The sequence below is a fragment of the Sceloporus undulatus genome, chromosome 1 (assembly GCF_019175285.1).
Source record: "Sceloporus undulatus isolate JIND9_A2432 ecotype Alabama chromosome 1, SceUnd_v1.1, whole genome shotgun sequence".
NCBI classification, from domain to species: Eukaryota; Metazoa; Chordata; class Lepidosauria; order Squamata; family Phrynosomatidae; genus Sceloporus; species Sceloporus undulatus.
The window spans coordinates 193,198,536-193,270,624 of record NC_056522.1 but is presented as its reverse complement, the minus strand read 5'-3'; the positions used below and the strand labels follow the sequence as shown (position 1 = coordinate 193,270,624).

General features: G+C 41.3%; 2 protein-coding genes across 2 annotated transcripts in view; both read right to left on the bottom strand.

Moving 5' to 3' along the window:
* DNAH7 (dynein axonemal heavy chain 7) overlaps window positions 1–14,596 on the bottom strand; it is a 175,346-nt gene extending 160,750 nt beyond the window's left edge. The window contains exons 1-4 of the mRNA XM_042446266.1: window positions 14,545–14,596; window positions 4,734–4,799; window positions 2,766–2,874; window positions 30–177 (exon numbers count right to left, since the gene is read on the bottom strand). Of these exons, the coding sequence (XP_042302200.1) occupies window positions 30–177; window positions 2,766–2,874; window positions 4,734–4,799; window positions 14,545–14,562 (341 nt within the window). The 5' untranslated portion in view covers window positions 14,563–14,596. The remainder of the gene's footprint in view (window positions 1–29; window positions 178–2,765; window positions 2,875–4,733; window positions 4,800–14,544) is intronic.
* Window positions 14,597–34,641: 20,045 nt separating this feature from the next.
* On the bottom strand, window positions 34,642–65,023 carry STK17B (serine/threonine kinase 17b). Its single transcript, XM_042446292.1, has 8 exons — window positions 64,633–65,023; window positions 55,362–55,527; window positions 47,690–47,902; window positions 43,469–43,613; window positions 41,257–41,383; window positions 39,801–39,849; window positions 36,210–36,389; window positions 34,642–35,082 (listed from the first exon to the last, which is right to left on the bottom strand). The coding sequence occupies exons 2-8, from the start codon at window positions 55,481–55,483 to the stop codon at window positions 34,797–34,799; spliced, it is 1,122 nt and encodes a 373-aa protein (XP_042302226.1). The 5' UTR covers window positions 55,484–55,527; window positions 64,633–65,023; the 3' UTR covers window positions 34,642–34,796.
* Window positions 65,024–72,089: the final 7,066 nt, after the last annotated feature.

Genomic DNA, 72,089 nt, shown 5'->3' with positions numbered 1-72,089 from the left:
ATGTGTTTTACAATGATAAAGAAACTCACATGATGATGTTAACAAGAGCACTTCTGAAATGTTCCCGGTCCTTTTTACCACTAGTTTTTACTTTAGACGTTGATGGTCCAGCATCAAGATCACTACCTAGAGTATCCTGTATTTTACGCTTCTTAGGTCTCTGATCAAGATATTCTCCTTGGGGAAAGAAAAGGAAAGATATGGAGTGTTCAGCACAAGCTTAGATGTGCTACTTACATACATATTGTATTGCAAAGGTCTGCAGAATCAACTCCAGCCTCTTTCAGTGAAAAGTTACCTCAGTCTCTTGTTCTGAACAAGAACAATGCCTTCCATCAATGGCACTGAAAATGATGCAGGTGTAAACACATGAATTATTTAAAATCATCAAACAATGAGTGCTCAGAAGTCAGATCCCCAAAGAGAATTTATAGATGGCCAGGAGCCAGCTCCAATCCTATAAGAAGGAATGCAGGATGAAAGTTGTCTCTCAGCCACCACTCTCACTGAGAAACAAAGTGATCTTGATGGTTAATTGAGGGAACAAAGCATGACACCGCGCTACAAGGAAAACCAGATTTCAATCAAGAAAAAAGATCTCTGACTATTCAATCTATTCTCACTTTTGCAACGAACAGCCTAAGCAGCTGAAAAGAAGAGGGAATCATTTTCTGCGTTTTCACTGGCTTGGAAAAGGGTGGTTTAAGAACAAGCCAAGTCACTACTTGGGTAAGTTTTTGTTGATTAGAGCTGCAGACACAAACATTTTATGCCAGGGCATAAATCCAACATCACTCTGGCCCTGCAATGCCAGCACAACAGAAATTTCTTCCTCTCTATTCTCTCCTGCAACCCTCCAAGCTCCCTCACAACAAAAAATGTTTGGAGTGGGAAGGACAAACCACCCTCCTCCCATTCTTGCTGGATTCTACTTTTCTGCCAGAAACATCAGCCAAATGTCTATATGGCCAAACATAGCATTTGATTTCCACAGGCAGAACTCCACTAGCTGTGGCTCAACACTCTCTACCCCAAGGACTCACAGTTTTGCTGCAAAGGTTCTACCAAAAGGCCATTTCATGGCTGGTCCATGCAATGGCCAAACAATGAAGCATCTGGCTGTGCTCCATAGCCAGACACAGACCAATGATATTTCCTGTCAAGATCCACCAAGGTCTCAGAGGACAATGTCATCAGTCTATGTCTGGCTATGGGTCAGAGGCTCCTCTATTCCACTATGTCAGAGAATGGCCATTCAGATGGGCTATCACAACAAAACCATGAATCTAGGGAGTCGGGGGCTTTGGTGGTTGCAGGAGCTTGAAGAGAATACCAACCTCCACAATGACCAAAAAAGACATACACCATCATAAAGTGGACTTAGCTTGCAGTGTCACTAACATACGCTATAGGATTTTGCCCTGGCAGATGACTTGGGCACAGTCTTAGCTATCGATTAAAATCCTCATTAAAAAAAAATATGTTCAGGTCAGTTTCATTTCCATATTGGACATAAATTGTAGAAGAAAGTCCAAAATAATAGATAAAAAGATTAATACACTCACAGAATATATTATTATTAAGATTATTTAATCTTAAAAATTATTATATCTTTCTACATATTATAGACTAATTTAAATTATTATATATTACATGTAATAATGAACATTACATAATAATGTCTATTTAGATATCATTTTAGATAGACAGGTAGGTAGGTAGATCATTTCTTACAGATTTATTACGGTGACATTTCAAAATATTCTGTCCAACTGTAATTTGGGAGTATATACTCATGTATAAGTCACAAAAATTCGAGGAAAATTCAAACTCCCAAACCTGGAATAATATATATACGGGTCAATCCTAGTATAAGGATCTAGTGTGAAGGCAGTGAGAGGAGGCAGAGACGAGATGCCCCTCTTGGTATGCTGGGTTGTGCATGGGATGTGAGGCTTGGCAGCCTCTGCAGAGAGGCTTATACAGTACACTATTATCCTATTAAAAATAGCTGCCACAGCCTATCTGCAGAGAGACTTATAAAATATGCTTCTATTAAAAATGGCTGCAATCACAGGGCTCCTCCATGTTGCTGCTAAGTATCACTTGGGCTGAAAAAGTACTGTAGGTCAGAAAGAAGGAAAGAGCGAGGGATGCCTTTCTTTCTCTGGTTTGGGGAAGGGGGGGTTAATGGGGTAGGGGCACTGCTTCCTTGCTAAGAGGGGCTTCTAGCCTCAACCTCATGTGATTGTCTTCACATTAGATCCATAATAAAGGCAGCTCTTGTCTGCCCCTTTTTTCAGGCCACATTCTCATTTTTTTTTCATTTAAATTCCTTTCCCCATCTGTACTTCTATAGATGTAGACATTTTAAGATAGGCAATGTCATTTACACCACCCAAATAAACAGATCCTATCCTTCTCAAGAAGAAGAAGAAGAAGAAGAAGAAGAAGAAGATAGTAATAGTAGTAATCATCAGCCTGGCTGGAGTAAATGTCCACCAGAGGACCTGAATGTACAGGGTGGATTATATGGGAGGAAGTGATCCCATAAGTAACTGAACCCAGTTCTTCCTAAGTATGTTCCCTCTGTGCATTTTTAAAGGAGAGGAAAATATTTGTTTATTATGTATCTCTAAGTTTTATCCTCAACCTACCTACAGGTAATAGCAAAATCCATAATTTTGGCCCCCAAATCTGCCCTCAACCTATTGATGAAACTGACTTATACACAACTATACAATAGTCAAACATTTTATTCTTACCCGGTGTTAGCTCATTTCTCAGCAGAAACTGCTCTGGAACATATGTGTCGTCTTCTCCTCGCAGCTGGAATGCAGGGGGATTCTGATGCCATAGAGGTTTACAGTTTATCTGAAAGATTTGATTTCACCCTTTACATAAATGTCAGCCACTAACAGTAACATCATTCTTGCCTTTTCTAACAAACTTTCACATTTTAAAAGCTAAATAAAAGACTTGCAGCTCAACAAAATAAAGTATCAGTAAGCAGCCAACCAGAAGATTTTAAAAGTCCCAAAACTTTTCTTTAAACCTTAGGACCTAGGTGCAGCCAGGATGCCAGCCTAAATCCAAGTAGGCATCCTTGTCCCCATCCCTTTCCTGTTCATCACAACAGCCAGAGGCAGCCATAATCACTGACTAGGCACTGGGCTGCTCCCAGGCTTATACCAGTAGCTATTGAACACTTAGGAGAGAAGGAGGAGCAGACACATAAAGTTGATCCTTCTTCACTGGGTGCTTAAGAGGAACCAAAATGTGTTTGGGGCAGCCCTGTGCCCAAACAGTGGTTGGGAGAACAAACCCATGCCTGAAATCCCTCTCTATGACCTCACATTCCAAGGGCATAAATGTTGCGTGGTGAAGTACAGGGTATTTCCTTGTACAACATCATTCAAAGGACATACACTAACATAATGTCACCAATAGAATCTTAAAGGTTGGTCACCAACAGGATCTTAGATGTTGTGAATCTATGAAGATCACAGTGGAGTCTGTTTGTATGCCATATGTAGTATGCAGAAATACCATCAGCTTTTATATTAGAGTACAGTTTAGTTTTTAAAAATGTGTGCAGAGGCTGAGTCTCCCTATTTGAAATGCTTGGAACCAGAAATATTCTGGATTTTGAATTTTGTTTTGACTTTGTAATACATGCATTTGCATATACATACATACATAATGATATATCTTGGAAATGAGATCCAAGTCTAAACAGAAAATTCATTTATGTTTCTTATCCACATAGCTTGAAGGTAACTTTATACAATATATTTAATACTTTTGTGCATGAAACAAAGTCTGTATACACTCAACCATCAGAACACAAATATGTCACCATCTCAGCTGCACATGAAGAAAGTTTTGCTTTTTGGAATATTTCAGCTTTTGGAATAATTTGGAATCATTTTGGATAAGGGAGACTCAACCTGTACTGTAATTCAGATCCAAATTTCCATTTCTATTTGTTCTACTTTTTTGGCTGATTTTTTCCCCAAAAGAAAGTAATCACAAAGATCTTACCACATGTAGCAACTAGTGACCCCACATGCCAATCTGCATCTCTATTCATATCTGAATGCAGGTAGTTAAATAACTCTGGATGGGCACAGTGATACCTCTGCATTGGCACTACACATCTACGTTGGCAATAACAAGTTAAAGGATGCTTATATGTGTAGAGCTCATTTGCTGTATTGAAATAATTTCTCGCAGCTTGGGGTTACAATAAGGGATTTGTGCTTCTAGAACAGCTATCCAACACACAGGAGAGAGGCAATAACAGCAGATCCAAAGAACTGCCTTACATATGTATATCAGCACTCATTAATTATACATGTAGCAGCAAATCCACAAAGCAGGTAATTAAATATGACTTTCAGTGATAATACTGCATTTAAAAAAAAATCCAAAGAAGCCCCAAATTTTTTCTGGGAAAAAAAAAACCCAAATTTTTTTCATGATTTTAAAAGTTCTGGAAATTTTATATCCATAGGAAATACAGTTATGGCTTTGAGCTCCTTAAAAGAAAGACAACAATACAATATTCAAGAGGCATGGTTCATTACTGCAGAACTTCAGTTCTAAAATGTGCCAGTCAGCATGGCCAATGGTAAGAGATTATGGGCTCCACATTACAGTTTTCTCTACTTTAAACTAAAGGCAGATTTTGAATGCTTTATTTATCAATCAATCTATAAACAAATAAATACCTTATCCACTTGTGGTAAAAATTTTGTTGTAGTCTTCTCTAATTTCCCTTTGTTGGGCGGCTTGGGCTGTGAGGAGAAACAAAGAACAGGCAAAACAAGACATATATGTACCCACGCTCCTAAAATAAAATTAAAAATGCACACGCCTCAAAGGCTGCAATCCCAATCAACTCACTAGAGGGTAAAACCCATGGAATAGTGAGGCTTATTTCTGAATGAATATTCATAGCTTTGTGCTGTTATTCATGGGTGTATTCACACAACACAACAAGCCAAGGTTGCCTGGCTTGTCATGAAGGAGCAGAGTGCTGGTGCACACTCCCATCTGGAGCAGGAGTGGTTGATCCAACACACTATTTACTAACAGGTGGTTTACAAAAATAAAAGGTTGGTTCATTGTGCCATCTATTTTGTTCCCTCCTGACAAACTACAGAAATAACCCTGGATCCCCCCCTGCCCCGCCACACACACACCTCATTTGTTGTGCAAGAACCAGGGATGCTTCATGGCTTTCATATCAGTAAGGATAACAAATCCATTCTGTGTTTCAGCTTGAAATTTAAAGGAGCTATCCAAGGTGCTGAATCCTATCCCCCAACTAGGTTTAGGACCATGGACAGTCCTCCCCATGGCAAAATCACATCCCCAATGAAAAGGGAAGCACTATCCCCATGAGACCAATCCCACTGCCAGAGATACTCTTGTAATATTTGCATTTATTTATTATTATGCTTGCTATAATGATGTAATAAATGAAATGAATGAAAAAAAGAATGCACCAACACACTGCTCATTCATCACAACCTGGGGATCCCTGGCCTGTCATGTCGCACCAATATGCCCATGGTTCCTGTATTCTCTATGTGCAGTAGCTACATTCTGGCATATATTTTCCCCATTTTCTTTAGCTGATTCATATTTCTGTAAGATATAATTTCAAATGAAAGGTAGAGTGGCACTCTCAGGAAAGTCTTTTAAGAAAGTCTAACCAAAGAACAAATGATAGATGATAGAAGGAAGAGGAGGAGGAGGAGAAGGTTCAATGACCGATACAACATAAATTAGAACACATACTACCATTTTAATACATTTTGTTAAAACACATAAACATAGGACAAATTAAAATCATCCAACACAAAATTTAAAATATACCAAATCAAAATCCATGGTTCAAAATCGACTGGATAGGCCTACCAGAAGAGAGAAGTCTTTAATGCTGTTTCAAATTCAGACAACATGTTTAATTGTTGAATTTTCCCCGGCAGGTCATTTCACAGTCAATAAAAATGTCCTCTAGCTGACAGTTGCCAGTCTAGTTCTGTACAACTGAAGTAAATGTCCCCCAGAAGACTTGAGTATATGGGGTGGGTTATATGGGAGGGGTGATCCCAAAGGCAACCTGGACCCCTAAGTAAAACTTTGTACTGTGTCTAGGCACTAACTGGCAGAATCCAGTTCCAAGCAGCTTTACTAAAGCAAATAATGTTGTATTCTATATTCCATATACATGTAATCCATTGTTTTGAAATAAAACTAAAATTGTAGTTTCTCATCTCCAAGCAGAACCCTGCCTGTGCCATTTTATGGCATGACTTGGCCTCCTGCCTATTTAAAAAGCCTATAGCAGAGGGGGGATCCTCTGGCCCTTTAAGATGTCGTAAGGACATGACTACCACCAGCATCCCATGTAAACTGTCTGCTTAAGTTTACGTTTCAAAAACTAATTTAAAAATTATATGAACAGCTGCAAGGAGGATTAGATCCCTTTTAAACGCTTGACTTTGAAGAGCGCGGGCTGCGTTTTTGTTTTCCTAGAGGATGTCATCCTGCAATCAACTTTCCACTAATGAGACGAATATATTAAAGTCTCCTTCAACAAATATGGCTACACCACCTGCTCTTTCCTCAAACAGCATGAATGTTTAAGTAAATGTCAGAGAAGGAGGAGGGGGAGGCATTTCAAAAAAAGGGAAAAAAACATCGTGAATTCAGTCTATTTACTTTACACAAAATAGCAAAAATAAATAAATGTCAGCCATTTCAAAACGGAGGGAGGAAAAACCTGCCAAGTCTAGAGCAACACTGAGTAGCAAGGCTCCCATCTTTAAACGCCTGCAACCAAGCTGGTGAAAGAATGCCCTCTGCCGATGAAATATATTCAGCACACATTCCCAATTCTGGACGCTAGATCCCATTGGACTGACAGATCTTCTGCCAAATCATTAATCGAACCATGCCTCTTTATCTGGTCTCAGTCTCTGGTTTCTGGTTCAACCAGAGACTTACACAAGAGAGAAAATGCCACTGATTATTTACAGCAGGGAGTGGGAAAACACACACCTCCCGAATAATGCTGGACTACAATGTCTATTGTTCTTCCCCATGCCCTCTGCTATAAAGGACCACTGGAAACTGCAGTTTGCCAAGATGTGGAGAGCTGCATGATTCCCACCCATGATTTAGCATGCCCTGCTATACCTGTCTTTGACCTCAAGACGCATACTCACAACACAGTTATTATCTCAAGCAGGGAAAAAGTCTAGGCCTGTGCAATTTACTTCAAGGAGAAAGGAACACAGAAAGTCATGGGATAATGACTGAGGACTTTAAAAGAGTGGAATGTATAAGGTTTATTGAATCGGTAGCTGGGACTGAGTTCTCAAATGCACTTATAAATGTGAAAGAGGAACATCCGCATACATTTAAAATAGAGGTGGGCAAAGTGCTGTTACTGGACCACAACTCCCATCAGCTCTGGCCAGCAAAACCAATTTTGGGAGCTACAGTCCAACATCAATTGGGGATGGAAGTGTTTTTCTATTTTAAAAAATACTTATTTGGGGTTGATTGAGAGTTTCGGCTCTTTGCCTTTGCTGTTCCTTTTAGGATGTGACAAATGTGTTTTAATGCATGATTATTTTTTCAAACTGCTGCTCATAGTTCATTACTCCTTTTTTGAGAGAAAGAGAGAAAAGCAATGTAAAATTCCTTAAATGTGCAAAGCCTTTCCTATATTATTCAGTTTGATGTATAAGATGGTAATCAGGTGATCAGTGGCACATATAAAGAACCATAGACCCATAATATCACATAGGTCTGACCTGCACTGCAGAAATAATGACGTTTGACACTGCTTTAACTGTCATGGCTCAATACTATGGAATTCTGAGATGTGTAGTTTTGTGTGATATTTAATCTTCTCTGTAAAGAGAGCCCTGGTGTTACAACAAACTACAGATCCCAGGATTCCATAGCATTGAGCCATGGAAGTTGAAGTGGTGTCAAACTGCATTAATTCTGCAGTGCAGATTAGACCATACTTTATGCTGGTTCTGTTCTGAAAACCCTGATAACCATTGCAAAATATATCAGGTTCGATGTACCCTGTTGCCAGTAGAGTCAGGACAGATGTCTAGGCTTCAGGGAAGAATGAAAAAACAGGGAACGAGTGAAGCAAACAGAGGTGTGCCAGGAATACATTTTCTGGATGCTTATTTTTGACAGTGAGCTGAGCAAATGTCTCTGGACTGGTTGCTTTACATAAATTTGAGGTGAAAAATTTTTGGCCCTCCTATTTGGTCCTGTAGTTCCCATCAGCACCACCCAGCCTGGCCACTGATAAAGGGCTCTGGGAGTTGTAGTTCAAAATATCTGGAAAGCAACATGAGACCCACCTCTGTGTTTTAGGAGTGCTGAAAATACCGTGGGTGGCTAAAAACAAACAAATGGGTACTCTGTCTGAACTCTCTCTGGAAGCCAAGAAGAAGAAACTGAGGCTGTTGTACTTTGGTCACACCATAAGAAGCCATGACTCATTAAAAAAGACAATAATGCTAGGAAAGGTAAAAGGTAGTAGAAAGAGATTGGCTAGACTTAATCAAGGAGGACATGGGCCTGAATCTGCAGGACCTGAGCAGGGAAGCAGAAGACAGGCGGTCTTGGAGATGTCACATCCACAAGGTCACAATGAGACACGGTCGACTCAAGCACAGTTAACAACATTGTTTATTTTTATTTATTTATTTATGGTATTTATACCCTGCCCTTCAGCCCTAAAGGCTCTCAGAGCAGCTTTAAGCATAACATTAAGCTAAAGCAAAGGTGGAAACTGTGTGGCCCTCCAGATGTCACTGGGCTGCAACTCAATGATCTCTCATCATTGGCATGACTGCCCAGAGGTGATAGAAACTGAAGTCCAACAGCATCTGGAGAGCCACACAGTTTCCACTCATGGATAAGAACAACCCTTGGCTTGATCCAGCAGGCCTCTCACAATGAAACAAAACCTCAAGAAGTGAGAAGGGCCCTGAAATTTGGTTTCTGGTATTTGCCCCAAAATGAACAAACTCAGATTTTAGGGCTTCTGAATTACATGCTAAGGAATCATAGGCCCTATACAGACCGTCAGAAAGTGCCAGTCTGTGAGCAAAGTCAGGTGCAGCATCCTCACGCTGGATGCCCTAACTCCACCCCCATTGCGCCATATAGGGCTATAAAGCCCTATATGGCTTGGGCACGAGTTACTTGAGGGATTGCATCTCCCCATATAATCCGCCCCGCACACTCAAGACGTCGGGGAAGAACTTGTTGGAAATTCCATCTTCCAAACATGTTTCTACATCCCGGATGGCCTATTCAGTGGCGGCCCCACAAATTTGGAATGGTCTCTGCGAGGAGCTCCATCTTGTGACCTCCCTGGTAACATTTAAAAAGAGGCTCAAAACCTTCCTCTTCTGCCAAGCCGTCTCTTCTGTAAAATGAAGCTGTGTATTCCTGTTCCCATCAATTCTCTGCCTTACCCTGTTGAATGATTGTGTTCAGATTGTGTATAATTTGTATTAGTGGATTTTATCTATTTTTATGAGATGTTTTTAATGGTTTTTATATGATCTGTAAACCGATTTGATCTGTGGAAAAGTGGTATACAAATAAAAATTATTATTATTATTATTATTTTGGTGCATGCCGGTCCACACGGCGCATGCCATCATAACGCACCTCCAGCGCTGCATCCACATGATGTAGTGCCGAAGGGGTGTCATAAAGCTGCACCACTGCAGCTATGGTGCCCCTTGGAGGGCGTAAAAAGGCTCCTTTTTGCACTCTCCAGAGGCCAGATTGGGGCTGCAATGTGAGGTTGCCACAGCCCCAGTCCAGCAATCTGTATAGCCCTATAAAGTCCAAATGCTCTAAAAAATACTATTTGAGCTCCTGTCACTAGTCCCAGCTGCTGCCAACCTAGCAGTTCAAAAGCATGTATATCCAAGTAGATAAACAGGTACCACTTTCGTGCGACAGTAACAGTGTTCAGTGCAGTCACACTGGCCACATGACCACCAGAGCAGCCCCCACACAACACTGGCTCTTTGGCTTAGTAATGGAGATGAGCACCAGTTGGTTAGGTAAAAGCCTATTTCGTAAAATTCACCATGTGGATGCTGATATCTCAGCCAGTTTCCCAAATCTGAAAACACACAATCTGTTGTCTACAGAAATCTGAGCAAGAACATCACAATTAGTGCAACTACTGTCTTTTATCTCTTTATTGTTGTTCTTATTGGTTTTGATTTCCGGAGACCCCATAAATGAAAGACCTCTAAGTCACCAAAAGTTATCAACTCAGGTCTTGCAAACTCAGGGCCATGGCTTCCACAGCTGATCCACCTGTAGAGCAGACTCCTTTTACAAAGCATTCTTGTCTTTTCTAAGGAGTCGTCTCATCTCATGATACATCCACAATATATTTTTATTTCAAATTATAATAAATGTTGTAGAATTTAGGCTTGTAGAGGAGGGCATTGTAGGGAACTCACAAAAGGATGCTGGTAAGTGCTACACAGAACAGAGACTTAGCAACTGAACTATGCAACATTCAGACAAATCTGACTTTATTTTTTATTTTTACTCCAAAGTAACAGTGCAAGATTTTGATTCAGATCAGGCCCACTATGTGTATGTATGTGTATCTGTGCTTACAAGTCACTACCAATGTACTGTATAGTGATCCCAAGGCAAGCCTGTCATGGGGGTTTTCTTGGTAAGATTTATTTAAAAGAGGTTTCCTCTGAGGCTGAGAGAGTGTGACTTGCCCAGTGATTTCCATGGCTGAATGGAGACTCAAGCGTTTGTCTCCTGGAGTCCTAGTCCAACACTCATGCCATGATATTACGTTGGTTCTCACACACATGTAGTAAAGGTCCCCCTGGAGTGGGACCCAAGGTGGCTCACAAAAAGAATCAATCAAAACCTAACAATAAAAATGTAAAAACCATTTAAAATCATCACATTGAAGTGGTATAAAATCTAAAAGGTATATACAAAAGTTTACAAAAATATAGCAAATCTCCCAGTGAGAGATTATACTTTAACAGCCTTAGATAAAAAGGTCTTAAATAAAAAGGAGAACAATTGGATGCCTCTCCACTCTCTCCAGTGACACAGAAATGGCCACGTTGGAAGGGTGCATTACTTAAATGGTGCATTTGAGGGGATGCACCAGGAGACATCACTACAGAAAGACATCACTACTAGCTACATGCCAGACTTAGGACTCCCAATGCAAGACTCAAGCCAAAGTGTGTAGTTGTCCAACAGCTTATGGTAGGAGTCGAGCAGGAGTTCAAGCCCTAAACTGTAAGTTCACAAGCCATAAGTCCATATATGCTGGGTCCACAAGCAATCCATAGAGGAGTCTGACTATTAAACAACAAGGAAAAGAAGGGAGATAAGTTTAGAGCAATAAGTTCTACTGTTTTACAAACACATTAACCTCAAAACCAGTGGTTGTCAAACTCTGGTCCATCAGATGTTTTGGATTTCAGCTCCTGGAAGCTCCAGCCAACTTGGCCAGCAGTCAGGAACTCTGAAAGCTGAAGCCCAAAACACCTGGAGGATCAACATTTGGGGATCACTGCTCTAAACATTTGCAATTTTAACTATACAGTGTATAGTAGATACTGTTGGTATCCACTGGGATTTGATTCCAGGACCCTCTGTAGATATCAAAATGTGTGGATGCTGAAGTCCCATTAAATACAATGGCATAGTAAAATGGTGTCCCTTATATAAAATGGAAAATCAAGGGTTGTTTTTGGGAATTTATATAGTTTATAAATATTCTCAAAACGCAGATGCTTGAATTTGTGGGTATAGAGGGCCGACTGTATTTTCACAGTAAGTGTATTTCATTTCATTTCATTTGCATCTTGCCTTTCTTCCAGCAAAGGATCCAAGGCACCATATATGCATAGATGCATCTGGTGACAGAAATGAAATCAGAACGTGAGCACTTTACAAAATATTTTCTTTTTAGGTGTACATAATAAAAGGTTATGTGCAGATGTGATAAAGAGGTGGATAAATCATGTCATACACGGGGCTGAATTGTGAAGAGTTCCCAGATGGTGAGCAACTACAAGGCACTGTTTTAACTCTTCTAGAAGCCAGCAAACTAGTACTACAGTAGTTGGATATTTCAGAGCATTGAAGGAAAATTTTAATAGTGGGAACCTGGCATCATTGGGGTTAGAAGGAAAAGACAAAAACACAGGAGGGAGGACATGGAAGGCAGAAGGCTTCAAAAATTGGCTATAATTATAAAGGTGTTGTTGTTGTTGTTGTTGTTGTGTGCCTCCAAGTCATTCCCAACTTATGGTGATCCTAAGGCAGATCTATCATGGGGTTTTCTTGGCAAATTTCTTCCAAGGGAGTTTGCCATGGTTCTCCTCTGAAGCTGAGAAAGTGTAACTTGCCCAGTGTGGATTTACATGGCCAAACTGGGATTCGAACCCTGGTCATCAGAGCCCTAGTCCAACATTCAAACTACTATACACACTAGCTCTCTTGTGAATATGAATATGAATGTGTATTCATTAAAAATCCAGGGCGAACTAGAGTTTCCTATTACATATTCAAACCCAGATCTCTTGCCCATTGATAGTAAAACCCAAGGCAGGCCTAGGCAAGGGCTGCACCCGCACTACAGAAATAACGGAGTTTGATGCCACTTTTAAGTGCCATGGCTCAGTGCTATGGAAATCTGGGATTTGTAGTTTTGTGAGACATTTGGCCTTCTCTGTCAGAGAGCTCTGGTGACACGACAAACTACAAATTCCACAGGATGGTACCATGGCAGTTAAAAGTGGTGTCAAACTGCATTATTCCTGCAGTGCAGAGGCCACCAAAGTTATCCCAATAAGAAAGGAAATGCATACAGGTGAAATATGTGGCCCTGCAGATGTACTATTGGACTACCGCACCTATCATTCCTGGCCATAGCCATGCTAAATGGAGCTGATAGGCACTGGGATCCAAGAGCATCTTGCAGGCTCACGGTTCATAAATGTGTATGAGCCAGAAGTCAATAAACAGGAGGCAAAACAGCTGGATGACAGAAAGGCAGCCTCACCTAACAGTCACTGAATAAGACAGTGACAAGATCCTGGTGAAGGAATCAGGAGCCACCTTGAGCTGTGAGTTTGTTAGTGGAAAAAAGAGTGGTCTATAAATGATGGTGACCACAATGAGGATGATACAGCCCTCCAGCGGTTGTTGAATAACTGCGCCTCCCAGCATCCCCTACCACTGATTATCCTGACCAGTGCCAATGGGAGATACAGTCCAGCAACAATACCTGGCGGTGGAAATGATTTGCACCACTGGACTGGAACGCAAGTGTAGGACTCACAGAGAGAGACACACAAGCTGTTGTTGAACTGCAACTCAACAACCGCTACACCTGCTGGCACCGTTGCCTGAGGGTGATGGGAATCCAAGTCTTCACAGCCAGCCTTGACTTAATGCTTCCACTTGCCCTGGATGTCCTCTTTTTCTTCTGTTGCCATGAATCCAGGCTGAACAGAGATGAACGAAGCAGGCTCCTGGTCCCCCTCCGCAGGGCCCAGGGCAAGACCCATGAGGCTGCCAGGTTCAAAACTGGAGGGGGCTCCTGTGCCTTTCATGGGGCTGGAGGAGAGGACAGTTGAAATACTGTTGAAAGGCCCTCTTCTACATATCCATTAAAGGCACAGGAGCCCCCTCCAGTTTTGAACCTGGCAACCCTTCAGGCCAATGGGGAGAGGAAGGGAAGGTCTTCAATGCTGGGGAAACTCTGGTATGAGAGAGAGGCTGTCGGGTGGTTCAGGCTGGTAGGTGTTAGTAGGTGTGTATATGTATGCACATGTGTGTATATGTCTAGGAGTGTCTATGTGTATGTGCATGTGCATTTGTGTGTGTATAAGCATCTACGTGTGCATATCTATGAGTCCGTGTATGTTTATGTGTGTATGTATGTGTATGAGTGTATATCTATGTGTATATCTATGTGTCTACGTATACGTGTATGTATGCATGTTTGTGTGTATGTATATATGTATGTGTATGTATTATGTATGTATGTCTGTGTATATCTCTGTGTATATATGTTTGTGTATATGTGTGTGCCTATGTATGTGCATTTGTATATCTATGTGTGTTTGCGTGTGTGTGCATATGTATATCTATCTGTGTATATGTGTGTGTATATATATGTGCGTTGTGTGTATAGCTATGTGTATGCGTGTATATATGTCTGTATTATGTGTATGTGTGTATATCTGTATATATCTCTGTGTATATCTGTGCATGTATGTATGTGCATGTGTATATCTATGTGTGTGTATATGTCTATGCATGTGTATATCTATCTGTATGTACATGTGTTTATGCATACATGTATATGTACGTGTGTATATGTACACACACACACACACACACACACACACCTGTCTGTATCTCTCCCTCCCTGCCTGCCTCCCTCTCCTTAGCCCTCACCTGCTGGTTGCTGCTCATGGTTGCTGCTGATGCTGATGCTGCCTCTGACGGCCAGAGAAGGGCTGAAGCCCTGAATCCGGGGCGCCAGGCAAAGCGCGGGGAATGGTCTCGCGCCCGGCGTCCAGGGAGGAAGCCTCGCTGCCTAGCAACGGCTCCAACGCCAGCCCCGCCCGGCAGCGCCGCCGCAGAATCTCGGCCTCCCACTCGCAGGCGGAGAGCGAGGCCTCCCATTGGCCCGCGAAAGGAGGGGGCGCGGCCTCGGGAAGGCCCCGCCCCCTCTTCACAGGGCCACCCAGGCTTCTATTCTCTGAGTGTGGAGACTGGGCAGGAAGCAAGCCACACTCTCTTAGCCTTAGGGGAGGAGGAGGAGGAGGAGGGCAAGGGGAAGCAAGCCTCCTCTGAACAGACCTGGCCAAGAAAACAGTGCCGTAATAGCCTCAGGACAGTCACTTTGGCTTCCAGGGAGAGTTCAGACAAGCCTGTCTTCAGTTGCCCCTGCCTTCTTCCCCTGAGTCCAAAACACACTGCAGGGATAATCCAGTTTGAGACCGCTTTAACTTCCCTGGCTCACTGCTAGGGAATCCTGGGAAGTGTAGTTCATTGTGACAGAGAAGGCTAAATGTCTCACAGAACTACAGTTCCCAGGATTCCCTAGCACTGAGCCTTGGCAGTTAAAGTGCTATCAAACTGCAGTGTGTTTTGGACCTATGAAAATGGAGACTAGGTTTTGAATAGTAAATAATAATAATAATAATAATTCTGGGAACTGTAGTTTTGTGAGGCATTGAGCCTTCTCAGTCAGAGAGCTCCAGTGCCACAATAAACTACAATTCCCAGGATTCCCTAGCACTGAGCCAGGGTAGTTAAAGAGGTCTCAAACTGGATTATTTCTGCAGTCTGTTTTGGACCCCAGATGACTAAACTGAGGCCGTCGTATTTTGGGAAAGTTACGAGAAGGCACTTAACGTCCCTCCTCTACACACCGTTTTTCCCCAGTCAAAGCACGGTGCCTTTCCTCTTTGGGAGATGATGAGGGGAAGTAACACAGGCGCAACCACCCACTTCGTTTACGGGTGACAGTTGACCCCAGTACCCGGCCACCCAATCCCGTCTCTCCAAAAGGGCCCCTCTGGAGCCACGGTAGAAGCGCAAGAATGGCCAGTGGCAGTGTGTGTCTCTGCGGATTCCGAAACATGATGATGTTGTGACCCGTAACAGCCAGTGGGTCAGTGGGCAGACGCCCATGGAGCCCCTTGATATAATATTTTGTATCTGTCTTGCCATTTTATTTGTGACTGTAGTGAACCTATATTTCTCTCAGCGCAGACGCAAAGTGCCCAACTCGAAAGCATTGATTATCTGTCTCGGGCTTCAGTGATGCCCAAGGCCCACAGCCATTCAGCAAAAGGTGAAGAGTTTAGCCAAAGCCACCTATATAGACTGAGAATCTGCAAGTACAACAGATGGCTAAAAAGACAAACAAATAGGTCTTAGAGCAAATCAAGCCTGAACTTTCCCTGGAAGCCCAGATGCCTAAACTGAAACTGTTTGATACTTCAGCCATATCATTAGAATACTGTACATGACTCACTAGAAATTACAATAGTGCTTGGTAAGGTAGAAGGGAGTAGTAAAAGAGGACGACCATGTTGCAGGTGGATAGATTCGATCAAGGAAGCCATGGCTTCCTGAGGGTGCAGGACCTGAGCAGAGCTGTTGAGGATAAGATGACTTGGAGGTCTCTCGCTCAAAAGGTCGTCATAAGTCAAAGTCGACTTGTTTGCAGTGAACAACAGTTTACAGTATGACAAACTACTATGTCTCTGTTTAGTTATGAAAGCTGGATAGTGAAGAAAGCTGATAAGAAGGAGAATCAACTCATTTGAAATGTGCTGCTGGAGAAGAGTGCTGAGGATACCTTGGCCTGACAAAAAACAAACCAAAAACTCAAGTTTTTTGTGGGTTTTTCGGGCTCTGTGACCATGTTCTAGAAGACATTCCTGACGTTTCGCCAGCGTCTGTGGCTGGCATCTTCAGAGAATGCTGTCAGGAATAAACTCTTCTAGAAGATGGCCACAGAGCCCAAAAAACCCACAAAAAATTATGGATGCCGGCCATGAAAGTCTTCGACTTCACAAAAAACTCAAGCCTAAATTCTCTCTAAATGCCAAAATGGCTAAACCAAGACTGCCATACTAGTGGTTTGTGTGTTGGACAAGGACACTGAGAGACCAGGGTTTGAATCTGTACTCAGCCATGGAAACCTACTAACAATGATGTAGATGCAAGTCAGTTGGCTCAGACTCAAGTTGGACCCAAGTCACTTCAGTGACTCGACTTGGACTCAACTTGCCAATAAATGATGCTCTGACCTGCCCCCAGGGAGCAGCAATTGCGGACTTGAGGCAGAAAGATCCTTCTAAAGCTGTTGAAAAGCCTTAGACATGCAGCAGGAACAAGCCGCTGAGCAGTTCTCAAGCCCAGTGCCTCACGTGTTTGCTGCTCCCCTTCGAGAAATTTGCCCACCTCCTTTTTTCTGTTAAAGGAGGCTCCCAGACTTAAAGCTTGAAGGTAGAGACTTGAGATTGGATTTGAGACTTGGAGTGAAAGACTTGAATACATCACTTCTAATCCTTCTTTAACTACAATTCCCATTAGCCCAGCCCACACAGTCAATGACCTTGGATGCTGGGAGTGGCAATCCAGCAACACCAGAAGGGCCTCAGTCCTTGGCCAAAATAGTCATTCTCATTGGAAAGCCCATGACTGTATGAGCGTCTGTAATATACATCCTTCCTTAATCTCCGGTGGAGGAACCCTAAACTTCACCAAATGGGAGGAACTGACTCACAGCCTTTAGAGGATATGAGAAATATGAGACATGAGAAATGCTTCCGTCTCCTTGAACCTTCTCCCCTCATCCCTCTTCCTGAACATTCATAGCTGGACCTAGGTATCTTCTGAATGGTTTTAAAAAGCTGGGCATCATAATCCATGCAAATAAGGGCAGAACATTTATAGACAAGAAAGTATTTTAATTCATACTTTTAGCAAGTGTAATAATTTTACTTGACCACTGAGGGGCATGTGTTCCCTTTCAAAGCAAACTCCACACTACACTAGCTACAGAAACGTAGGCATATATGTACCACATGCAAGGCTTTTCACCTCAAAATATCCATTTCCTTTGCACGATCTTCGTGAAATCAAAAGTACTACCATTGTTTTCCAAGAACATATGAGTTAACGTGTTGGTTAACGCATGGCTCAGCATTGACAAGCAACACATTTTAGAAGGGTTTTCCTGAGGTCTTCTTTCCCCACAGCTTCCTGATAGTCTCTTGAATGCATGGCTCTCTCCTTTCATGCTCCACATTAAATCTTCATCTTCAAAAGCCAGTGCTTTGCTTGTGTAATTGAGATCTTTCAAGAGAAAGCTGTTCACTTTAATCTGAGAGGGGTCTGGTTATCATTATGCAGCAGTGAGGAAAACATGCTCTGATCAGCTCTTAGGACTTCACAGTATCCTAACTTTGGAAAGAGAGAGCTATGACCTAAATGAAGTTGGTCAAAAACATCTGGACAGATGCTACTCTTTCAGTGCATTTTTCCTGGGAACTAGCCTCCTTGATCTTCCCTTCCAAAGAAAGAAAGAAAGAAAGACTGGTTGGCACATCAGAGACACTCAAGAGAATACAAAGACCTAGCCGTGTTAATCTGAAAAATCAGTATGCAAAGGGATCTTGTAGCAGCTTTGAGACTAACTGAAAGAAAGAAGTTGGTAGCATGAATTTTCTACTTCCTCAGATGCATGTTTAACTCAAGAGCATAGTTAGAGTCAGACTTGGGCCCCATGCCGAGGAACAGTGCAGGTGTCATCTTTGTGATGGATTGCATTTTCAGAAGTTTTAACAACAAGTATAATTACCTTTTCACCAAGTGTAGTTGATATTCATGCAGTGTTTGACTGAGCTTTCAGGAAGGAGGTCATCCTTCATTTGGGTTCAGTTTTGATTCAAATGGAATCGAAGCCACCCATTCACTTTTGCAGAGCTTTTCAGCTGGTACGGGTCAACAAGTAAGCCCTAATTCTGCAAAAGCTGCTGGGCAGCCTTAAACTTAATCAGTTTCAGACATCTGCTGTTGATTCCCAAAATGCACAAAACAAGCATTTCAGCATCGAGGGAACTGTGTTGGTGCCAAAATTCTAAGGAATTGGGATCCTAGGCCAACCACAGTTGCCTAGCCCTGGTCAAAACATACCCTCCGACATTTCACAGATGAAAACCAGGGCATGTGGAGCTGAGCAGTATTAGAGTGTGGTCAAAAGGGTCTGGCCAAGCAACAAGAGGGCAAAAGTTATTAATGAAGAAGACCACTCAGAACTACTATTTTACTCAGAGATAGACCAAATGGGCCTAATGGCTCTGTGCCTCCTCTCCTTCCTACTGCATTGAGTACCAACTACTTTTACACTTGAAACTCAGTTTTCAGCAACTGAAGGAAATAGAGGGCAAAAGGAGAAAGTGGGAGGAGGAGAGAAAAATTGGGATGTTTTAAAGCCAGCTGAGAAAGCGGAACAGCAGAGGATCAATTGGGGCCTTCGCTTGCAAACCAGGGCAGTTGGAAAGTATGTGGAAGGACTTCTTTGCTGAATAATCTCTCTTGTGTTCCTCCTGAGTCTTGTCATTCCTTAGCATTCACCCGTGACAAAAAAATAGTCATGCAGGGGAAGAAGTAAAGAAATTGTGTACAAACCTTACAAATGAAAATACTATATAATCCTGGTTTAATCTCCTATTGATATGATGTTTGGCTCGTAATAAAATACAAGGCATGCAACCTCAATACTTGAAGAGCCTTTCTCCCTAAACATACCAGTCTGAGAACTGAGGTCTGCTGGAGGGGTTCTTCTCTGTGTCCCACTGGAAGGGACACTACAAGGTCAGGGGGACATAGGAGAGGGCCTTCTTGGTTGTGGCACACTGACTGGAATACCCTCCTGTTACCCAAAATGCGGGGGTCCTGCGAGGGCACCCACAATCAATATTTAAATAGGGGGGTTTTATTAGCTCCAACAACAGCAGCAAGAGAGCTAGGGCAACTGAAGCAGGAATCAAGCTATGTATAACAGTTCTGAGAAACAGGATTCCCAAGTGCAAGCTCAATGCGATTTTAGTTGTAATCACAGGAAATCAACAGTCACACAAGGCATCTGCTCATACACACATTCAAGAACGAAGGATACAAAGGTGGTAGCAGATAGTGACTAAAAGGGGTTTGCAGGGGATGCTATTGTATTATCTGATACTGATAATACTGTACCCAATTCTAGATGTGTAAATCCATTCGGGGGAATGCAGTGAGATGGAAAATGTTTTTGGTGGGTTTTTCGGGCTATGTGGCCATGTTCTAGAAGAGTTTCTTCCTGACGTTTCGCCAGCATCTGTGGCTGGCATCTTCAGAGATGGTTGCCAGGAAAGGACTTGGGTATATATATTGTGTGACCTGGAAAGGCAGGAGTGATTTGCATGTGCACGTCACACAATATATATACCCCACTCCTTTCCAGGCAAGCATTCTCTGAAGATGCCAGCCACAGATGCTGGTGAAACATCACGAAGAAATTCTTCTGGAACATGGCCACATAGCCCGAAAAACCCACATAAAACTATGGATGCCGGCCATGAAAGCCTTCAACTTCACAGATGGAAAATGGTTCAGCACTGGCTTGGAAGTGTGTGGCGTGCAGCTAATGCTGAGGAATCAGACAAAAGATGGACCTAGTGTCTGTCAGAATTTCAAATAAGACTAAATTGGGGATACTTTGGCAGGCACTTTTGTAGGGCAAAACATATCCCAGGGCAAGTTTTAGGACATGAAAGAATTTCCAGGAGGGAGGAATGAGCAAAGAAGTCGAGAATGGCTAGAATGTCCTTGGACAAAAGGAGTATCACTCCCGGTGGGGAGTGTACTTGGATTTCTGTTCCTGTGTCAGTACCAGGTCTATCACCCACCATCACTCCGGTCAGTGCAGGGATTATGCAGATTCTGATCTCAATCGATCTATCCTGTCTACACGCTCGTGTTCCCCCATGCTGGATTTACTGGATTTCTTTATATGGCAAAGCAATTTCCCACATCTGGGCACCCTCGCGGCTGCATTTTAACATCCCATTGATATCGATTTGATATTTACATAGAGTAACACTTCCTTTGGAGAGTTGCTGCTTCCAGTGCTAGTTTCTTACAGGTGCCAAGCCAAAGCATGGCTTTTTATTAAAGCCTTTGGGGACTAGTTTACTCCCAAATGTACATGTTTTAAATTGTTCGTGCTTTTAAAGTTGTGTTAACAGTTGTTTCGTTTAATATGTTTTTATCTTGTGACAATTATTTGTGGTTTTTGGTTTGGAAATGTTTTAAAGTGTTTGTATCGTGTGCCACCCAGAGGTCCCATCATAAAAAGCAGGGTAAAAATGTTTTGAATAATAAATAATAAAATAAATAAAAAGCACGGAAGAAGTCATTCACCTTGAAGACCAAGCACACTTCTCACACAACACACACTTCACACACAGAGAGAGAGCGAGAGCAAGCGAGATTGTGGGACTTCTATCCTTTTTGATGATGACTGAACAGTTGTTGCTTGGTTTTATAAGATGTCATTTCCTTGTACTTCATATTCCTGCACAAAAGTGTGGCTCTCACTCCAGCCAATCTGCACAACCTCTCTTTTTCTTTCACATTTAACCTGTCCCCTAACCTTATGCCTCATTATTTAAGTCATATGCCACTTTCTCCCAGGATTTAAAGATAAGAAAGTGACGTAGCGTGTAGGTTCATATTCCATCTTTTCTTTTATTTGCTCCAAGAAAACACCTTATCACATTTTATTAGTCCTTGACTTCATTGCAATGGAATGTTTTGACAGGATTGCCTATGGCAACAAAATAAACTTCAGTGCCACCTCCACGAAGCACTCTTTTTTACAGCTTGCCAAGCCAGTGCTTGCACGGGGCAAAACCCAAAGTCATCCTAAGGATTTCATAGACCACGAGGTATTTAGACAGTGATTGTTTTCCAAAATCTGCAAGTGATTTTAAAAAAGAATGTGTGTTTTTTTTAAAAAAAAATACTCAAGGAGGACACACACAACCACAAAGGCCCATGTGCAAGGAGAATTGGATTTGCTTTTCTTAAACTCCAACTCCCAGAATCCAACTGCCAGTATTACTTTTGGCCATGTTGGGGTGGGAGTTCTGGGAGTTATAGTCCTAAAACATCTCTCCAAGCCTCCATTTGCAAGAATTTCACTGCCACTCAGATAACTAGAGTTTACACTTGACCAAAAACAGCCCAGAAGGCTCTTTACTAGGGCACAATTCCTTTACCAGTTCAAAACTGATCCCCAAACTTGGACAATGGACATATTATATGGAAATCCATTCTTAAACTGAGTAGAAAATCAAGTCTTTGATTCTGCAAAAACTGGATCTTCATGAACTATCAGTTCCAGGACATTTTTATTTCCCCATATTTCTGGGTTGGTGAGCTGTAAATGGCTTTTTGTATCACCAATCTCCCTGCTACTACTCTTTTTGGATCACCTTTTTTGTGAGTTGCATATGAGTTGTTCAATAGCAGGGCAGACTGCCTCCAAAGGTGGTGGATTCTCTGTTTTAGGAGTTTTTGAGCAGAGATGGAATGGTTGTCCCCCAGGGATACTGAAGAGGCACATTCCTGTATCAACAGAGGTTTGAGGTAGAGGAGCATCCAAGTTCCACCAACTCCATTAATCTCTGTGCTTGTAATGCACAGGGAGGTGGGAAAGAAGTACATGAAAACCAGGTCTCCTATTTTGCCTACACAATTTGATTGGTATTATGTTTAGAGGAATGAAGAACATTAGTAGGTCAAAAAGATTAGTGTAACTGACAAACGTTTTGAACCTGTTGTCCAGATGGATACAGCGACAGGTATGTTGCAATGACTGTATCATGATTGAAATTGTGCATGGGCGATATTTTTAAAGGATGCTGTTGGGTGAAAGAATTCTCTGTCTCTTTCAAAAATCCTATATATTACATTAATATCTCCCACGAAACTCTAGGAAGCTGTTAGGCCATCTTCCACTCTGGGACTGAGCAGAACCAAACCTCCTTAGCTAGAGTAAGGTGCCTGCGTCACGTGCCTCATTCTCATCATCAACCTGTTAGGCAAACTTTGCAAAAAGCCATAAACTGAGGTATGTATGTTTAAGGAAAACAGCAGAATAAACTCTGTCCTTGCCAACTGAAGTTCACAGAGTGTCAACGCTTTGTGTGTCAAAGGGTGTTCAAAGTCCATGAAATTACCAGTGAAGGTGAGAGGGCTTTACGTGTAATGAGGCACGGAGAAGCTCAGAGAGGCAGATCACACATCTATATCGATGTGCCTGGAGCCTTAGCACAGCATTCACTGAAGTGTTGGGTTTCTGCTCTGGACCACCTCATATGGCAAGGAGAATGCCAAATCGTGGCATTTCAGATGGCAGGATGACCACAGGGGGTTCTCATAAATGAATCAAGAGCTTCCGAGGGCTGGCCAGTCTCCTGGCAAACATCCAATGGACATACATGCGATGAATTAGTTCCCTGTATGTTTTCTTGTTGTTGTGTGCCTTCAAGTCATTGCCAGCTTATGATGACCCTAAGGCAAACCTATCCCAGGGTTTTCTTGGCAAATTTCTTCAGAGGGGGTTTGCCTTTGACATCCTTTGAGGCTGAGAGTGTGTGACCTACTCAGTGGCTTTCCATGGCCAAGCTGGGATTTGAACGCTGCTCTCCAAGTGTCCTAATCCTACACTGGGAGTGGCAGTACAGAGCTCCAGCAGTGGATGAAAGTACACATAACCCCCTTTGAATATTCTTTCTACACAAGGAGGGGTTGTGTGCACCTTCCCCTAACAAAACTTAGCATCAGGGAGAGGGCGAGACTCTTTTCTCTGATGTGCTTGTAACCCCGGAGAGGTGTGTGCATGAGTTGTATGAGAAGTGAATGAACAGTGTCAACAGTTTGTGCATACTTTGATCATTGTGGGAAGTTGAGTCATCTTAAGTATAGAACCAGAAATGGAATAAAGAATTAGCAAATAAACAGTATACCTTTCCTGTGAGCAAACAATATACCATTTCCTGTGAAGAAAACCCTTCTCTCCTGTGAAAAGGTGGCTGGAGCGGGGGGTTATGACTGACACAAAGTACACAAGTAAACTGAATAGATAAAGGCAAAATTAGCTTTTTTTCTGGCCAGATTAAGATAGATGGGTTTCTGTGCCACCCACTGCAACAACTGTTGGCAGCAGTATATCTGAGACCCCGAGTTTGCAGACTTCTAGCAAACTTTACAGGGAAGTTTTCTCCATTGCTCCGGCTGTTTACAGCAGACATCAACTCGTGATCAGCAAGAGAAAAATGCTTCCTGAATTATCAGCTGTTCCTATAAAAATGGAATTATTATTACTACACTTCTCCAAAAATAGACTGCGAGGAACAAAATGTTTATGCCACGGACAGCCACCTGTGATTTAGAGTGTTGCTGCAAGAAGAAATCTGGGTGTCTCAATTTATACTTTTGTTTTCATTGTGTATGGAATGCACTTTCTGGAAGAGCTTTACGTGCCATAAATATAAAACATCCGAGCACTTCTGAGAAAACTGAAGGCTGTTGTAAAACCAAAGCAAATACATGGGAACATTGTACTGAAGACACAAGAATTCAGTCATGCTTAAAAAAAACAATTCAAGGCAAAAGAATTTTTATTTATATGCAACAGTCCATCAGTTGCCATGAATTTGTACTCATGAAAACCATGTTAGGCTTTTTGCAATGTTATCTTCATTTTAAGATTGTAAATGCCACCACAGAATTCAGTTCTAGCTATGCTATGCTGATGAATCTCACTCTTTCTTTAACGCTAAAATGTAAAGCTTTGTTTGGGATGTCTTGAATATTAATGAAATATATAAATGCAACAGAAACAATCTAAACTGTGCTGCAAACACATTTTTCTTGTTTGTACTGACTATATCCAGATTTTGCTCTGTGAAACCCCTTATATAAAACATTTCCCTTCTGTTTTGCATTCATGCTGTAATGTATGATTTTTCCATTTACAATGCACACAGACACACAGAGTTCAAGTTAATGTCTGAATCAGCTATTGCTTTGAAACTCACAGAACTACTGAAAGCACAGTAAGACTTTTGAACGAACCCAGACTTTTTACTAGAATAGCCATCACTGAACTTCTATTTTTAAAAACCATTTGTGGTTGCAATCCCTGCTTCTCTGTTTTAGGACATTTATTAATGTGTATTATTTTATTGCAAACTTTTAAAAAAGCATGCTGTCAATTGCACTCTTTGTAAATTGCTCTAAATATTGTGACTTTAATTGGAAGGGCATGATATATTGATATAACACAGATAGATTATAATGCCTTGTTGTGTGCTTTCAAGTCATTTCCAACTTAGAGCAACCCTAACGTGACTCTATCGCAGAGTTTTCCTGGCAAGATTTGTTAAGAGGGGGGTTACCTTTGCCTCCCTCTGAGGCTGAAAGTGACTTGCCCAAAGTCACCCAATGGGGTTCCATGGCCAAGTGTGGATTCGAACTCTGGTCTCGTCATAGTCTAATTCTCAAACCATTACACTGTGCACTCGTTCTGTATTATAAAACCAGCATAATGTTAACATATGTAACAATTATAACACAATTTCCTTAAGTATCCATCTATACTGTAAAAACATTTCTCCAGGGGCAGAAGAAAGCTATTCTAGATTTTAAATGCTCTTATACTGTTCCTTTAATGCTGGTTCTCTTTACAATAATTATGCATCTATTTAACATTTAAAAATGTCTCTCCCCCTTCCATAGCTATAGAGAAAAGCTGGATAATGTGGCTCTCTCCCAATGTTACCATTACCATCCCTAGCCAGCATAACCAGGAATCAGGGACACTGCTCACAGCCCTCCTTTCATCCATTATAGGACCCAAGGCAGCTTTTAAAAATTAAAACAAAGTACAGTTAAACCCCAAGAGACAGCATGATGTAGTGGCTTGAGTGCTGGACTAGGAGTTTGGGAGACCAGGATTCAAATCTTTGTTTGGCCACGCAAACCTACTCTGTGACCTTGGGCAGGTCACATTTTCTCAGCCTCAGAGCAAGGCCAGGATAAACCCCCTGCTGAATACATATTGCCAAGAAAACCGTGTTATTAGATTCACATTAGAGTCAACGTAAGTTGGAAACAACGTGAAGGCACACAACAACAACACGCAGCTCAAACGCATTTGATAAAAAATATTTAAAACCCATTCAATAAACAGTTTTGTTAAAAACACTAAATTAAAACAAAGTGAAAAGGATAAAAGCAGCTCCTTTTTCTACAGTTAAGAGCCAAAGGCCTAAATAAAAAGGTGGAAAGAGAGCAGATGGGGTCCAACAGAGTCTCTCTGGCTGAGCTATCCACAACTTGGGAGCAGCCATCAAGAGTGACCAGGCATCCTCCTTTCTCAGGACATGTCCTACATTTCAACCTTCTGCCCAGGAGGAATTCCAAAAGGTCCTCCATTTTGAGCATGATTACAAAGCATGAGCTTATATTTATATGAATGTTTTAGCTTTTATTTCGTAATGTCCCCTATTTTTCTTGAATGTCATACATTTTGCGGTGCCTCGTCCTCCTTTCTTCCCCAAATTAAACCTGGGAGTTGCAACCTCACAACCTCTGGAGGGCTACCTGCATCTCATCTCTGGGGAAGAGAAACTCTCTCTTTCTCTCTGAAAGAAAACAGGAATGACAATCGTGGTTACTAGCAAGGAGGGGCACGTGCGATAGTAGCGAATGCAGTGAAACCACAAGCTGTCTTAGTCTGTTACTTCAAATCACACATCAAGGTCATTCTTTTCTTTTTGGAATGCTAACCAGGTCAATGTTTTCTTCATAACATCCCTGGTCTCCCAGAGACTGGCTTTAACGTACTGCAAAACCGTGACGTTTGGTATGCAGAAGCTACAAGACTGGTTTTTGCCGGTATCCCTTAGCATGTTTCAACAAATCAGACCAATTCAAATCAATAGGATGTTCAACATTGTCTCTGCACTACTACAGCTTCAAAATAGCTCATTGCTCATTAGGAATTGTTATCTTAAGATTCAGAACACAAATCTGAATTGCTTATAACCATAGGTCATCATAGTAGATAACAAAGAGATTATACAAACGTCAAATATCAAAGTTGAAATATAACCATATAAAATATCATGTACAATTTCAAACACCATTTCTGATACTACTAAACTTGCCAATCAGAATTCAGTATAGAAAATGAAGCCATAAGAGTGGTAAACCTCAACGTTTGGAGAATGCCTAATAACTAATAATAATAATAATAATAATAATATGATTTATTTGTATACCGCTTTTCCTATGATCAAAGCGGTTTACAGCATACATATGCATATACAACAACAAAACTTGCATGGGCTTTAGCAAAGCCACTGAAAAAGTTGCAGCTCTTTTAGTGACAAACGTTGAGGTTGATTAAAAATCCAAAATTCTATTTTTTGGCAGATGGACCAATTGCTTTTAATGGATAACAACCCCACAATATATTTTCTTCTTTGACAGGGTACAACTAAACAAATAAAGGAGTGGCTTAAGTTAGGAATGTCTGGATGAAAGGCATAATCTTTGATAGGAACATACTTTCTGGGGACCACGCAAATAATGATCTACTCACTCTTTACTTCCCTGGTCTCTCTTGTCTTCTTTCACTTAGTAGTATCAATCTGTTCTTATTTGTAATGCCTGCTATTGGGAGGACTGCATATTTTTAAATGTTAAGTCAGCCAGATCTCCCTGGAGCTTGCTACATGAGAACAAATGTAAGGAGGCTATGAGTATTAGAGCAACAACAGAGAGATACTGAAATATGCACAGACACATGCACACTTCATGCATGCACTTATGAGGCTTTAACTGGACAGGTTTTCTCTTACCTTCCAGGTAATGCAGCAGGGCATGGCAATGAATGACAAAGATGGTCTGTCCACCTCAGCTGGTTGGAGGATAAAGAATAAATATTGGGATGCATAGGTAATCCATAACAAGTAGGACATACAAAACAAACTTGTAGTATTGTCCTCAGGGTACTGTTCTCTGCATCAGGGCTCCAGACAGCAGTTCCTTCCAGGAAGGCCTTCCTCTTCCCTACCCCAAATGTCATCCCAATTCACGTTTCTTTCCAAACTCAACCTGACTACTGAGCCTTCTCAGTCCCTACTACATTGTTGGGGACTAACCTATTATCTCCCATACCATTTTTCCTGCTTGGGGTTTTCCCCAAATATAATGATGCATCTGTTTCTCAGGGGACTCAAGTGGTGGAGCAAGTTGTTCAAACTACAAGTCACTGGCACTTCTGTTTAGGATATTGGCATAATTGTCACTGAAGCTGTGTAAAACTGAAATGCTGGCCTGCAGCTGAAGTTTTTAGAACAATGATTGATATGTTTGTTCTGTTTGTGGCAGTTGACCATTTCCCCCCCCCCACTTCACTTGGTTTTGCCCCAAAGCATGCAAAAGCAGCAGGTGGAAGGGAAAACTGCAGAAATGTGCACTGCAAGGGACCAAGGCCTTGAACTACAGTGGCTCCTTGGTATTTGCTGAGGTTTCAGGACCCACAGTGGATACCAACATTTGTGGATGTTCAAGTCCCACTAAATACCATGGCATAGTAAAATGGTGTGTCCCTTGTACAAAATAGCATAATCAATGTTTGCTTACTGGCAATTGTATTGGCAATTCATTTTTTTAAAAAAAATATTTATTAGCCGTGGATCGTTGAAACCGTATACAAAAAATCCATGGAAATGGCAGACCAACTGTACTAAGACCTGATGTGCTTCCTTCACAGTGTACTTCCACAGTGGATGTGCATGTGGTGTGGTGAACCTATGGCAGCATACATCTCTTGCATTACTTGTGGCCCTGCTCAACTTCAGACCATAAGACCTGGTTGAGGACATACTGTGTCTAACTGTAATGTTCTCCTTGCCTTCTGTTGACCTGCTCCCGTTCCTGTTCCTATCATGCTTGCTGACATAGATCCCATCTATTTCTCTTTGATGTGGTTAGATCCTGGCAGTAGATATTTTGGATCTAAGTCCTACTCAAGGGTTGGCAGTGGATGCTCCTGCGCACTATCCATTCTGCTGTCCACACAGTTGTCTTTGAAAGAAGACTGGTGCGCTGCCATTGGTATGAGGAATATCAACAAACTGATGAAGACCATCTTGCTGTTTAGGCACACATTCCTCTGAAAGCTTCACTCTAAAAAGCTAAAGTACAACATACAAAAATGATCTTAATGTTTTGAAGAAGCAAAGGGGTCAGACTGGCCTTAATTAAAATCTAGCTGCAACTCCAAACGTCCCAAGTTAAAATGCAGCAAACCCATTGTATTCCAGAGATGGCTGGAAGAAATAATGGCCCCAAAACCATGCCAAGTGGCTCAATTGTGGTTAGAAACTAGGAGCCTGCCAATTAAAACAGGAGTGTCTTCTCATATTTTTTATTTTAACTAATGGTTTAAGATCACCCACATGGAGGGAAGAGACTGCCAAAACTTCTTCAGGATCAAAGTCCAGTTACTGTTATGAAACAAATCATAGTCAAAACACTGATAGGCTTTTACACCAATCTGATGTTTTTAGGGTTCATCTTTTGGTGTCTAAGCAGATGTTGCTGAAGTAACACAAAAAGGGTTTAAATTATTATCTGGTACATTTAAACTCATCAGTACTCAAATGTAAACATGGTCAAATTTACATGTATTCATAAGAGCTTTTCTGCAGATGTCCAGTCAATAGATATCTCACCAAGAAAGCACTAGCCTTTCAAAGTTCATTTTCCTTTCACTTCATTTGGATGTTTGTTTCAGGAATATAGCATATAAGCACTACTTCTGAGGAAAAAATAATGGTGCATCTGCCCCATTGTACTGAAATGACCCTTCGATACAGAGATAATATCACCAGATATCAAATACTATCAAGTGGTCAATTAAAAAGAACCACTCAACGTGGGTCAAAACAGAAAGGCTCCACATGGTTTTAGGAACAAGTGCATGTATATCCATCGTAACTACAGAAATCAAATTTGAAATTAGTCAATGCATAAACAGGCTAGTAGGTGCCTAATTCTCAAATATATGAGCTCCAAGTTTGAGCCAACAAAGCAATCCTTTTGACATTTAAATTGAGACTGAGTTCATTTATATTTTCTGCCCCTGTGCAATCTACATGTCTAATCTGCCAAACTGCCATTTTTGCTGTTCTTGGCTGGTAGCCCTTTGCTTTCCAGGAAAATTTCTCATTTGCAATACACATCCATTTGGTTTTACCTCACCCCATAAGTCACTCTTTTCCAGGGGAACCATTTTAAAGCCAAAGTGCTATAAGTTTTTAGCATAAATGCTTTTAGTATAAATTCATACCAGTGTATTTATGCTGTCTCTCAAAGTGGCTCAAATGTGTGCACAGTGAGCTCCAGGGACCTGAGCTCATCTGTTCAGCAAGTCTGTCAGCTCTTCCCCAGCAAGTTAAAAGTGAGAGATTAAGGCTCCATTCACACTACAAAAATAATCTAGGATGAATCCAGGTTGAATTCTTGGTGTTCACACATGTCCTGAATGCACTCGATGCACTTTGGCATGCTGGGGGAGGGGGAGGGCTAGCAAAAAACCTAGTTATCCTGGGATACTCAATACTAGTCCCCCCCAAAAAAAAACTCCTGAAAGATTTGCATCATATTTGCATCAATCTGCATCGTCAGCAGTGTGAATACGCTTCCGAATCAATTCGGATCACTTTATCATTCAAGGGTGGCAGCTCTATTTTAACCCAAAATGATGCTATGTGTAAATAACACAAGGGTTAAAATGATTCAAAGAGATTTGCAAACCCAAAATGTAATGGGAACAACAAACCTGATAGGCATCCTTGCAGCGACCCACATCTCAAGACAAAAACAAACAAACAAACAAAAAAAGAGTGAATGCCCCCAAGGTATTAGGGTTTTTTCCTTGTCTTTTACTCTGGAGTTGGAAAGCCCTCACCCAATTCTTTCATCTGCCACCACCCACTAAATAAGTACCCTAAAAGTCAGTGACAGTGGGAAGTCATCAAGGGGTTACTTTGCCCTTTTCCCACCTCTGATTTTATGGAGACTTTTCCTTCCCCTCCTATGGGAGATGGAAATCCTATACACACATAAGCATACTAACCTGGCAAAATGGAACTATTGCCTGCACCTGGGACATTTACAAAACCACTAAGTGGGGCTCTCTGTACAATTACCTTGACATGGTATTCCAACAGGTTTCGGGCTTAAATGTGGGTATCTGAAACCTTACAAGCAATTAAACTTAGACACATAGCTTGGCATTCAGTCTTTGTCCAACACTTCCCTCTCACGTGGAGTTGGGTATCCATTTATTCTAGCTATATGTTGATTTGCATGGCTGACATTTCTTGAGGATCAATAAGAGAGAGAGAGGAATTTCTTGGCAAGTATCAAGTGCTAGCTGGCACAGGTAAGGACACTGGAAAACACTCTATGAACTTGCATATTTTTACTTGTAATCATGGACAAGGAATGGATCTGAGTAGTAGTGCTGCATGTGAGTGGGAAAGCAATGGTTTGACTCTATAGTCAAACTTCATCCAAGATTTCATTTTCATCTATGATTTTCTTTTTAAAAAATGTTAGTAATTGTGATGTACAGGATTGAAAAAAACATCATTATGTCTGCCCAAATGAACTATGGTGATGTCCATATGTTCAACTCTGTACTATGAGATTACACAGTAAAAGAACTGTTGAATTTTGAGTTTATGCTGTAATCATAATTTGGCAAATTATTATGAATTATGTGAAGGGTGAGAACCAGCATGGCATTGTGGTTGGAATGTTGGACTACGGCTCTGAAGACCAGAGTTCGATTCCCAGCTCAGCTATGAAACCCACTGGGTGACCTGGGGCAAGTCACATGCTTTCAGCCTGAGAAGAAGGCAATGGCAAGCCTCCTCTGAACACATTTTGCCAAGAAAACCCCATGATAGGTTCACCTTAAATCAGAAATGACTTGAAGGCTCACAACAACAAATGAAAGGGACATTTATCTATTTTAACAAGTAATACTTATAACTCCATCATGTCCTAAACTTTAAAGAATTTCCTCCCCACATAAAAAGAAATGACTGGATGAAAGCAGCTTCCATTAAGCTGGACGTTGTCTCTGAGACAATGTGGACATGGGCTGGTGAACGCAGATGATGCTCTGGCTGTTGCCAACAAGGAAATGCAACTGACTGAAGTTCTACACAATATACTTGGGCTCTTGTCTTTGCTGAGATTTCCTACTCATCTCGCTCTAGACAGAGGAAAGATTGTGCCAAGTGCTGCATCTGCACAGGTTATCTCTCCTACAGTCTATGAAGTGGAAACATCTCCAGGAAATGTGTTTACAACCAGCATCTTTTGCCTGTGGTCTGTAGAAGCCATTGGTTTCAGTGATGGTCTTTGAAGACTGGAGACCAAGGTTCAATTCTCTGGTGGGCCATGGAAACCCACTAGGTGACTTTGGGTGAGTTATACAATTTCCCTATAAATTAAAAGAGGAGTGAGAGAGCCTCCCCCCCACCCCCCAATAATTTGTTCTTCATGAAATCTCAGCCCCAGAAAACCCAATGATATGGCCTTAGGGTCATATGGCTTTGAGTCACTGTAAGTTGGACACGACTTGAAGGCACACAACTGTGGAAGGGTTGCTGTTACTGTTGCTGCATCTGACCAGCTCTAGCTATGTGTGAGTGGATTATTGTCTACAACTGGGAAATATTAATTCTACTATGGCAAGTGGTATTTTCTACATATAGCTGATAAGAAAGTTCTATGTGGATGCATCAAGTTTAGGTGAGAAGTTGCACAACTGTGTTTCACTTATCCTCCCCAGCACTGATAATGTGTTATGATACTGTTACTGAATATAAACAGAATCTGGCACATCATTAGTTGAACTGTAAATTCAGGCTACTTGTGGTATACTGGGAGCAACTTTTATAACCAGTTCCAACATCCCACTGAAATTGAATACAAAACAAAGATCTCCAAGAACAATTATATTCCAATAAAATTATATACAAACTTATGCTTAAACAAAGAAATCTTACAAAATTAGAGATACTGAAACATTTAGAATTGTCAGATTCAAGTTATACCCTGAATTTACATATACAAGTTTATAAAATCTGAAACACTCTATTGTCCAGAGACAAAAAACTGACTTATTCAAAATTTTTACAAAGTTTTAAGACTAGAAGAAAGAATAAGAAATGTAAACTTTTTAAAAATACCACAATGGAAACATACTTATTCTACCATATTCAGTTTTATAAAGTGCTGGTGTTACCATTATTTGTGATATGCTGTCTCACTCTTAACCTTTCTTCCATATTAAAAATGCATGTATGGAACAGGAGATTGTTTTTTAAACGGTCTAACATTAACACTTTAAAAAATGAAATTATGATGGATTGCTAATCCCGTTTCCCTCAAAAGTTTTTAACTGATAATTTAACTGATTAATATGGCTTTCAGTATTGAAATTTTGCACTGATTTTCTGAATGTGGACTTGAATATGCATCAGCTTTTATAATGAATGCATACCCAAGCACTTCCGCCTGCAGAATCAGCCACACATCATTTGTAAGATTATGTTGGGAAACCAGAGGCACTCCCTCTGCTAATCAATGGTATAGCACATCTGAGGAATACGCATTTGTGAAATGATTAGCTTCTTCAATGCCACAAAACACTGGTGTTCATCTATACTTTCCTTCACTTGACCTGCGCTGGTAAGGTATTGGGAGCACATATGGCTTTAGGCTGCAAACCTATTCATGCCTACCTGAGAGTAAGCCTCACTGAATGCAGCGGCATTTATCTCTGAGTAAACAGGCATAGGATTGTGCTATTATACACCTATTAGTACTAATGTAACTCTGGTAAGTAAGATCAGCAGGTTCATCTGATAAATAGGAGGACGGAAATATTTGTAAATATGGGGGCTTAATCTGGTGAAGTCACCTTCATAGTGAGAAGAATTAAAACAAATTTAATACTGCACTCTTTTAAGTGCAGTGATTGCAGTCAATAAAACTGGGTTTGATGATATGAGTAAGAGTGCTCAAACCTAAGCCTTACAAGATATAACCTGCCCTTAACTGGCATACGGCATTGCACAGATTCTCCTGCCAGCATGGAAGGACACCAAAACATTTTGTAAGGGAGCAGCTCAAGGCATTTTCATGCATGATACCAGAAGCGCCTTTGAGCCTCTTCCACATTATCTGCGCATACAGAAAGTGGAAGGTTACAAAGTATGCATTGTGTCCAAACTAGGTATTGTAAACCTGAGGAATGCAAATTGATTGAAGTGCCACACATGAACAAGATCCAAGACTGCAATCCTATCTGCAGTTACTTATGTTCATTCCACTGAGGCTCAGCTTCTGAGTAAACATGCAAAAGACTGGGCTGCCAGTCAGGAATCCAGTCCAAGCAACTGAGCCCCACTGAACAAAAGGCTTCATTGCAGTACTACTATATACTAATAAGTCACTGATTTGAATCTTTTAACAAAAGATGACAGCATGAAACTATACTGCTAGACTGGAACAGAATGCCTCATTTCTCGGCTGTGCCAAGTTCATGTAGCTTTAGTTACAATACAAATGCAACTGTATTATTAGATCACTCTTTGGCTTAGAACATAGTTAGGATGTGCTTAGTGAGGCTTTGTTAGTCAGCATTCAGAAGATTCCTCTCCCTAGTTTGCCTACTTTATTTTTAAACACACCAAATACCATGTCTGGGACTTAAATGTAAAAAGTGCAATTATACTCAACTATCTACTTGCCTCCAAAGACAAGCCACTTCAGGTGCCAGACTCCAGATCCCTCTGAGTCAAACCCATTGCCAGCAATGGCAGCACAAAGAAGGGTCAACACAAGATCAACTCAAAAGTGCATTTCCAGGATAACCACAACATAGTAGTGGACAAGCCACAACCTTAAAGCATATGCCACATGAGTAGGTCATAATCCCAGTCAGTTCAAAATAATCTGTAGGAGTGCCTTTGTTAACATACAAAGTCTGTTGGAAATTCTTGAGGGTACTGCAAGGAATCATCAAAGCGAAATCGCTTGGAGACTGTACTGCTGTCTTCTGGTATATTCTCTTTATCTTCTCGTTCACCGCACATGCCATTACACATGGGCCTATTATTATTTCTCTCTTCTGTGCATTTGTTTATATGATCACATGTTGGAGAAGAACTGGGACTTTCTTCAGGGCTGTACAACAAGAGGAAATCTCCTTGCTGAAGCCAAGAGTGAGATAGACAGGCTTCTGCGGTTGGTCGATCTCTTAAATACAAAAATCAAAAGAGGCATATGTTTAAGATACAGAGCTTATCTGAACAATACAGTTGAGCCATTAAAGCAGTGAAAGGCAAGTGTGGTGGTTCAAGGGCCAATTTTCTGCCCTTGAGACTCTTCAATGTCTGCAGAGACTGCTGAAAAATGGGGAGAGGGGGAAATTAAGTGGCTATTCATCCTATTTAAAGGCTGATTTGTTGATACTTGTAGAGGGAACAGAAAAGGACAGTTCAGAGAGTCTGGAGAGGACAAATCTTCAAAAACAGCCTTTCCTTCATACTCAGCATTTTTAACAAGTAGCACTCTTTGCAACCATTCCTCCTTCGTGCCTCCATGTTCTCGAGGAAAGGGAAATCTAGACAAGAGTTTTTCTGAAACGGTTTGCTACAGCTTATGCTCCTTCCAGACATTTCAAGTATTGAGCATAAGATGCAAATAAACATGTGGGATTAATGAGGAAGGAAAGATGAAAATTCCACATCCCTCTACTGCTTCTTTTCCTTAGATACTAGCTGAAGGTTCCTCCATGCATGTAAACACATGTACATGCAAACTAATATAAAGCCAGGACATAAGGAACCAATTCCCACTGTTCACTGCTTAAACTGAAATTCTACAAGTATAAGACATTTGTGAGGCAGGGAGAGGGGCAATGCAGTATGTTGCAAGCAATCACTTGTCGCATCACTGAATTAACTACATGGCTGTTCACCTGTATCACTTAAAGAAAGTCCTTCTCCACAGTCTCAGAGGGAATACAAAAGTCATGATCAACTTCTGTTTAGCTGTTCAGAACTATAAAGCTATGCATGTCTTTTATGGAAGTGCTGAGGTACAAGGCACACACAAATGCTAAACCCAGCCCCAGATCTTTAACCATCTGTGTGGCATTGCAGTTTTTTACCTACTTACTGGACAATTGTAACTGCCCAATGAGTTGATTGAAGATTTTACAGCTAAATTAAGCTTGGGGTTCATTTAAAATGTACAATCATTCAAATAAAATAAAATAATCTACAATCCCAACTTTTACATATACTTTCTACTTGTTATTTTATGAATTCACATTATAGGATACAGTTTTAAGTTTTCTTTCCCTCATACCACATACTTACTCAGGATTTTTAACAAGTAGCTTTTGAATGAAGTCTCTAGCCAACAATGAAACTGAAGCAAATGTTTCTTCAGAATAATCCACATTTACTTGCGAAATATTGAGGTATGTTTCTTGTTTATCTGCTCCCACAAATGGAGATTCATGCGTAAGCAGCATATATGCAATTACACCCACACTCCTGAAATTAGAGAACATATATTTTATTCTCACCAGACAAAATGAGATCACTTTTTGTTTGTACTCACAGGTGCTGAATTTTTGTTCCCACTTTCATTTTTTATATAATTTTTCTTTCTTTCAGATTTTGTAGGAAATAGTAGCAGCTTTAAGAGTTGTTCATAAAGTCAGATTATACACATGATACAGTAAAATGAGTTTGCCTTCTGAAGCATTAAACTGTTTCGCAGCTGTTTTCCAGGTAGAAAGCAGAATATTTGCCTCACCAGTTCTTTACTGTGTAGAAAATATTAATCCAAATATTTACAAGGAGGACATGGCAAGCGACTTGCTTGTTATCGAACTGAAAGGAACAAGAGTCTGTCAACAGGGACTCAAAAATCCTGGAAGCCATGTACCATATTAAAGCCACAATAAAGAGTTTCAAATACATGTGCTTAATGTTGGCAGGTCTTTGTATATACTTTGCTATCTTTCAGCAACCGCTCTCTCTCACACACACATAATACTTCTACTGAACAGGCTTTCTCATTTAGTGCAAAAATCTAGATCAGGCCCATAAAACTGAGCAAGGACACTTGTGCCCATCAAGAGCTCCAACATGTGTATCAAAGAGCTGCAAATCCTTTTGACAGATTCAATAATTTTTATTTTATTCTAACAGGGAATTATCAGGTACAGGGTTAAGAATTCAGACTTATTGTTGGTAGTTGTTTTTATTTTATTGTATATGTTTTATTATTATAATATAGGGTTTTATTTCTATATTAATTTACCATGCAACCTGTCTTAGCCCTTAAAAGATGTTCTTGAAATATTTGTATTGAATGGAATGGATTGGAATGGAACGAATGGAAAAAATGCCCAATGATTTGTGCCCATGTATGTCTGGGCCGCCATAACTTGTCAGGACATCATTCCAGATGCAGGGGAAGTCATGGTTCCAAATGAGTGGGCTTCTTAGGGGCTTGTCATAATTCATCAGCATTTTTTTTTAAAAGCTTGAAACTAGGAGAGGAGTCAAGATTCTCAAGGCAAGAAAAAGAAAGCAGGAAAACAGGAGACAGAGAAGAGCCTTCTAAGATTCAAATTAATTGTCAAATAAACAAATTGTACTGCTTTGGGAGCCATTTTAAGGGGAGATTTAAGTACTCTAAATAAACAAACAAACAAATGAGCAAGCAAGCAAGCAAGCAAGATTCCTGATATTTAAAAAGGATGGGAACACGGGGAAGAGATGTCTCATGTATTTCTAGTAAGATTCCTGAGTTAAAAGAAAAAAAAAAAAAGGGGGGGGGGGGGAGAACCGGAGGTTCCACAGTTTCTTTTTTAATTTTAGAAATTAACCTAGCCAATATTTGGTACACTGAAGCTTGTTTTAAATACAAAATAAAATACAGAACTACATTTTATTTAGCTTTAGCAGCAGTAGAAACAAAGTAATTGAAACTGATAGAAAAACCTTTCCAATAAATAATTAGTAAGGTATAGGCAATGGGTTTCTATTTCTGACAAATGCTGGGAAATCATGAAAATAAAAGCAAACAGCACTACAGGATTATTAACCAAAATAAAACCTAAAGAGTACTTCGTTAAGACTGCATACGCAATAGTGGTAGCTTCACCATTTAAATATAAAGGGTGTTCATGCTGTAGTTGCTATGTGCCATTAAGTCATTTTTGAATTACAGTGATCCTTTCACAGGGTTTCATGGCAAGATTTGTTCAGAGTAGGTTTGCCTTTGCTTTCCTGGTGCCCTGGTGGTGTAGTGGTTAAGAGCCTTGGTGGCGCAGTGGTTAAATGCCAGTACTGCAGCCATTCGCTCACAAACCATAAGGTTGCAAGTTTAATACCAGCAAAAGGGCTCAGGTTCGACTCAGGCTTGCATCCTTTTGAAGTCGCTAAAATGAGTATCCAGATTGTTGGGGGCAATTAGCTTACACTTTGTAAACCGCTTAGGGAGTGCTTAAGTGCACTGATGAGCAGTATAGAAATGTAATTGCTATTGCTTTTCCTCTGAGGTTGAGAGAGTGTGACCCAAGATCACTCAGTGGGTTTCCATGGATAAGCAGGGTTTAGAAACCTGGGCTTCATTCACACTATGAAATAACCCAATATTTTATAGGCATTCACATTCCCCAATTGCACTCAATGCACTTTGGGGGGGGGGACAAAAAACCCATTTGAGATTAGGTCAACTAGCAAGATTTTTATTTTATTTTTTTGCAGCCTGCAAGGATCCAGATCTTTGGTAGTGGGAACTACCAATCCGGATCCGAACCACCATGTCTTCCTTCCTCAACTTCCACTTCCTCTCTCCCATGCCACTTCCTCTTATGTCCTCCCTCCTCCTCCATCTTCCTCACCCCCCTCACTGCCTCAGCTTCCCACCTCTTCCTCCTCCTTCATCTTCATCCTCTTCCTTGCCCCCCTCGCTGCCACCTCTTCCCACCTCTTCCTCCTCCTTCATTTTCCTCCTCTTTCATCTCCCGCACTGCTTTGGTTGCTGCCGTTTCCTGCCTCTCCCTCCTCCTCTTCCTCGCCCCCTCACTGCTGCAGCCACTGCCGTTTCCCACCTCTCCCTCCTCCATATCTTCCTCACCCCCTCACTGCACCGCCACCATTGTTTCTCATCTCTCCCTCATTTTCCTCCTCCTTCATCTTCCTCCTCTTCCTCGTCCCCCTCACTGCCACCGCCCTCGCTGTTTCCCTTATCTTCTTCCTCCATCTTCTTCCTCTCCCTCTCCCCTCACTGCCGCCACCGCTGTTTCCCACCTCTTCCTTCTTCACTTTCTTCCTCCTTCTCGCCCCCCCCCCCCACCACCACTGCTGTTTCTCTCCTATTCCTCGCCTTCTCTGGCCGCCGCCGCCACCACCATTGAGTCCCTTGTAGTGTGAACAGCAAGGAGAAATTTGATCAGGGTAAACACAATGGGAACTATGACCCTGATCAATCCAGTGTAGCATCCCCAGGAGACCCGGATCTCCTCAATGCAAAAACTTGAGTGTGAATGAGGTCTCCAAAGGCATAGTCCAACTCAAATCTCTATACCACACTGGGTCTCAATGGTTATGTTACATTTATGTTCAAGAACAGTGGTTTTTGGAATAAAACTGCAATGAAACACTGGATAATCCCCCTTGCCCAAATCCTCCGATATCCTTGAAGAAGAAAAAGGAGCCACAGAAAACATTAGTTTGCCTAATTTTTCACTATTGCTTTTCATTCCCTCTTTTCATCTCTACCTTTTTCAGTAATCTCTTGGTCATTTTGATGACAGCTTGCTCTCAAAGGCCACATATGAAGAAAAGGACCAAATTAATAAATAAACACTTTCCATTGAAAAGCAGTGTTTGTACTAAACTCTGAAGTTCAAACTAAAGTTGGTTTAACCTAAGAATTCATCTTACCATATATCTGTTGCTGTAGTAATAGGATCATAGTTTAAGACTTCTGGTGCTGTTGGGAATAAAAAAATACCATTGAATACATTCTGAAAAGAACTATCTTATATACCTAAATAGCAACATGTTTTGGCATACTCAGGACAATTCCCTTACTACAGATGTGAATACCATTTTAAAGTACAGGCTTGTAGGAGTTGAGAGAAACTCAAATGATTCACATAATCCCTACAGTTTGCACCCTCTAGCTAGCAGTTTCCAAACATGGGCTGTCAGATGTTATGTCTTCAGCTCCCAGAGCCCTGAACCAGCACAGCCAATGGTCAGCACCTCTGGGAGCTAGAAACCATTAATTTAGATGCAGAGGAACACAGACATAAACTAATATAATCTAGTCATCGCTGAACTGCAGTAGATCACAGGAGGTATTTTCCTTTCTGTATAAGCATGTGTGTGTGCTTGCGTGTGCACGCATGCGTGAACATGTACATGTTATGTATGTGAACACATACAAGCAAGCACGAGGTTCATCCACCTCATGATGACTACAGACTGTAGGATGTACCTGGCCCATTGACCCAACTTTTTTCCTTATATTTATGGCTAACATACACCTCAGTGCTCTGGCCACTGCTCTGATTTCTCCCTTTGTTATGTTCTTACTTCCTGCTCTTTCCCAGGCACTCCAGAATTCAACAGTCATCATCACAGCATTTATTTTGTTTGATCTCTCACAACAAGCCCCATCTTTATTTTCAATAATCTTTCATCAAATGGTACCCTGCTCATCTTCACTTTTAACTTGCTTATTTTGATTTACGGTATGAATTCTACTGCTTAAGGGCCATCAAACTCTGTACTGTGTGCAACACAATATACTTCTGTTGTACTTCAGTGGACTAATGTAGAAGTGTTCACTGAGAGACAGCATATGGGTAGTATCCAAAGATTTGCACTTGCAGGCATAAGCTTTCACCAACAGAAGGGGTGATCCCCCTCCTTCCTACCACCCACATGTGCCCAATAAACATGCCCTGGGAGGGTGGGAAACCCTCTGGAGTTGGCCTGCAGTATGACAGCAGGCTGCAAGGGGAGAGGGAGGAAGTCCTGACATGAACATTAAGCAGTATAGCCCAGTACATAGCCCAGGAGAAGGATGTACCCAAAACAAACTTCTATTTGTGATAGTTGTGGTCACTGAACATAGTATAACATGGAAGGACTTCTCTCAGATCATTATAATGATATGTCATAGTAAGATTCTTGACATTATAGTAGTTGATATGCATCTGATTTAATATATAAATTGAAATATCTTGGAGATGGGAGAGTCAAAACATGAAAACACCTGAGGTAGATAATTCTTTACTTATGCAGGACAGCAAGGGAGCTCCCTTTATGAGCATGGAGCTGATGTTGATTGTTCCTACCATACATAGAACATACGGACCCAGAGACGTACCTTGATATTCAGGGGTTCCAACAATTTCCCGTAGCTCACAGCAATTGCCAATCTTCCGAGACATACCAAAATCAACTATTTTAATATCACCAAGGGGACACACACTGCTCAACAAAATATTCTGGGGCTACAATTAAGAAAGAAAAGAAAAAATAGTGTTGATACACAATACTGAAGACGTTGTTTAGCTATGAATGTGTGCACATAGTGATATAACCTCATTTAGATCAGCCTACCATCACTATAGATTAATAAATGAACTGTTGTAAAAACTATTTGTTTTAAGAAAGCCTGAAGATGATACTCAGCTGTTTAAAACCCTTAAGCACATACAAACTCATAAAACCCAAATAGCAGAGAAATCCAATGGAAACAACAACAACAACGTTTATTGATTAGTCGGCTGGCCATATCAACAGTTCCATTGGAAATAGTAACAAAATCAATCTGAAAGATTAGCAGCAATTATTCAACTGTTTTAAAAGGCAAAAATCTAGGACAAATAGAAATCTGTTCGAATATAATTAACAATATGTTAAAATGCACATTGTAGAAGCTTCTAAAAGATTTATATATGATCAAAGTAGTTGGAACACTTATCTGTCAAACATTATTCCTCACTGTACTTCTAAACTTGACGTTAAGATAGCTAGATTGAGAGTGTATTATAAAGCATACCCTGTCTCTGAAAGAAAGATCTGAACCACTTGCTTCCTTCACAGGGGGTGGGGTGGGGAAGGAATGTGACTTAAATATTGTTTCTCCAAACCAAATTGCAGTAATTCTACACTCTTTGCCCATGACTGCTTACATAAGCATGTTGTATTGCCCGTATGAACTTGCACATGTCTACCTCAAACTAAATGTTGGAAAGCCTTTACAGCTAAATACACTGCTCTCCAGTCTAGCCAATTTATATTGTGTCTGAATTCTCTGGAGACCATATATCCTGAGCTGTCTCCCCTAAACAATGCATTCTCCAGCCAGTTAAGCTGGCATCTATTGTTACTGTTACTCTTTTTGGATCGGCAAATAGTATTTGGTATTCCAAACAGGAATGTCCACAATGCTCTCACATCATAAATTGGCAGTGTCTTTTGTTTACTATTGCCATTTGGAGAGGATGCAAAAAACAGTGTAACCAAGACATTTGTAAGTTTCAACTGATTTTTGTTGTCATGAAACTACGGTATGCCTCAGCAGGTATTCCACTCTAGTTTCCAGATCTCTTTCAACCTTGCATCCTTCAGATGCTTTCAAGAATACATCATAAAGATATGGGAGAATATGTATCCCCTTTTCACACTACTAGCTGCACCACAACTTTTATGAATACACCTGGCATCAATGGAACACATAAGGGAACCCTCAAAATGGGTAGTATCTATCCCGGTAAGCAAATTGAAGACACAGAACTGCTGCCTACCTCCTCTTCTAGGCATGAACCACTTGGGTGTTGCATTTGGTTTGTCTAAACTGGAACTTAGTTTTGCTCCACTGTGGCCTGAATTGTCAAATGACACAGTCTTTCAAGCTGCTTTCCTCTTTAAAAGGAAGGAAAGGCTGTCTATATGGCCTTGTCTGAGTGCCTTAAAATGCCTGAGCTAATTTTGTTAATGCAGTGGCTAGCAACTTGTGGGCCTTTGGATATTGTTGGTCTGCAACTCCCATCATGCCCCAGCAATGATTATCCTGCTCTAATCTAGACACTCTACTAAACATTAAACATTTCAGCAACTGTGCCAACCTCTTCCTTTTACAGAGCTTTTACTTTCCATTGTTATTAAGGCAAGGTTTTTTTTAGAGTAGGGGGCTATACAGACCGCCCCCTTTTCTCCTGGATCTGGGCCGTGGCAACCACACTCCATGGTCCGGATAAGGCCTTTGGAGGATGCCAAAAGGAGCGGCAAAACACAGCTCCTTCTTGCGCCCTCTACAGGGCACCATATCTGCCGCGCTGCAGTGTGACGATCCCCTTTTGGTGCTGCATCATGTAAATACAGCACCAGAGTGGCGTCATCATGGCATGCACCATGTAAATGGGTGGGTGCCAAAATGGCGCCCTGAGGGAGGAGTCACAGTGTTGAGTGTGTGGACGCTCTGCCATGACTCCGCCCACAGGCTGGCCTTTCAGGCTCATCTGTAGAGGCTCTAGAATATCAAAGTAACTGCGTACACAGATAAAATATTTAAAACTCGTATGTAATGTTACCTTTAAATCAAGATGCACAATGTTGTTTTGATGCAGATAACAAATGCCTTCCAGTATTTGTCGTATAAGCCTAATAATATCCGTTTCGTGTATGGTTTCTTCTATATCAGGGAGACATAAATTAAAAATTTCTCCTCCTGCAGCACTGGGGGAAAAAAATACACACACAATAATTTAAGTGCCCAACTCTCAAACAGGAAGGTCACTAGCTTAGTCAGAGATCAGCTAAGAGGTAAATCACTGTCTTATAGTTTCAAACTGTTTGACTTAGAGAAGTGACCTAGCACTCTTTCAATGAATTCAGAAAGAGCTGCAGGAAAAAGTGAAACAATAACTTAGGTTTGGGTTTTTCTTTCCCTCCAGCAGCAAATTCTTGCAAAAGGGGGGAAAAGTAATGTGGGTTACATGTGAAACCATAGGCAAGCCTCACATTTGTGAGCTCAGTCAAATGGCATTCCTTTCTAGGATGCCAGCAGATACTAGAAAACAAAGAAAAGGGTTTTAGTGGAAACTGAAATCTCAGCACAGCATGTTACTGACTGCAGAGGAAATGGATATTTTATTTCAAAAATAATGATGAGGCCTTCCAAACCAACGGAAACAACAAGCAGTGTTCTAGAAAACAGAGTATACTGCCCAACATTAAGATAGCTCTGACTCCTGGGCACTTTCAAGGAAAAGCACCGTTAATTCTCTGAGACTATCTCAAAATATTTTTTATTCTAGGCTACAGTCTACCTATGTCTAAAAAGATGTCAACTATAAACCTGTTCGTTCACCACAACTTTTCAAGATATGCTAGAAATGTAGCCCTTGTATTTTCTGGAATGCATATTCATTTTGGCACTCTAGCCTCATACTTTTCTTAAACCCATCTTATTGAGTTATACTTAACATACACATGATTTTAGAAACAATATGAAAACAAGATGTGTGCCAGAACCACAAATATTACATTGACAAAATTTATTCCATTACATCCTAAAGTGCCCGATAAAGTGCTTGTACGTGTTTGCTAAGACAGGAACATTCACACCTCTGAAAGTTCTTCATCCAAATACATCTCTTTGTGCTGACACCAAGATGATCACTTGTTCATGTTACAAGGATACTGCATAGAACTGGGGTGCATCTATGTTGGCCACATTAAATGGTCTAGTTTTCACAGTGAGCTGTCCAAATGACATACAGGATGACTGGGGGCAAATCTAGGCCTTTTCATAGAATCATAGAGTTGGAAGAGACCACAAGGGCCATCCAGTCCAACCCCTTGCCATGCAGGAACCCTCAAATCAAAGCATCCCCGACAGATGGCCATCCAGCCTCTGTTTAAAGACCTCCAAAGGAGGAGACTCCACTCTGAGGGAGTGTGTTCCACTGTTGAACAGCCCTCACTGTGGGGAAGTTCCTCCTAATGTTGGGGTGGAATCTCTTTTCCTGCAGCTTGCATCCATTTTTCTGGGTCCTGTTCTCTGGAGCAGCAGAAAAGAAGCTTGCTCTCTCCTCATTTTTCCACCCTAAGTGCAATACCTTACATTTCTCTATGTTGAATTTTATTTTGTTAGCTTTGGCCCAGCTTTGTAGTCTATTCTAGTCTTTAATCTGGAGAGAAAAAAGTGGTGATTTTTTCCAGTTTTAAGTGGAAAATCCAGATATTTGCCCATGTATGTGAACTGTGCACCATAGCAATGATGGTGTGAGGCCAGTGGAGGAGTTCAGAAGTACATGCATGTGCATGCACTGAGAAAGAAGAGAAAAAAAATGAAGCAGCTATAGCCATGGCTATGTGCCAGTGCATACTATGAACTATTGGACCAGGGTGTGTTCAAACTTGCCTCAGAGTGTGTAGACAAGCTCATGGTCACTGCAGATCAGGAAAACCTGAAGGTACACTGGATCTTTCTGTCAGTTTAAATGTGCCCCTAGATATGTGCCTTGCAAGCTTGAAACTGCTTATGCTGTGGCTTATTCCTAGGCAGAGATGCGTAGAATTCTGCTCTGCTTTGTATGCCTGATGAGAAAATGTCCAAAGGATTAAAAATTACATGTGCCCTTCTACTTTGCTTTGGTCCCACCTCATGCCATAGTCACCCCAAACAAGGGTCCAAGTACTTTGCACAGCAATCCTCCTTCTCTGCAGGAAAATAGTACTTACTGTGAGAAACCAGGGAAGGCAGAGTGCTGCTGGACTTATGACAGATATTGCAGAATCCCATCTACCAGCCCATTTTACACAGTAATGTTAGATGATTGATTTTTTTATGGTTATAGCTACAAGTGTTACTGCAGTAAAAATGAGGTGAAAATTTATTGCCCTACCACCACAGTTGGTTATCACATAATTCAAGAGACTCAAGACACAGCAGACATAAAAGTGCCCACTGACAATTTCCAGTACAGAAACTGATAAAGTGAAGTTCACACCCCATCTGGTTAACCTCTGGATTTTGTTTTGTTTTGAAAGCAGAAGCCATGAATGTTCATTAGGGGTCAAAATGGTGGGTGTGGGCCATGTATTCTGGCACATAGTGGAAATAAACTTCCACCTTTTCTGGTGATCCTCTTCCCCTTACACAGATTTATGATACACTGCTTTAAAAAAAACTGCAATAGCATTCAAGGGCAAGATACTAAAAGTTTCATTTACAATGAAATTACAGTTATAACATATTTGTCTCAGTCAAGTCCGACAGAGTAATGATGAACCTATTAAGGCTCCAAAAACAGAAGTAACATTCAGGTGGAAATGCTCAGGTGTGCCAACAATTAACCAGTCGATACCAAGAATGAGACATTGTTATAGAGCTGGTCAAGCTGACTTTAAATGGTATGTGGATGACAATTTTTTATAATTTCCAAAAGGAAGAGTCTTGATTCAGGACAACAACATGTAGCTGAAACTTGCTGGAACTGATCTATTGCTGTACGTACTTCAAAATATAAATAAATACAACAAAATTAATTGTAAGGCTATTTCCTTAAGTGTATTCTGTTGACATCTGCACCGTTTCATACTATGTGAGAAATGAGTGATATAGCCTTCAAAACATAACAGTGCTAGTTAATCAGGAAAGTCATTTATCCATATTTTGACAGAGTTCACCAGTTTTACATGAACAAAGTACTTGTTTACACAATCAGTAAGACTGGTAAACTATGAGAGCTATAATATAAATAAATAATAAATATAACTTTTATTTATATCCCGCTCTTCTGTAGCAAGACAATCAGAGCGGTTTACTAGTACTTTAACTTGAGCCTCAGCCACAAAAATGCTGCAGGGCTTTTCACGGGATTAGAACTAAAAATGGCTGTAGATAGAAGTATCAGGCAGATTTAGCGAGCAAAATAAAGTGACAGGTGTGCAGTTGAAACCATTTGAGAGACTGACATATACAACAGTGGCTTACAATTTCCAGCATAAAGAAATGGGTGAGGTATACAAAACAACAAAACATAAAAAGAGCCCTTATGGATCAGACAAAATACAGATTTTCCTGCTTTCTGTTCACATAATGGCCAACTGCTATGGTAAGTCCACCAGCAGGACTCAAGCTAATAAGCACCTTCCCTTCCATGTTCAACAACAATTGATATACAGAGACATACTGTCTCTCATTCTGGAGATAATACATAGCCACCCTACTACCTTACCATCCTGTAACAGACTGGCTCAGAAAGAATCTTGGTTGCAATCTTTCAGTCAAATATGACCCATGATCACAATTCAGGCACTCAAATTTCACTGTCAAAGTGAGAGTCATCTGAAATCTATCATCACTTGCACTGAAATACAACCAAACAGAACACAAGCCCTCAAGAATCACAGAGCTAAGGACAGGTGTAACTTTGTACCTATTCTTATTAACCAGTTTATTCATTATGTCTACAAGGGTTGGTGCTAAGAAATCAACAAGCATGAACCATCATGGAATGCAAACTAACATTTTCCATATTTAAGTTATTACCAAACATGATAAAAACTGTGATTTGCTAGCCACAAAATAGACAACAGCACGTAAGATAAAAAGTGTAATAGATAGAAACATGGGTCTTTCCAACAAAGAACACAAATCCAAAACCTATAAGCACCAAACACAAAAAAGTAAAGCATGCATGTTCTCTAAGCCTGTCTTTCTGGTTTTGTTCAGTCAACTAATATACACAAATATGTTAATAGGTCCATCAAGAACACGTACAGGTGACATAATGTATACTTACTATTCTAATACTAAGATGACTTCATTTGTTGTCTCATAGACTTCGTGGAGATTTGCAATATGAGGACTCAGCTTTGTTACTTCTAGAACAGCAATTTCATGCAGAATCTCAGCTTTGCAGTCTTGTCCTCTTCTCCTTTTCTTCAGAAATTTAGCTGCATATTCTTGGCCTGAAGATTTTGCAATACATTTTCTAACAACAGCAAATTTTCCTCTGTAAAAATCAGAAAAAGCCATTTATGAAATACTATAGCAACCCCAACCCAAAGACTTTCAGATTAAAAACAGATATATTTAAATAAGGCTTTAATAATATTTAAATGTTTTAAAAATAATGTTAACGCCATAGTGTTAGACCATTACAAACACAAACAAGTGTATTGCCTGTATTGGTTGCTTTGCCTTCTTTTCATTATCCAACCAGTGATATTCCAAATGGTGGTTCCTGGACCAATCCTGAACCCCTGAGCTATTGGCTGCTGTTCCCTGGCAAATTTCCTGGAAAGAAACAACTGTGTCCAATGGGGGCAAATATACAGTACTAGGTTCCTGGACGCCTGGAAAAAAATTATTGGCTCCCCCCAATCAGATTAACTAAGAGGAAGCACTGATCTATACCAGCCTTCCTGAAGGAGAAGCACCCCAAATATGTTAGACTACAAATCCCATCAGTTCCATCCCCTATGGCCACTGGGGTTGAATAGAGCTGCATTCTAATGTATCTATGATGCAGAAAAGAAGCAAAGCTCTGGGCAAAGTTTTCAATGACATGAAACAAAGCATTAGTACCCTGAACAATTCCCTCTCCCAAGAAATATTAGAATCTGAAATCGTCTCAAAGCTAAAGCCAAAAGTTAAGCAATAGCTTCATTTCACAAACCCTGAGTTTTTGTTCCACCACTCACAAATCTGGAACAGGTAAATCTAACCATAGTTCCTAACCAACACTCCCAGACACATCATTTGTCATAGTTATTCTGACCCCATGGTAACGTTATATATTTGTTTTGTATGGATTTAAAAAAATGTTTTGTGCTATTTGGCTGCACAATCCTTGAGACTGGTTTTTTTTAACATGCCATATACACGTATGTAAATGTCATACTGAATGTGGGGTCCTATGGAGTACCTCAGTGTTGCTCTATTGCCTCAAAATCTATGCCGAAGTTTTGTACTGTTCTTGGAAACAAAGCAATTCTACTGAGAGATCTTACTGTGTAATGATATCTACAGGCAGGGTTCCGAATTAACACCCTAAAAACCTAACTCTGAAGACTGGCATCCTCTTAATATATGCTCAAATTCTACATTAATTCTGTGCCTTTTTTTCTGACCAAGCCCAGCTATTGGTATGTGCTGCAATTCTAAACCTAACCACACAGCCATTGAATGGCTACATTCAGTATCTTCTGTGTCCTCATACCAACTATACAGTTCCTTCATCCTGTTCCATCTTAATCCCAGGCTCTTGAGGAAATGAATCCCAGAAGCAAGCTATGTTATGTAAGAAACATTAATAATCGCACATTTATTTAGCACACACATTTAGTCCAAGTTCAGATGTCTGACTGGTCTGAGTGGGAAGAAGGAGGCTAAACACCTACAAGCCTACATGCAGCAGCTGCATTGGTTACATACAGTACTGTACTTTATTCAGGAAGTCACTATTGTTAGGATTCTGAAATCAAACATTATTCATTAAGATAAATTGGCAAAGAACAATTAAGGCAATGTTTGTAACTATATTAAGTGGATCCCAACATTCATGAATTAAAAGCTATGCTGAACGTATATTAAGATGGTGGAAATCTGTTTGAGGAATTTAAAATGGAGTGTAAGCGAACTTACCAAGTACATAACTTATAGTTCTGTATTCAAGATCTTGAGATAAGACACCCTTTTAAAGTCTTGCACAAATATTTAATGAAGCTTCATCCAACCCTACAGCATAGTTTAACTCAGCAAACTTCTTAAATACAGCAGATACAATCTTTATGATTCCCTTGAAAATCACAAAACTTTTCTTTTAAAAAACTCTGATATCCAATTGAATATCCCTTATCCAAAAATGCAAAACCTGAAATGCTCCAAAATCTGAAGGAAGTGGCTGAGACAGTGACATCTTTGCTTTCTGGTGGCTCAATGTACACAACTTTTTTTCATGCACAAAGTTATTAAAATATTGTATAAAATTACCTTCAGGTTATGTGTATTAGGTATATATGAAATATAAATGAATTTTATGTTTAGACTTAGGCCCCATCCCCAAGATACATGCAAATATTCCAAGATATATACAAGTACTGTATTAAGTATATGCAAATGTTCCAAAACCTGAAAGAAAAAGAACTCAAAATTCAAAACACTTCTGATCCCAAGTATTTTGGATAAGGGAGACTCAATTTGTATTTCTCCTCAGAAGATCTCCAAAAGAATTCCTTCAAAAACAGATTTCAAAACATCTAACACACTTCTGCTTGCATTATACAGTGGACCCTTGTTATACGCTGGGGTTTGGTTCCAAGATCCCCCGTGTATAACAAAATCCGTGTATGCTCAAGTCCCATTAAATATAAGGACATAGCAAAATGGTATCCCTAATAAAAAATGGAACAGCAAGGTAAATTTATACTTTTTTGGAACATTTTCAAACCGTGTATGCTTAAATCCGTGTATAAAAAATCCGTGTATAAGAAGGGCCGACTGTACTACTCTGCAGCACCTCCTTTAAAAATACTTCAGACTCCAACTACTATATTACTACAAAAAGAAAGAGGCCACACTCTTAATCTAGGTTTGGGACAATTGAGTCATCTGAAGCCTAAACTAGTTATTACATCTTTCGTTTTCAACAGGTAAATTGGGATCTGTGCTGAAGACCACAACCCTTACAATACAGTACTTCCTTTTACCACATATATTCATTTTTCTGTGTTACTTTGTCAGAAAAGTCAAAGGCGAGAGGATGTAAAATGGCTAAGGTTGGGCACTTGTAACTGATCAGCAAATGCACAAGCCTGACAAAAGTGTATGTGTGCATAAATGTACTCATACATAGAGAGGATATTCAGGGTAAAGCACAAAAGTAGAGCCCCAAGCCTTCAAACAACAGCTCATTTTAAACTGCAAGCAAAAAAAACAAGTCATACAAATTTTGTCTCCTTACCAACTGTTTAACTGTAGAACCAAAAATGCATTTTGGTAAGCTTGTGTTTTCAGAAGAAAACCACACACTGCTTAGAAACCAAGTTGACCTTTTAGGAAGTAAAGAAAAATGTGTTCCCTCAGCCAAGTTATGAATGCCTATAAACCAGGATTTTGATTTCAATGCTAATGTTTATAAGTATGCCCAGAAATATAATAGTGAAATGTTTCTAAGATTAAACTGGGCACAAAAACAAGCCTTTAAAGACTTGGAAGATACGCAAATGAAAAGTATATAGTATATATGTAGAAAAAGCTTTCTAAAAACCCTTGTTTATGTACTTTTAAGCTCCTGAGCTATCATTTTTCCTTAGGTTCAGGGCAAGTGAACATTTTTTAAAAATCATATTAGTATGTTAATAAACGCCTAATTGCAATATTCCTGATCCAGTTCTGACCATCACCGCTTAAGAGAAGTTGTGAAATACTATGGGGAAAGGTCCAGGTTTATGGGCCAGCCACTGAGAACATTGCTCTGCAAATCAACTTTAATGTTAACTGTATGGATAAACATCATGAAGGGTGCCCTTTTTAGAAGACTTCCTAGTTCAACAGCTTACAATGACAAGTGGTAGAATTCACACACGTTAAATCTTTCATCTGTCAAAACAAGATAAATAATTTAAAATATATTACATGGATGGCGGAAATCCACAAGCATCTAATTTCTTTAGAGGGTCTTTCAAATAGGAAGATCCAGCCACTGTGGAAGATCCTAACACAAATCAAGTCTGCTTACAAGTAAACTGATGTGCAACTCTCAGAAAAACTTGGCAGAAAATTACTGTTTTGTTTCCTTTTTCAAAAACACTGAATAGTTCCATTGGGACACCATTATAAAGCAATTAGGGGAAGAATTTTTCAAGAAGTACACACTGAATGTAACAAGACAAAGGGTGCCTCATTCCAAAGTTAGCAAAAGAATTGTGCAATGAAATACAAACAGAAAAAGCTCCCCTATGAACCATATATTAGACATTTTGCCTGTACCTTCAACATGAAAGACCATTTTCTTAAAAATGCAACTACGGGCCGGTACACACCGCCAGGAAATGGCATCCTGGCAGAGATAAGTAGGGCTTGGGACCACGAACCAACCGCACTCTTTCGAGCCCTGTGACGTGCGGGCGGCACCGCCCACAAGGGGGGCATGTAGATGACATGTGAGCGTCTGAGTAGCCACACATCTCTTACAGGAAGCGACATCATAAGGGTCTTATCATAAGCCCTTATCGCACTGCAAAAAGGAGCCGCTCTAGGTTTGGTTGCTGCAGCAACACTGCGCAGCAAAGAGGGGCGGTGCTTCCTCACCTATGTGTACAGCCCCTACATGTCTAAGAGTGAATCAACCAAATTCTGTACACAATAAAGCATAAGCGCAACTCCCACAATTAGTATTGCCTCACTCTGCTCATTCACTCACTGGTATAAAATTACTATGAGGAAGTTTCCCAGCATTATATCAAATAAAGGAGGAATTAATGTACATAGCTTAATGTACACAGCATAATACATTTTATGCATACTTATCTACAGGTACACTGGCATAACTACTACGCATCTGATCAGAAGACTGATCATAGCATTTGGAATATCTGCTCTCCAGATCTATTCAAAGTGTCTATTCATATATTTGAGGATCATGAGCTACATCCAGTAGGCACAGTCAACTCACTGTATCCTTTTATCTTTAGGCTGGATAACTATTTGGCCTGGTCTGACCCAGCCTGTGCCCATCTCTGCAATCTCTACTATCAGTATAATTCAAACATGACAAAAATCATGCATGATGAACCACAGACATTTATTTCAGCATGGAAGTACCTCACAAGTACATACAGTAAGATATATGTTTCTAATAGTTGACAATATGCATTATGTAGAATGCATATTATCTTAACAGATCAAACTGATAGCCATGGGGGAAAATTTGTCCTACGGGAAGTGTGCTATTGTACAATGAAATGGCACAACTGGGCATGGAAGAAGCAGAGCTCAACGCATGTTGGTTCTGCTTACCAGCTAGCCAAAATCTGAGGTTGCCGAGTCCTCATCATTGGATGATTTTCACCCTTCTCACTGGGGATTAACAGGAGGCACCTATCAACCTCTGAGGTCTCCTGCAAAAACTTGGATTAAGAGGATGTTTCACCTAAAAGTGTGGGCCTGAAGAGTTCATTAAAAGGAGAGACACATGCCACTGTCAATAAAGTGAGGGAGTTTAAAGAAGCTTGCATGAAGCTAGAAAGGGAAAACAAAGAAAACCAAATATAACTCAACTATAACTCAACATTAGAAAAGGGATTTAAGCTAACTGTAAAAGCAGTAAATCTTCCACATGAGGGCACTACACACACACAAGGCTGGAAAATATGAAAATTTATTAGCAGTTTAATACTATTTAAATTTCAAGATTGTGTATGTGTTTAGCTACATGTGGTTTTATTTCATTTAATCATAAACTGCCTTGAGCACCAATCTTAGGGGGAAAGGCAATGTATAGATTGACTGACTGACCGAAAAAGACTGCCACCTCCCGACAGGGTTTTCTTTTCCCCTGCTCCTTTCAGTGCCTCTCCATAGGCAATCCAGAGCAGCATGGGCTCTGGTATTGGATGTATTGGCAAGGTCAAGTAAAAGCACCTGAGTGGTATGGCTTTCAAAGGGTGCAGGGGGCTGCACTCCCACTCATCTCATTTTGGATTTGATCTACTCTGGATCAACAAATATATAATTTTTAAAAGAAAAAATCATATTCAAGTTCAGAGCACAAAGCTATAAGCTTTCAACTGCTGACTCATATTAAACAGTGAAATTCAGTCACTGCAATGTTGTTGTTATTATTATTAACATTTATTTATAGAGTGCTGTAAAGTTTGCAGCATGCCACATTCAGTCACACACAATGTCACCAATGTCACATTCTTCCTGTTGAGTCGGATTTCCTATGTCTTCCTACCTCCTGGGACATCTTCCTAGTCCTCACAAAGTATACTGTCCTTTGTAATGTTTTACTTCCAGACAGACTGATGGTTTTCCTTTCCCTTGTAAAGGTGTTGTTGCAAACATATGGATAGTTTGTTCCCTGGGCAGCTGGAATGCTCACACATTCCATGATAAGCAGGTCACAGCCAGCATCTTAACTTCCACAAACACTAATGTGTTGTCCACAGAAATTAAAATACTTCAATTTCCAGCCCCTCATTTCTTGAAAGCTCAGTCAACACTGGAAAACTTTCTGTATTTTTGTTTCATTAATACTGCATGTGCCATGTGCTATATACTACAAGAGCACACTGTTTGGCAACCATTCATTAACATCAGGTAAAATTATCATTATTTTGTTGCTGCTCTGTGCCTCCAAGTCATTTCCAATGTATGGCAATACTAAGGCAAATCTATCATGGGGTTTTCATGGCAAGACTTGCTTAGAGAGGGATTGTCTTTGCATTCCTCTGAGGCTGAGTGTGTGACTTACTCCAAAGTCACCCAATTAGTTTCCATGGCTGAGCAGGGATCTGAACCCCAGCTTCCAGAGTCACAGTCCAACACTCAAACCACACCATAATTAGCTCACAGGTAAAATATATTGCATTATGTATTAACTGATTTGGAACAATAGATGGGTGGCACACACATGCCTAGATTCAAAGAGAATACCACACCACAATGACATTTACACCATTTTGCAATAACCAATGACCCATACTTCTCCAGAACAGAGGGGTTGAGAGGGGGTTGTTTCTTCCCTCATGGAAGCCTCTTATAGACTCTTCAAAGTGCAGTGTGAAGTGAGAGATTGACCCCCCCCCCCAAGTTCACTGCATGGAACTTGGAAGGGTCTGTCTTTCCTGCAGCAGATGAAATTAAAGACTCTTCCCATCTCATGTTCCCCACAATGCATGGAAAACTGAGGAATATCTCAATTACACTGTGTAAATGAAGCCACGTCATTGTTAGAAAGGGATACATGGACCCTGCTTCCAAGCAAGGGACCAGCTTGATTGGTGTATACTTGACCATAACTGAAATATTCCTCTGCCTGCCTCACATTTTCGCTTTCCACAAACTGCTTTTGTATATGACTCTGGTCTGATTTTCAGCCTAATAGGAGCCATGCAAAAGCAAGCAAGGGAGAGAAGTCTGTATCAAGTTGAGATACAGGAGGCAACAGAAAGTAGGCCAAGGCAGCACAGCAGCAACATGGCCTAGGACTAAGGCAAGATGGATGAAGAAGGCCTATGGTGGGGCTTCAAAATGAAAATGTTCTGCAGCCTACTCTCCTCAGGTAAACAGGACTGGGACCCTCCTTTTCTTAATCAGTTGAGCCACAATGTTAAAAAAAAAAAAGTTAACTGATTTGTTCAAGTTAAATTTATGCTTTATATTATAGAGATTACCCCACATGAATGAACACTCAAATGCAGAATAATATCAATTGTTAAAATATAAAGGCCAAATATTCTTACCTTCCCAACTCTTTTGGTTCTACTTCATAGAAACTGTGAAAATTCTCTGTCTTTATTTGTGTCTGAAGAGATGCAGGCAACAAGCCTGGAAGGCTTTTGTTCTCAGACTTCCTCCTGGACATAGTCAGTGCATGGGGTCTCTCCAATTCTGGTTACCAATTTTCACCTGTCAAAGAAATATGTATTTAAATATAAGTGCCAAAGAGTCCTAGCACACAGCTATTCTTTGTAACCTTGGCTCCAGTTGGAATTCTGTCTCCTGCCTTCCTCCTAATATGGGACCCATGTACTTATTGTACAACAAAAAGCTGCTAGTTTTGAAATCTGAACAACATTTTGTATATTTAGAATGAAAGTATTTTGGAATACTGGATTACACTCCATGCCACAATAATCAGACATCCATTAGCATGACAGGACTCCCCGCTCCTCTGCAGCCCTCTATACAACCCAACAGCAGGCTCCAGGGTGTTTCCCAAACCTAGACCATGTTTTCATGGTGTGTAAGGGGTACAGAGATTCATTCCCAATTCCAATTCCAATAACAGAATTAATTCTTAATTAATTTAATTGTAATTTTAGTAGTGGGATGGGGAGTTGGAAAGGGACTAATTTTTAATTTTATTGTATTCTCTATGTATTTTTATTGCTGTAACCTGCCCCAGAGTGACAGTGCTAGACACTATCCACTATAAGGTAACATGTAAATGGTATGTGGTATTCAACTCAAAGTTTTTTAAAGGATGGAACTGTTAAATTATTTTTTGTTACCGCAATACTTAACATTGCACTAAAGCAACCTATGGGGCTTAGGTTACCCCAAAAATGTTATTACTATTTAATTAATTTCTATACTACTTGCTATAGAAATGTCATCTCAAAGCAGTACAATGGGCCCTTGGAATCTGTTGGGGTTTAGTTCCAGCCCCCCTCCATGGATACCAAAATCAATGGCTGCTCATATCCCATTAAGTACAATGGTGTAGTAAAATGGTGTCCCTTATATAAAATGGCAAAATCAAGGTTTGCATTTTGGAATTTATGTTTTTAAAAAATATTTTGAAACCATGGTTGGTTGATTCCATGAATAAAGAAGAATCAGTGGATGCAGAAGCTGACTGTACAGTACAGTATTTTAAAATGAATAGAAAAGGAGTCAGGATTTGGATTGACAGTTTTCTATCCATATTAAAATTATTATGTTAATTGTTTTCAGTGCCTTCAATATTTTTGTTACAATCTCAACAACTTTAAGGGAGGGTATGTTCTTTGATAGGTTTTAAAATATTTACAAGAATGTCAACAAAAGCAAATAAAGCGTTGAAATTGCTTGTATTTAGGGCATGCTAAGTTTGTTTAATTGATTTATTTCTTCATTAAATATTTCAGTACCACTATTTTTGATTACTGAAAAAAACCATTTCAGACATTTAAGCAGCAGGTAAAATTTAAGGCAACATTATTCCCAAGCTGGTTTACTAAATATACAATTGCATACTTATGTTAAATCATAACACTTATTTATGACACTAGAAAATGTTATTTACCAATTCAAAAATTTCCAAAAAAAAACACAAACCCAACACCATTGAGTGGGGGGGAGGATTTATAGATCATCTAAACTCTTGCTATTGCAGGTAATTTATTAGAATGCCTTCTTAAGACTGAATCTTAAATTAATTCTGCAAAGGGAGAGCCATAATGGCTTCTACGTTGCTCTAAGTAAGCCAACAAGCATGCAGACAGAGGTCTCCTAACAGATAGCAGAACTTTTTTCTCCCTCCCAATTTTTTTAAAAATCTTTGGTCTAAATAATCACAAGGATATGTAATAGTTAAGAAACAGATCTTATGATCAGCAACTAAATAATTAAAAGCAGATTAGACAAATAACAAGTAATACCATTTCACATATTCATAAATTACAGAGTGTACAGTGTGACTGGTGTCATCTATAAATTGGCAAATGATTTATGATGGTAATCCCTAGCTGACTGGGAAGAGGTCCAAAATTTTCTCTCTGTTGCTTAGCTATGATTTAGAGCTGCTCGCTCAAGGAGCATCTGAATGCCTGGTCTTTAAAGTCTCAACATTTGCTAACGCATTTCACATCCTTCCTGTCACTTCACTTCATGTAGTCCCACAGTAAAACGGATGCACACCCTAAGCAGAAGGTTGGTAAAGTATAAAGCATAACTAGAGCTTACTAAACCAGGCTCTCTACTTAGATTCTAATTGTTTAAAATAGTTTTAGATGTTTTACCTTATATTTTGCATAAGTATAAATGTACACACTGGCTAAACTATATATAGGTTGTGCAATTTTTTAAACACTACCAGTAACTACGATAGTACGTCAGTCAACATACTGAAGATTTACCACAAACTCTTCCGGAGAAAAGCAGAAGTTTTGTCCTGACGTCTTTAACTCTGTATCTTATTGGAATCTCTCATGATTCACACTTTATGACAGATCTATATGAATTGCATGCCATATTGTTGGCTTGGAATTCCAGCATCCTGACTAATACAAAGCTGATAATATATTCTGAAAGCCCCCAAAAAGCTAATGAAGGTTCTGTGTTTCTGGGTTTATGCTAAGAATTGTAACATGCTGTGACCAGACAGAATAATCAAGAATAAAAAGTAAAACCAAAACATAATGGGCATAAGTAAGTAAGATGTAGTATTAAACTATGAAAGTGAAGTTTGTTGTTGTGTGCCTTCAAGTCCCTTTTGACATATGACAACCCTAAGGTGAAATATCATGGGGGTTTTCTTGGCAAGTTTCTTCAGAGGGGGTTTGCCATTGCTATCCTCTGAGGCTGAGAGTGTGTGACTTTCCCCAGGTCACCTAGTAGGTTTCATGGCCAAGCTGGGAATTGAACTCTGGTCTCCAGAGTCATAGTCCAACACTCAAATCACTATGCCACACTGGATCTCAAATTCAAAAGTGGAGTTAAAAGTTATATTGGCCTGTTACAGACAGGCCAAAATAAAGCTGCTTCGGGTCTCTTTGGAGGTATGCTATTTAAATGATGCATGGGTCCTAAGAGTCCGGAGGTCGCGCCAAAGCCACACTCCATTCCTAAGCACTGGAGTGCAGCTTTGGTGCAGCTTCTGGATTCTTAGGGTGCATGCATCATTTAAACAGCATGCCTCCAAAGAGACCCCAAGCAGCTTTATTTTGGCAGTCTGTAACAGGCCATTGTTCTGTTTAAATCAATGAAAAGCAAAGAACTTAATTTCATGACCAAATGGGCCACTTCAGTGAAAAAGCTGTCCATCAAATAATCAGTAAGCAGGAATTTTATATTTACAGTTTTAATTCTCATGCACTCAGGCTTACTTCCAAGTAAACACACAATGGAACAGGCTACAAGTCTTGTGTCTTACATCACATCCACTAAAACATTCTGACTTTCTGACTCAGAGAATGCATGGAAATTAGTTATTTTGTTTAAAATAACACTTAAAATATATAAAGGGAGCTACAGTGTTTGAACCTTCAAACAAAGAATATAAAAGCCTTTGTTCTGAATTCTATTAATTAATGGTTCTCAAACTGAGGCACAACAAGGGGGGGGTGTTGCCATAGATGCTCGGGGGGGCTATATGTCGCTGTGTCATTGCCAGATGCTCTCAGTGATTCTATGCTGTCAGACTTACAGCCAGCCGATGCAGAAAATAGAGCTGACATGGCTGGCCCGCACATTCTGATAGGTGGCATGCTTGCACTGAATGCTGGTGGAGGACTCAGCTGTGGTGACAGAGCTGGTTACCCACTTTGTGGCCAGACTCAACTGTGCCAGCAGCCCAATGTGCACACACTTACATGTGCTGATGCCCCACCACTGCAAGTGCCCTAGGCAAACCAGGGCCATGGAGCAGCTCAACACCAGCTTGACTTGGATCCAGCCGTGGTACCAGCATGTCAAGCCCCTGCAGCTGGCTGTGCTCTTCTTTCCCACCAATGGTAACACCTACTGCCTGGAACACTTTTTGGACGTGAGGGTCTTGTGGGTCTGTTCTGCTGGACCAGGACCAGCTTCTCTTCCCAAAAGAATCTTGACAAACCAGCAAGCAATACTACTGCAGAACAAAAGCCATGTATGACTGCAAAAGCATTCATTTAATTGCCCAGCTGCACGTATGTGATCCCCAGAAGTTAAGTCCCACTGAGTTTAGCAGGCCTTACTTATGAGGAGACAGCAGGCCTTACTTCTTACTGCTGGGTTCAATGGGCCTTACTTCTAAAGAGTTTCATTGTACGCAAACATCCAGTCCCACTTAATATGATGGAATCTACAATTTCAGAACCCAGACAGAGTGGTGGGGTTACTGGAATGCCCCTCCAAGACTGGGATGTCCCTCAAAATGAGTGGGAGGGAGCAATGTCTGCAGGTACATGTAAAGGGGGTCACAGCGCTAAATGTTTGAAAACCACTCCTATTAACTGTTTGAATATAAAGTTACTTAAGATTACAGGTATAGCATTAAACATCTCAAAAAATGTCCACAAATAAAATAATTCTAAATAAAGACCAGAGATGTGAAGAGTAAGAAAAAATAAAATAAAATAATGGAAAAATGCCTGTTTCATTTTTGCCATGTCCAACAGATTTTCAATTTTTCCAGTAAAAAAGCCTGAAACTCTGTAGACCATACGTGTGTGTGTGTGTGTGTGTGTGTGGACATATTTTCTCTTCCTGAGGGAGTGAAATAATTTTGAAGACAAGTTTTTATTCAATCAAAATGTCAAGAACTATAACGATTCAAACCCATGATAGCCTACTTGCTTTCAGAGCCATCCCTTTCCAGACTGCAGAGTATGGGCCTGATGGACATGAAGACAGAAATTAATGCTCAGATTCAACAGTTAATATTTCAGAAACCAATTCAAATCAGAGACAACTGTACTGCTAACCTAGTCTAACCTAGTCTAGCATAAAATCCAACTCCATGAACCTATTTCTGTCCAAATAATCCATTTTTATTTTGTTTATTAATGGTTTTTATATTTATTTTTAGTACAGAGAAAGGGTGAGAAAATACAGTCTTTCTGAGGCCCTCCAGGGCCCCAAAATCTTTTGTTGGAAAAAGAAATTAGCCTTCAATGTGGAGGGAAATTTTCCCAGGAGGCCTTTTTTCTAAAAGGAAGTGAAACAGAAGTTGGCTTCCACCTTACTTCCTGTTAGAAAAAAGGACCTCTCCTGGGCCTAACCTCCCTTGAAACATTGCAAAATTGCCCCCATCCACCCCAAAGGCCATTTGCTGGCAAATAAATTATTATTATTATTATTATTATCATCATCATCATCATCATCATCATCATCATCATCATCATCATTATTTGCAAGGAGCACAACCTTCCAAGGTCTCCTAGAGGGCCAATTGCAGCCCTTCCAATCATGACACTTGTCCTCCTCTGGTATAGAGTGTATTCACAGTTTCTCATATATACCACCAAAGCTTTTATATTTGTAAATTTCAGAAATATGCCAAACAATAAACATATATATTTTATATAAGTAATGAAGTGTTCTATGTTTCCAAACCAGTAAAATGTTATGCTGGTGAAGTATGTTATTTCAGGCCTTTCCCAACTTTGTTTTTTCTTATCATTTCAACATTACCAAAAATGTTACATCTCTAGTACAGATTTACACTGACAGTAGTGCAAATACCTCTTGAGAGAGACACAATTTTCATGGGCTAAAAAGCAAGACGGGTGGTATAATTTTATGTCTGACTACAATGACAAGTAGGTGATTGAACTACGAATGGTGAAGAGATAATGCTTATCTGGCTCCTACTCTGCTTTTATGATGAAGTTCAAGATGCCTGGCTTAGTCTATGTAGCTATGTGCTGATGTGGCTGAGAAGGAATGGGCCACTATCCCATAGGTCAGAGTGACTTACAGATGTTTCTTCATGTCCCCAGTCCTGCCTCCTGAGGGCTCATAATCTAAGGCTGCAACCCTAAACTAGTAACTAGGGAATGATTCCCATTGAACTCAGTGCCAAAGGATTTAGGGATACAAAGGACTTCATGAAAAGAAAATAGCCTTGTAATGCGGGGCGGAGGGGGGGTGTAGTTATGATGTTGACACACTATAAATAACCTGTTCTAAAACCAATCGAGAGGGCAATGCATTTTGCAGGCAGTCACCTGCTAAATAACTTCTCATTAAAGAGGTCAGCACCAGCTCCAGCAGAGGCAAGGTACCTGAAATGAATCCCTTCCAAGTGAGACACTTTCTCCCTGCTTCCAAATTCTGCAAGGCAAGTGAAGGCAGGGCACTGGTTGTACCGTGACTAACTCTGCTTTCCAAGCAGTCATCCCAGGTGCAATGCCCAGCTAATGCAAAATGGTTTAAAAGAGCCGATCTAGTGTAGTGGCTCAAGTGCCCTCCCTCCAGTCCATCTGTCTTGGTCCAGGCCTTAGAGAGAGAGAAGAACCACTGGACCTCATCCCCTTTCCCTCCACCATTCCCTTCTCCTTTTGTTTCGTGTCTTTTAGATTGTCTGATTAAAAATAATAATTGTAAGCCACTCTGAGAGCCATTAGGGCTGAAGGGAGTGGTATAAATACCATAAATAAATAAATAAATAAATAAGTGTTGGACTGGACTTGGCAGGAGAGCCAGTTTCAAGACTCCAGTGAACCAGGGCATTCCCTGGGTGACCTTGGGCCACTCCCTCGCTTTCTGCCAGACCTGCCTCCCAGTTTGGTATGAGGCCTGAAGAGAAGAGGAGGAAAGCCATAGGCACCATCTTGAGCTCACTGTACCAAAGGGTAATAAGTAATCAACCTACCCAATGGAAGTAACTGCCCTTTCACTTGCCACCGTTTGCATGCTCAGAGGAGCGATGGGCAGGCAGTGAGTGCAAGGAAGAGGAACTGGTGGACAAGAAAGCTTCCGAGGGGGTGACAGTGACCATTTTGCAGAAATGTGGGCCCCAGCAGGTGCCCAGCAATACCAACCCCTCCTGGCACTGACAGAGGTGCTACAAAGTGGACTCAGAGAAAGCTGCTTTATGTGAAGCGACAGAAGCAGTAACACTCACAGACCTTTTAGTACTTCAAGAGCTACACCACTTCTATCACACAAGTACAGCCAGCACTCCATATCCATGGATTCGACTATGCACAGCTTGAAAATATTCCCTAAAATGTGTAAATTTCAGAAAGCAAACCTTGATTTTGCTATTTTATATAGGGGCATCATTCTACTACCCCATTGTAGTAGATAATGGGACCTGAGCATCCAGAGATTTTGGTGTCCATGGGAGGTTCTGGAACCCAATCCCATGGAGATACCAAAGACCCACTGCATTAGGTTCTTACTATATTTAAGGTCTCATTTTGCACCTTATTTTAAGCCATTGTTTATTCACTATATATTGCCTAGAGCAGTGGTCCTCAAACTGTGCTCTTTAGGAGATTTTGAGTTTCAGCATCCAGAAGCCCCAGCCATATTGGACAACAGTCTGGGACTCTGGGAGCCGGAGTCCAAAATCCCTTAAAGAGCACAGTTTGGAGACCATGGAGCGAGAAGGTGCCATGAGTATACAATGATCACACACAGCAAAAAGCCCTCTACAGTACTCCATACACAAGGGCGCTCTCTTTCTTGTCCAGCAGCTGCTCCTGCCACAGATGCGCATATTTTTAGACACAAATAATCACTCTGCTCTCTTACAAACCAGCCCAACTGACATCTTGTGTTCATTAACTCCACAGATGAGGGTGCGTGTTGTATGATAACGCAGTTGCGTGGTCACCTACACAAAAGGATTGCACACAGCAAAGGAAAAACGATAGGAAAGCATTGAAAACGATTAGAAGATGTTGAAGCAAAACATTATGGAAAAGGAACCCCCCTCTGTGGCTATTTTTTGCAGCATCTGCAGGCAAGATGCTGGGGGTTAGGCAAGGATAAAAGCGACGCCGATTAAAAAAGCTGCTCCAGCAAAAAGACAAAAATCCCGACACCTGCAAGCCTGGGGCCCTGGAGCTGCGCACATCCCACTAATTTAACTCCTACCCTGACCTACGACTAAAAAGGCGCATCTACACTGTACACACAACACCGCTTTAACTGCTGTCCTACAGAATCCTGGGCTTGGTTGCTTTGTAGCACAGTGTAGTGGTTTCAGTGCAGGACTGGGTTACAAAAGGTATTTATGGGCATGTAAGCATGGCATCCTGCAGCAGTTCTCAACCTGTGGGTCTTGACCCCTTTAGGGGCTGAATGACACTTTCACAGGGGTCGCCTAAGACCACTGCAAAACACGCATTACCAATGGTCTTAGGGGCCGAGACCCTGCAGAGTTTTATGGTTGGGGGTCACCCCCACATGAGGAACTGTATTAAAGGGTGCCAGCATTAGGAAGGTTGAGAACCGCTGGCACTAGTGATTTGAGTGTTAGGCCGGGAATCTGTCAGAGACCAGGGTGATAATGGTCATAATAATGGTCATAATAATGGCCCCAAACTCACTGCAGACATGATCCAGTTTGAGAGAGCTTTACCTGCCCTGGCTCAGGGCTATTAGCAAGTCCTGGGAGCTGTAGTTCTCTGCCAGAGGGCTCTGGTGCCACAATAAACTACAATCCCTAGGGTTCCCTAATAGCACTGAGCCAGGGGCAGTTAAGGCGGTCTCAAAGTGGATTATGTCTGCCGTGTGTTTGGGGGGACCACAGGCAACAAATCAGAGCCTCCCAGGGGCACTTTCCGAAGCGGAGTGGGAGCGCCTCCTGGTTCCTGCAGCGCAGACCCAGCAGCAGCAGCGCCTTGCCCTCCCTGCCAGGCAGAAGAAGCCGCCAACGTGACTCTCGCTGGCTGAATGGCTGGCTCTCCATTGGACTCTTCTTCTTCTTCCTTCTCATCTGACCGCTTTTGAACCCAGCGCAAAGTGGGTCCTTTAGGAGAAAGGCTCTTAGCTCAGCAGAGGCGGCCAAGGGGGACTACATTTCCCATCCCCGCTCGCCCTCCGCTGAGGGGATGATGGGAGTTGTAGTCCAAGAGACCAGACCTGGAAAGCATCGTCGGGCAAAAGAGGAGGAGGAGGAGGAGGTTGAGGACTACATTTCCCATCCCCGCTCTCCTCAGGGACGCTCTCCCTCATCTGAGAGGGGACGATGGGAGTTGTAGTCCAAGAGATCCAACCTGGGAACCGCACCAAAGCAAAGAGAGAGGAAGAAAAGGGAGGGAAGGTCTCTCTCCATCCTCCTTCTCCTCCCATCGGACATGGCCACTCACTCACCTGCGCTCCTCCGAAGCGGTGGCCAGCCTAGTCCTCTTTTATGTCTTCGTCCCCTTGTTCTTCTTCTTCTCTGCCAGACTCGCTTCTCCGTATTCTTCTTCTTCTTCTTTTTATAAAGCGCAGCAGCAACCGCCGTCTCTCTCTCTCTCTCTCTCTTCCTTGCGCGTGCTCGCGCTCTCTTTCAGCGGCGGCGCGCGTGCCCCACTGCGCTCGCCGCCGTGGCTGGCCTTTTTTGAAAAGCGCCCAGCCGGTTTGCCTGTGTCTGAGGCTGGTCGAAAAGAAAAGGAACGCCGGCGGTTGCTTGGTCCCGCCCCCTCTTTGCTGCCACCCCAGCCAATCACATCCTTCCCAGGCACAAGACTGACAGCACGAAACTAACCCCGCCCCCTTCCTTCATCCCTTCCTTCTTCTCGTCTCTCGTTCTTTTCCTTGCTTTTTTTTCCTCCCCCTCCCTGCTCTTTATAAGGCTTCTTCTTCCCTGTTTAAGTGGCGGGTCACTTCAGCCAATCGCTTTTAAGGAACGGAGAGAAGAGGGCGGGCCAAAGCCTGGCGTTGAAGGAGATTGGAAAGGAATGAAAAGGAGGCGGAGCTAGAATCTCGGTTTAAACCATATACGCAAAAAAAAGGAGGGGGGAAGGATGACGAAAATGGTTGTGAGGGAAATAGAAATGTTTGTCAGGAAGGGCAAAGCTTAGAAAAGTTACTTTTTAGGACCACAGAGGCAGGAGGGGCTTGTACCTTTTCAGTCCCCTTTTGGGAGTTGTAGTCCAAAAAAGTAACTTTTCTAAGGTTTACTAAAGAGAAACAGAGTCCCATTTCTCTCACAGCCCCCCTCCACCATCCTTTATTTGTGTCAGGGTGCATCCACGCTGGAGAAATAATCCGGTTGGCACCACTTTAACTCTTATCTGGCTCAACAAACTCCAACTCCCAGAATTCCACAGCCTTGAGCCAAGATAAATTTAAAGCGGTGCCAAACCGGGTTATTTCTCCAGTGTGGATGCAGCAGCCTCACTCACTCACTCATCCAAACTAAAGGCAGGTGCAAAGTCCACACAACACAACAGGACAGTATGAAGCGCCTTGCAAGGGAGAGGCCACAGGTTTAAATAAAAGGCCTCTTTAATACCACAGGACAGCTGGGCGCCTTCAAGTCTTTCCTCACTTATGGCGACACTAAGGGGCCTTCTTGACAAAATTTGCTCAAAGGAAGTTTGGCGTTGCCTAAGTCTTCCCCTGAGGAGGCTGAGAGAGTGTGACTCTCACCCAGTGGGTTTTCACCAGGACCTTATTAGTCTGCCATATACACGGCCTAAGAGTTACTCAGAGGAGGTGGCTGGCCTGACAGGAAAGTTGACACAATTATTCCACCCATCCAGGACTTGATGTAATAAAACCCAAGAGCCAGGACAGTGTCATCATGGGTTTGAGTATTGGACTATGGTCCCAAACACACTACAGAAGTAATCCGGTTTGACACCACTTTAACTGCCCTGGCTCAATGATAGGGAATCCTGGGAAGTGTAGTTTTGGGAGCCATGTCAGAGATAGCTCTGGTGCCACAAGGAACTACAATTCCCATGACTCCCTAGCACCAAGACAGGGCAGTTAAAGCGGTCTCGAACTGGGTTATTTCCACAGTGTGTTTGGGACCTCTGACTCTGGAGATCAGGGGTCAATTCCTAGGTCAGCCATAGAAACCCACTGGGTGATCTTGGTCAAGTCACACTCTCTCAGCCTCAGGGGAAGGCAATGGCAAACCCCTCTGAAGAAACTTACCAAGAAAACCCCATGATAGCATCGCCTTAGGGTCACCATAAGTCAAAAACAACTTCAAGGCAGGGTAACTAGAGGTCCTCCTTTTCCAGGCCCTGTTTTCCATTTCAACTTTCAGCCCAGGAGGAATTCCAAAATGTCCTTCATTCTGAGCAGGACTAAAGAAGTGTGAATTCATATCAATGTCTTTAGGTCACCCAGTGGGTTTCATCATAACCTTGTTAGCACACCATGCACATGTGGAGTCGAAGGCTTTCATGGCTGGCACCCATAGTTTTTTGCGGGTTTTGGGGGCTATGTGGCCATGTTCTAGAAGAGTTTCTTCGTGACGTTTCGCCAGCATCTGTGGCTGGCATCTTCAGAGAATGCTTGCCTGGAAAGGAGTTGGCTATGTTAGTTTTAAGTTTAATTGTATTATTTTTATTGATGTAGTTTATATGTATTTTATTATTGATGTATAGGTTTTAACAGACTGTAATCCCGCCTCGATCCATGTGGGAGAGGCAGGAAAATATAAATTATTTATTATTATTATTATTATTATTATTATTATTATTATTATTATTTATATACTGTGTGACCCTGGGAAGGCAGGAGTGATTTGCATGTGTCTTGTTCTGTTGCTAATGGCAGGCCTCAGGGTGGGAGGGTCTGCAAAAGAGGATGAGTGTCTGCTTGAATTAGTGCTCACTGTCTGCTGGGAGATTTCTCATTTGTATTTGTTGAGTCTTTATCTTGCTCTCTTTCAGGACTAGTAGCCAAATCTTGTTCACTTTAAGAGTTTCTTCTTTCCAGTTGAAATTGTCCAGGTGTTTGTGGATCTCAGTGGCTTCCCTGTGCATCCTGACACGGTAGTGATTGGCATGGTCCAGAACTTCGGTGTTTTCAAACAGTATTTTATGCCCAGGATGGTCTGTGGCATGTTTTGCTGATGATGATTTTTCTGGCTGGCCCAGTCTCCAATGTCTCTCGTGTTCCTTGATTCTTGTTTGCACGCTGCGTTTGGTGGTCCCTATGGAGACTTGTCCGCAGCTGCATGGTATGCGCTAAACTCTTCCTGCGGCTGTGAGAGGGTCTCTCTGGTCTTTGGCTGAGCGAAGCATTTGCTGGATTTTCTCCATCGGTTTGTAAACCATTTGCAGGTTGTGCTTTCTCACCACTTTGCCTATTCTGTCTGTGACTCCTTTGATGTATGGTAAAAATACCTTCCCTTTGGGTGGCTGCTTGTCTTCACTCCTCTGGGTATTCCTGGGCCTGGCAGCCCTTCTGATGTCTGAGCTGGAATAACCATTAGCCTGAAGAGCCTGGTCCAAGTGCTTCAGTTCATCTTCCAAGAAGTGGGGTTCACAGATGCGTTTTGCTTGGTCTACCAGTGTTTTGACTGTGCTTCTTTTTTGTCCTGGGTGATGGTTGGAGTTCTTGTGCAAGTATCAGTTTGTAGGTGTGGATTTTCGGTATACTGTGTGACCCAAGCATAGGTTCAGTTTGCGGATGACAAGGACATCCAAAAATGGCAGTGTTCCTTCCTTTTCTCTTTCCATAGTGAATTGGATGTTGGGGTGCATGTTGTTCAGATGGTTCAGGAATACAACTAGGTCTTCTTCTCCGTGGCTCCAAATGGTGAAAGTGTCATCCACGTATCGGAACCAAGTTGTGGGCTTTTTCGGTGCTGTTTCTAGGGCTTGCTTTTCAAAGTGTTCCATGTAAAAGTTGGAACAGGGCTGTGATGTCTTCTGGGAAAATTTGTCGGATGAGTGTCATGGCATCCATTATGGACAGGGGGAGGGTGACCAGTGGCCCTCCTTTTCCAGGACATGACCTACATTTCAACCTTCTGTCCAGGAGGAATGCCAAAACGTCCTCCATTTTGAGCATGATGAAGCATATATTTACATTTATATGATTGTTTTTAGCTTTTATTTAGTCATATCCCACTTTTTTTTTCTTGAATGTCCTCCATTTTGCAGTGCCAGGTCATCCTTCGTGGTCAGGACATCTGGTCACCCTGCTCAGAGGAGGCAGTCACCTCACAGGAAAATTGACATGATTATTCCACTTGTTAAGGACTTGGTAAAATAAAACCCAAGGGCCAGGCATGGTGCCATGATTTGAGTGTTAGACTATGACTGCAGACCAGGGTCTGAGGCCCTGCTCAGCTACAAAACCCACTGGGTGACCTTGGGCAAGTCACACTCTCTCATCCTCAGGGGAAGGCAATGGCAAAGGCATGCTGAACAATTCTGCCAAGAAAACCCCATAATAGGTTTGCCTTAGGGTTGCCATAAGTCAGAAGCACACAACAACAACAGAACAGCTGATACATGGGGGGGGGGGGAGCTAAGAGATGCATGCTCTTGCTTAGTATTTGTGGCTGTTATTGTGACTTCCCATTTTCTCTTGGCCAAAGTCCCTTTCCCTCCCTGTATGAGCACTGAACCCATATCCTAGGAAAGCTATCCTGTTCTAAGGGGCCATTCAGACATCTTTTTTTTTTAGCACAACAACACAATCAAACATTCTGGGTTTGTTATTCACACTATAAAACCACATCAATGCGCATCTCTGCAAGTTTGGTTGCTCAAATGTGCAAGTATTCAAATAAAGATGGAGTCTACAATGCAATTGCATTCACAACCCCTTTTTGGGTATGGGGTGTTTTATCCCAGGTCTGCTCACATCAGTTATTGCAAATCTTTTTAAAAACTCAGTGAGAAACCCGATATCAATTATCCCAGATTAAGTGAGTTTTTGGCAGAACCGCCCCCCCCCCCAACTTAATCAGATGCATTTGGGATGTATATGAACAATGGAGATTTAACCTGGATTCATCCTGGATTATTTTAGTGTGAATTACCACTAAGTCTTTCACTCTGTCATTGGTTGAATCCATGGATGCTGACTGTAGGTACTTTTGAAGGATGGAGGGAGAAGAGGGAGTGGTAGTTCCAGGGCTCATTCTTCCGATTCTCTTCCTACCTCCATTGGGAGAGAATTAGGACACTGCAGTGACTGGGCTCATATGCTTCCTGTTGCTCCCTAGAAAATTGTAGAGTACCAGGAGTTTTTAAAGGGTGTGGCTGTGTGCCTGTCATTCTTCAGAATATCTAAGTACACAACTTGTGCATCTGGGTGTGACTCGTGAAACGACAAAGCAAAAGTGTCTTTATGTGTTTAGCCAGCAGTGGCAATCTGCCAAAAAGTAGGGCAGCTTAGGTCTGGGTGGAGATGAGCGCCTTCCTTGAGAGTGGAGAAAACATTTCCCTACTTTTGGGGATGCGGGTGGTAGAGAGTTGGTAACAGCATCAACAGAGACATAGCAATAGCAAGTATATTTCTATACTGCTCATAAGTGCACTTCAGCACTTCATAAGCGGTTTAAAATGTGTTGTCCCCAACAAATTGGGTACTCATTTTAGCGACCTCAGAAGGATGTCAGGCTGAGTCGACTCTGAGCCCCTAGCTGGGATTGAACTCACAACTTTGTGGTTGGTGAGTGAGTGGCTTCAGTACAGGTATTTAACCATTGCACCACCAGGGCTTTCTAGACATGATATTATAATCACAGGTGACAAAGGTGCTCATTGACACCTTTTTAAATCTCATCTGGGAGAGAGATTTTCTCAATTTAAGCCCTCACACATCTTAGACATCCCAACTTGCCACAGTGGCTGACTCCAGGATCCAAAGCCAACTCATTATTGCCCATCCAAATGAAATGAGGGCAGAGCACCCCTAACCCTGTTACCACCGCTGCTCAAGGGCTCCTTGGCCACCACATACTAAAACAACCCATTGCCATTGTCTGGCCAGGTTGCAACACAGCCTAGCCCAAGATGGATGCAGCAGTATATCTACTATACTCTTCATCTGGCAGGGACAGTCCCAATGAGTCATCTGTTACGTACCATTTATACCGTATACTTTGTATACCATACAAATCTCACTTTTTCAGCTGTTTTTAAAATGTCCCACTTTCTCTCTTCTCCTTCCTCTTTCTCCCTTTATGCTTGGCTTACTTCAATTGCTGCAAAGAGATTTTAAGTTGAAAGGTAGTAGTATCACTGGGGAAAGGAGAGGAAGGGATGCAGTCTTACCATCCCTGTAGGCTCAGGCAAAGCAAACTGTGGCCACCGCTCCAAGGCTGCATCTACACTGCAGAAGTTATCTGGTTTGACACCACTTTAACTGTCATGGCTCAATGCTATGGAATTCTGGGATCTGTAGTTTGTTGTGGCAACGTGTGGTTTGTTGTGGCAAACAACAAACAATAGGCTTGAGCATTTGCTGTATTTCTCTTACATGGGGAGGGGGGGTCTGGAACAGATCCCCTGCATAAGGGAAGGGCCCACTGTACTACTACTAGAAGCCACCTTAAATTAGGACAGATTACCTCCTAGCATCTTGTTTGTTTGTTGTTTGCAATAGTGTAATTGAGACCAGATCTGAAGAGCCCTCCCATACACATTCATAAATATATATTTGTCTAAAATAGTCTATAAATGTATATTTGGTGACAGAAATAAAGTGGAACAAGGAAGAACGTCTCCCTCCAAATCACTGCTTAGAAAATGTAAATTCCATCTGCCAATAAATCAATAACCTAACTGACAGGCACTCCCTTCCCTGACATACTTGTGCCTTGTGGTGTCTGTGTGTAATCCATGGTATCTCAAGGGGCTGTAGTTCTGACCCTCTGTTCAATTGCTCTTTCCTACTTGGAGAGAAAAATCAATAGCTAAGCCACATTTTTAAAATCAATATCGTTGTACAATGATGATCTGTCAACTTTATGGGCTAGTTAACTTAAAATATCCCTTGTTTAAATGTTTAATATTAATTGTGACTATGGCCCCATACAGACTGCCAAAATAAAGCTGCTTCGGGTCACTTTGGACTTGGTATGCTGTTTAAATGATGCATGCATCTTAAGAGTCCAGAAGCTGCACCAAAGCTGTGCTCCAGTCCTTAGAGCTGGATCTTGGCTTTGGCGCAGCTTCCGGACTCTTGGGACACACGCATAATTGAAACAGCATACCTCCAAAGTGACCCGAAGCAGCTTTATTTTGCCTGTCTGTATGGGGCCCTATATGTGCAGTTTATTCCTGTTACGATGCATTAATTTTCATTTCAAAGTACAGAAACAGCTATCTAGTTCCACCTTGCTTTTGATACCATATAAATATTTTTTTTTACCATTCCTATGTATAAATGGTATATTTTCTATGCCTTCTTCTAACTAACCTGCTGTTTAATATTAAGCTAGCCCAAATACCCTAAAGGGACCAGATCCCAAGTGACCTTGAAAGCTAGGCATAATCAGCCCTGGTTAGAACTTGGATGGGAGACCACCAATGAATACCAACCAAGTGATCTAGGCTATATTTCAGAGGAAAGAACTGGCAGAAAACCCAACAAAACCCTCTGGGCTTTCCTTGCTTTGCCTACCATTTTGAATTTTCCTGTGTGCTCAAGGAACTTCTGGGAAATGTGAAATGGTGGTTGGGTGTCAAATCCATCCCAGTGAGGGGAGAGCAGAGCTTGGAAGTAATACATCACAGTTAACAACAATAATTGTATAAATTTTGGAGAGACCCATGGTATAACATTGAGGGCAGGATGACCAGATGTCCTTCTTTTCTAGGACCTGTCCTACATTCCAGCATTCTGACCGGGAGGAATTC

What these genes read in the sequence shown, in the direction of transcription:
- STK17B (XM_042446292.1), bottom strand. Translation starts at nt 55,483, where the DNA reads ATGTCCAGGAGGAAGTCTGAGAACAAAAGCCTTCCAGGCTTGTTGCCT. An exon ending in GTCATCTTAGTATTAGAATA is followed by an intron (nt 43,614 to 47,689) that starts GTAAGTATACAT and finishes TTTTTCCCCCAG; the next exon opens with TGCTGCAGGAGGAGAAATTT. An exon ending in TGGAACCCCTGAATATCAAG is followed by an intron (nt 39,850 to 41,256) that starts GTACGTCTCTGG and finishes TATTCCCAACAG; the next exon opens with CACCAGAAGTCTTAAACTAT.